Source organism: Bufo bufo, chromosome 1 (genome assembly GCF_905171765.1).
Source record: "Bufo bufo chromosome 1, aBufBuf1.1, whole genome shotgun sequence".
Lineage (NCBI taxonomy): Eukaryota > Metazoa > Chordata > Amphibia > Anura > Bufonidae > Bufo > Bufo bufo.
Genome location: NC_053389.1, coordinates 793,603,468 through 793,665,903, shown reverse-complemented (window position 1 = coordinate 793,665,903; position 62,436 = coordinate 793,603,468). Strand labels below are relative to the sequence as shown.

At 47.7% G+C, this 62,436-nt stretch overlaps 3 protein-coding genes across 3 annotated transcripts; 2 read left to right on the top strand and 1 right to left on the bottom strand.

The window, feature by feature from the left end:
- The first annotated feature begins 4,890 nt into the window (after positions 1–4,890).
- LOC120986460 (RING finger protein 11-like) lies at positions 4,891–16,090 on the top strand. Its single transcript, XM_040415051.1, has 3 exons — positions 4,891–5,112; positions 5,731–5,900; positions 15,160–16,090. The coding sequence occupies exons 1-3, from the start codon at positions 5,014–5,016 to the stop codon at positions 15,329–15,331; spliced, it is 441 nt and encodes a 146-aa protein (XP_040270985.1). The 5' UTR covers positions 4,891–5,013; the 3' UTR covers positions 15,332–16,090.
- A 14,086-nt stretch (positions 16,091–30,176) lies between these two features.
- TRIR (telomerase RNA component interacting RNase) lies at positions 30,177–39,642 on the bottom strand. Its single transcript, XM_040415050.1, has 3 exons — positions 39,055–39,642; positions 32,416–32,496; positions 30,177–30,606 (listed from the first exon to the last, which is right to left on the bottom strand). Exons 1-3 carry the CDS (start codon positions 39,439–39,441, stop codon positions 30,499–30,501), a joined length of 576 nt encoding a protein of 191 aa, XP_040270984.1. The 5' UTR covers positions 39,442–39,642; the 3' UTR covers positions 30,177–30,498.
- Positions 39,643–40,101: 459 nt separating this feature from the next.
- Positions 40,102–55,600, top strand: GET3 (guided entry of tail-anchored proteins factor 3, ATPase). Its single transcript, XM_040415052.1, is given in 9 exon segments — positions 40,102–40,270; positions 44,701–44,848; positions 45,003–45,145; positions 45,529–45,685; positions 45,774–45,881; positions 54,658–54,855; positions 55,104–55,151; positions 55,153–55,197; positions 55,199–55,600. Coding segments are annotated over 9 exon segments (1,029 nt in total). The 5' UTR covers positions 40,102–40,127; the 3' UTR covers positions 55,238–55,600.
- Positions 55,601–62,436: the final 6,836 nt, after the last annotated feature.

The following is a 62,436-nucleotide window of genomic DNA, read 5'->3' as shown; positions in this document are numbered from 1 at the left end:
GCCATTTGTCTGTTTGTGTCATCCGTATTCCACGGACACTGCTAGACTGAAAATTAATTTCCAGAGCTTCTCCAAAATCATGGACCAAACACAGATTGCCTCCATGTTGTGTCTGTGGTTTTCATGGACCCATAATGTGGGTGAGGGATCCGTAATCGCAAACAAAACAGGTCGTGCTCCCATGGTGTCGCTGTCGATGGAGACCACGGACAGCGCACGTCTGCGAATCACTGACGTATGAAATACTCATCACATGTAAAGACGTGCCACAGTCCTCCTTCAAGATCAGGTGCTATAGTTGAACAGGCGGTATATAACTGAAGCGCATGCGTTACGGGCGTGTGTACAGAAAGACTGGATTGCAGCAATGTATTTTGGCCTCCAAATAGGAATGTTCATGGGGACCTCTCGATTAGTTTCTAAATTATGATGGGACAAAGGACCCGGAGCGTTGAATTTCAATATCTGATCCTATCGTTTCCTATTGAGAACACATGAACGTTCAGCCAAACCACACCTGTATGTGTATGAAGGGCCTGGAAGAACAGCTGTCAGCCGGCACATATACCGCCCCGTTTACCATACCTCCTAAATTTTAAAAAGTCGAAGGAGGGACATTACATTGCAAGTGGCGGCACATTTTTTTGACAGTGAGCCACACCTCTAACTCCCCCCAATGCCTATCCTTACACGCCCAATCCTGCCCAGTCCCCTTTGTGCCTCTGGAGTAGTTATGTCCTCTTAGTACCCCCATAGTAGTTATGCCTCTTCAGTGCCCCCACACAGCAATTATGCCCCTTTAGTGCCTCCACACAGTAGTTATGCCTCCTTAGTGCCTCCTCACAGTAGATATGCCCCCTTAGTGCCCCCACACAGTAGTTATGCGTCTTTAGTGCCCCCACACAGTAGTTATGCATCCTTAGTGCCCCACACAGTAGATATGCCCCCTTAGTGCTCCCAAACAGTAGTTGTGCCCCCACAGAGTAGTTGGTTATGCCTCCTTACTGCCCCCCCCCCCCCCCACAGTGTACCCCAGTCTATGGGATGCTCCTTTGCTTTGAGCCTGAGCAATAAGGTCCATTTGGTTTTACGCAAAGGTGTTTGTTGCTATATCTTCTCTAACTGACCCGTCTCGTATATTTGACCACGTCTACCCGCCAGCTGCCTGTCCTGACCTCTGCCTTTACCCGTGTATCACACGCTTATTTTGACATAAATTCTGCGTGGATTTTGCGGAAATTGCGTTCCGTGTAGATGTACTCTTAGAGCTGTGTCTTGTGACAAGATGTGCATCTGTGTGTCCATGACCTGACCAAGACTGAAGGTTACCTATTGCAAGAAAGCAAGCAGAGATCTATAAAACTGAGAGTAATTGACACACACGATGCAAAGAATTTCATTTATTTGCTGAAACTGCATTGTGCCTGGCTGTGAATATTGTGTCTCAATCCCCCAAATCCTACAAAGTGAGAGAAGAGGCTACAGCTGGGTAACATGGCGGTGGATGGCATCTCTTAATCTTTACAAATCTGTGGTGGAGCAGGATGCGATCGTCCCCCTGCGCCATCTGCTTCCCTTTCATCCTAATGCAGTGTGACAGATCTGACAGATGGACACGAGGGGTTACAGGCATCTTTGCCTAATGATGAGACATTTCTCTAATTAAAAGCGGTTCAGGCGTAGCAGAAACATCCCCCAAATGTACGCAGAAGAGGCTGTGTGACATGACACGATGTGCCGCCTGGGACTGACAGCCACAAGTGGGGCGCCGCCATAATGTACTTACTGTATATATGAGTTAATGGTGAATCAATGCAGGGTATACTAATCCGGTCAGTATTATTATGGTGCACCCCAACAGATAATCAGCACCTGGAGGAGTCTGGGAGAAGTAGTCCTGACTGGGCTGCCTCCAGGTGGACCCTCTGCTCCCCTGATCTACCTACCTACGTTACTTTTTTAACATCCTAATCCCTGTAGTGCCCTCACAGTATACATAATGCCCTCCATAGTGGTACCTCGACATCAAATGGCCCCCACAGTGTCTCCCAGCATAATAATGATGCCCCTCTTAATGCTCCCCAATAGTATAATGCCCCTCTTAGTGCTCCCCAATAGGAATAATGCCCCTCTTAGTGCTCCCCAATAGGAATAATGCCCCCTCTTAGTGCTCCCCAATAGGAATAATGCCCCCTCTTAGTGCTCCCCAATAGGAATAATGCCCCTCTTAGTGCTCCCCAATAGGAATAATGCCCCTCTTAGTGCTCCCCAATAGGAATAATGCCCCCTCTTAGTGCTCCCCAATAGGAATAATGCCCCTCTTAGTGCTCCCCAATAGGAATAATGCCCCTCTTAGTGCTCCCCAATAGGAATAATGCCCCTCTTAGTGCTCCCCAATAGGAATAATGCCCCCTCTTAGTGCTCCCCAATAGGAATAATGCCCCTCTTAGTGCTTCCCAATAGGAATAATGCCCCTCTTAGTGCTCCCCAATAGGAATAATGCCCCTCTTAGTGCTCCCCAATAGGAATAATGCCCCTCTTAGTGCTCCCCAATAGTATAATGCCCCTCTTAGTGCTACCCAATAGGAATAATGCCCCTCTTAGTGCTCCCCAATAGGAATAATGCCCCCTCTTAGTGCTCCCCAATAGGAATAATGCCCCCTCTTAGTGCTCCCCAATAGGAATAATGCCCCTCTTAGTGCTCCCCAATAGGAATAATTACCCTTTTAGTGCTCCCCAATAGGAATAATGCCCCTCTTAGTGCTCCCCAATAGGAATAATGCCCCTCTTAGAAAAAAAAAAAAAAGGACTAAAGGAGTGGTGGACATACCACCTGTGCAACTGATTCAGCTCGGCAGGGTAGAAGGAGAAGAGGCCTCTTCATGCTTTTTATGTACTAGTAGATCCACCCCTGCGGGTGTCAGACATTACCCAACATTTTTGGCCACTTGTGGTGTGTTGGTGTCTCCCTGGTCCACAATGTATGACTGCTCAACCAATGTGCACCTGAGTTTGGCACCTGAAGGCCTGACATGGCCCTTGTAGTAGGGTGGTCCCCCTTAGGCCTACAAAATGGGTCCGTTGAAAACTCGGCTAATGCACCGTTTATCATCCGCGCCCGTGGTTCCAGTCCGTCAAAAAAATATACCTTTCCTATTTTTTTGACGGAAAACGGTTTACGGACCCATTCAAGTCAATGGGACCGTGAAAAAACACGGAGGCACACAAGATTGTCGTCCGCGTCCGTTTTTTTCCTATCATTTGCATGGCAAACTTGACTTAGACTTTTTTTTACTTTCCTTCATGTCTGGTGATCCTCCAAAATAAAGGAAGACACACGGAAACAAAAACGGAAAGGATCACGGAACAACGGAACCCCATTTTGCGGAACGGAACACAACAACGGTCGTGTGCATGAGGCCTTAGGGAGATACAAAAGGGACGAGCAATAAAAACGTAAAAATAAACAAAAGTAAGAAACAAGGACTAAAGAGGATCAGGCCATGATAAGCTGATCCTCCTGCCCCATCCCCCATAGGGCATAGCTATAGACGGCTAAGGGGATGGCTCAGGAAGGCTCCTCTCATCATGACCTGATCCTCTTTGGTCTTTTAGTTCTTGTTTTTTTTATATACCTTTCTATTATTTAAAATTTTTTTAAACAGGGCTTGTCTGCCTGTCCCTTTGTGTGCCCTAACCTAGTGAAGATCGGTGGGTGTCAGACCTCGGGGAATCGAATGGCGCACTGCCCGTGTCCTCGCCCCCCCATCACCACCATGCCTTGCCCACAGTTAGGGCTCATCAACACGGCTGTAGTTTTGGTCCGCATCCGATATGTGTTTTTTGCGGATCGTATGTGGACCCGTTCATCTCAATGAGGCTGCAAAAGATTTGGACGCGCGCACAGTGTACTGCCCGCATCTGCACATCCCCCCCGAGGCCCTGAAAAAAAACGATGGAATGTGTCCGATTCTTGTCCGGTTTGCGGACAAAAATAAGACATTTCTACAGGAGTAAAAAAAAAAACGGCGGCATGCGCTCTGCCAGGATTCATGGGAACACTTACGGCCATGTGCATGAGCCCTTAGAGTGAGGCGTCACGATTCTACTTCACTTTCTTAGCAAACCACTTCTTGTCAAGGATTTGTCACCACTCCTGACGTGTCTGTTTTACCAACTACTTGTATGCCCCATGTAGTAACAATTCTTACGACTGGATGTTGTGTTGTTCCTCCACTATTCCTACTAGAAGTTATGAATGAATTACTAGCAGTGTAGACTAAAGGTCCAGTCTGACACTATGCAGTCAGTGCTGCCAATGTCAGACTGTGTAACTGGTAACACACATCAATTCATTTAGACCTTCTAGTAGGAATAATAGAGGAAATGCACAACATACAGCAGTTACTTAAACAGACATGTCTGGAGAGATGACTATGCCTTCTACCTGCCCCCAATAGAAGCTAGTCCAGAGATGGCTGACCTCCGGCACTCCAGCCGTTGTGAAACTACGACTCCCAGCATGCGCCATTCATTTCTGTGGAGTTCTGAGCAAGTGTGCATCTTGGGAGTTGTAGTTTTACCACAGACCTAGTCTGAGGCTTCCTGTCCTATTTGTGCCTATTTTTCCTACGGTTCTCTCAGCTGTCGGGGAACTACAAGTCCCAGCATCCTGCGTGGACATGCTGGGGGTTGCAGTACACGCCAGCTGTCCCGTCACAGGCTATAGAACAAACAGCACGTGAACACAGCTTCAGGGCTTTTAAATGTCATGTGACCCTGTGACGTCACACCCCCCAAGTTTAGACACAACCCTTTCAGGACTGCGCACCACGTGACTGCCCGACTGAATCACGTGCCCAGAGCGACGCTGACGTCACTAGAACGCGTAGCCCAGCAGGGGGGAATGCTGGGAAATGTAGTTTACCAAAACATAGACTTCCCGGACGCGAGGAGGAGTGTGAACAGCCCGGAGCTGGAGTCCCGGGGCAACCGGAGCCCCAGGATTGGGGGATGGGGAACTGCCTGTCATCGCAGACTGCAGATGATCTGTCCCTGCTCAACGACTCAGACGGGGCTAGCCTGCCCGGAGAGCCCCCACCTCCATACCAGGTGACCGTCCTTCCATCATCATCTTTATAACCTAGTCACTTGTATAATGTCTCTCACTGTGTAGATTGCTAATGACTACCATGGAGCCACACAGTGGTCACCCGCCATCATCTCTTGTTACTAAGCAACCGCCATTACCGCTACTGCAAGCCTGCAGCAATGGGTTCTTTGTATCCTTGCACATATGGAGTCATTTACCCATCAGGACTGCAGGAAAGCTGGGTGACAAATCCCTATGAGGGGAGGGGGGTTACAATAGCTAAGGTAAAGGGGTCCTCCCACCTTTCCCATTGCACTTGGACCATACAAGAACTTTGGGAGACAGCGAGTCCACAGTAATCACCCTTGGCAGCGAAAGGGCCTGAGTGCCCAACCAAATAGTCCCAACTCCCAAACCGCCATCAGCGGGCATGCCTGACTAGTCAGATCTAATCACAGTCCAGACGGAAGGATACACTGTCTTTGTAACGCTGTCCTGCAGCGCCCCCTACATCCTGCCCCAGGTATCGCACAGAGTGTCCATTTTGCCTGTAGCATTTCTGTCAGACACCTCTCTCGTCTTGTTGTGTGTGCATTAAGCCTTATGTGCACATTTACATATATATTTGTATCTTTCAGGAGCGGCAGAATGTTCCTGTCTACCACCCGACACCTAGCCAGACCCGCCTTGCAACGCAGCTGACGGAAGAGGAGCAGGTGTGGATTGCCAAGAGGATTGGCCTCATACAGCACTTACCTAAAGGCAGATATGACCCGGGGTCCGAACCTTCCGAGAAGAAACCAAAAGAGTGAGTGACATTACACTGCAATATGTCGTCTAAAAGGGCATCTGTCAGCAGGTTTGTACCTGTGACACTGGCTGACCTGTTACATGTGCGGTTGGCAGCTGAAGGCATCTGTGTTGGTCCCATGTTCATATCTGTCCGCATTGCTGAGAAAAATAAGGTTTTAATGTATGCAAATGAGCCTCTAGGAGCAACAGGGGCGTTACCATTACACCTAGAGGCTCTGCTCTCTCTGCAACTGCCAACCCCCTCTGTACTTTGACAGGACCAAGTTTGATGATTTTTATACTGCCTGCCCCCGTCAAAGTGCAGAGGGCGCGGCAGTTGCAGAGACTCAAGGTGTAATGACAACGCCCCCATTGCTCCTAGAGGCTAATTTGCATATATATTAAAACATTATTTTTCTCAGCAATGCGGGCACATATGAACATGGGACCTACACAGATGCCTTCAGCAGCCAAGTGCACATGTAACAGGTCAGCCGGTGTCATAGGGACAAACCTGCTGACAGATGCATTTTAATAACTTGTTCATGAGGTGTGAAGCCAAGTGACCCACTATAATGTACCTCACTTCAATTATATCACTGCCATCAGTAATTATTTACTATGATACTGCCTCCTATGTACAAGAATATAACTACTATAATACTGCTCCTATGTACAAGAATATAACTACTATAATACTGCTCCTATGTACAAGAATATAACTACTATAATACTGCCTCCTATGTACAAGAATATAACTACTATAATACTGCTCCTATGTACAAGAATATAACTACTATAATACTGCTCCTATGTACAGGAATATAACTACTATAATACTGCCTCCTATGTACAAGAATATAACTACTATAATACTGCTCCTATATACAAGAATATAACTACTATAATACTGCTCCTATGTACAAGAATATAACTACTATAATACTGCCTCCTATGTACAAGAATATAACTACTATAATACTGCTCCTATGTACAAGAATATAACTACTATAATACTGCTCCTATGTACAAGACTATAACTACTATAATACTGCTTCCTATGTGCAAGAATATAACTACTATAATACTGCTCCTATGTACAAGAATATAACTACTATAATACTGCCTCCTATATACAAGAATATAACTACTATAATACTGCCTCCTATGTACAAGAATATAACTACTATAATACTGCCTCCTATGTACAAGAATATAACTACTATAATACTGCTCCTATGTACAAGAATATAACTACTATAATACTGCTCCTATGTACAAGAATATAACTACTATAATACTGCCTCCTATGTATAAGAATATAACTACTATAATACTGCTCTTATGTACAAGAATATAACTACTATAATACTGCCTCCCATGTACAAGAATATAACTACTATAATACTGCCTCCTATGTACAAGAATATAACTACTATAATACTGCTCCTATGGACAAGAATATAACTACTATAATACTGCTCCTATGTACAAGAATATAACTACTATAATACTGCTCCTATGTACAAGAATATAACTACTATAGGGGGGCGGAGCCGAGCCACGCTGCTGAATGGCCGCACGAGCTTGAGCTCCTCCAGCATTCCGGCTCATTTGCCCTATAAAAGCTTATAATTTGATTGATTATGGGGAAACCTGGCAGAGAAAAGAACAGAGGAAGCTCAGAGTCCACCCCACTGCGCTCCAAACAGCCAGAGATGGAGAAGTTTCTCCGGAAAACGTCGAGGTTCACGGCGCAGAAAGGCCCCAATATGGCGACGTCTGCTGCACAGGACTCTGACGCCGGGGAATTATCAGACGCAGGCAGCGGCTCCGATGTCTCGGACAAGAGACCCAGAGACCCACCTCTCTCAGAGCGAACCCTGCGCCGAGTCCTCGAATCTGCCCTCTCGCCCCTGAAACAAGACCTGTCTGATATCAAGGACGACATGAAGCATTTGGGGCAGAGAGTGGTGGCGTTAGAAGCCACTCAGGAGGCCATCATGACATATGAAAGTAAAGCGTCGGAGGTGCTGGCGTCTCACAAGGCCTTGCTAAACGATGCCTTCCTGAAATTGGAAGACCAAGAAAACCGCAGCCGCCGGCGCAATATCCGCATCCGCGGCCTACCTGAGTCGTTCGCAGCGGAGGCCTTACCGACAGTGGCACGTGAATTGTTCTCTAAGCTGCTTGATCCTGACAGAGCGGCGGGAATCGTGGTGGAGCGCATACACAGGGCGCTGCGCCCTAGGCCTAAACCGCAAGAACCGCCACGTGATGTAATCTGTGGCTTGTTAAGTTACGTTGATACCGCAGCCATCCTCAAAAGCCAAAGAGAATTAGAGGTACTGGAATACGAAAATACCCCGATCCAGATGTTCCAGGACATCGCGCCATCCACCCTGGCCAAGCGGCGCCTTCTCAGGCCTCTCCTGGATATCCTGAGAAAAACCTCGACCCCATTCCGCTGGTTATACCCCTTTGGGTTGGCGATTTCCAGGAATGGTAAGCTACTGACCGTGCGGTCACCTGCAGACCTGGAATCTGTCTGGCGGTCCCTGGACGTTCCTCCGATGGAAATCCCCTCATGGTTACCGGCTGACCAAGATGGCGCCCTCCCCATACCACCTCGTGTCAACGCTTGGCAAACAGCGTCTGCGGGCAAGTCGGATCGTTCGGGACGCAGCAGGATGGAAAGGGATCCCACCTGATTAGAGGTGTTTGTAAGCATACCTTGCTGATATTTCTACCTCCACAGAATAGGAGATGACTAATGCTCACCTATGTGTTATATAGGTTATTGAAGGCGGACATGATCTTCCTACATTTTCAATGTTTTCCACATTTTTAGTGTTTTATTTTTGTGGCCTACTGGGCTCAATGTTATGTTTAAAGGGCCTTGTGCCGTGTCATGGCTGCTACAGGACGCTACCTCTAGGACATTGCATTCTGTTCCTCACTGCAGGGCGATGACCGGATAGATTAAGATGCTGGACACATCTTTCGTTTTTGGTCTCTTTTGTTCAGACCACAGGTGCTTTACTTGCCCCCTCGCCAGTCCAATCCTGTCTTGGCTGGTGATAGGTAGAGTGCCTAACCCTCCTCGGACGGGTATCTTGTCTGAGTCACTCATTTGTCAACTTGACATGTTTAATGTTCTCTTACTCACTTTTTGTTCTTTTGTACTTCCCTTACCTTCCTTCCCTCCTCCTGCTCATATCATCTGTGTGCTCCTCCATACTTCCATGGATGTATTATGCATTTACCCACCTGAAAATATGCAGAAATGTCTTCTATAACAGTCGCCTCACTAAACGCGCACGGGCTGAACGAGCCATGTAAAAGGTCTCAAACTCTATCTCTCCTTCTGAAAGATAAGGTCTCTGTGGCCTTTTTACAAGAGACCCATTTTAGAACAGGCAAAGTTCCTAAACTTCCCCCCAAGAAATTTGTCCAGTGGTTTCACAGTACTCATGATTCCGCCAGTAGAGGGGTTAGTATAGCTGTGCATAAATGCCTCCCCTTTAAGCACTCAGCTATCTCAGCGGACCCTGAGGGCAGGTACATCTTTGTAAGGGGTTTACTGGGCGAATCTCCAGTGACCTTTGCTAACTTATACGCTCCCAATAAAGGCCAAGTACCATGGCTCGTTCAGACCCTTAATGCGTTGTCCTCCTTCTCTGAGGGCTTACTAGTTTTGGGGGGCGACTTCAATGTTGCCCTGGAGCCAGCGGTGGACACCTCGGCGGGCAGACCCTCAGTATCTTACAGGCTCCTGAGAAGATTAAAAATCTCCCTGAGGAAACTTAAAGTACTAGATGTCTGGCGGGCCCTAAACCCCAATGGCCGAGATTATACTTTTTATTCACATGCTAAACTGTCTTTCCACAGATTGGACTACATTTTCCTGTCCAGTTCTCACGTGCGTAATGTCTCTGGAGCCCGGATAGGTAATATAACATTATCCGACCATGCCCCTGTCATTGTTAATTTTTCCCTGTTTGGACCACAGAGAAGGGAGCGCTTGTGGCGTCTCAATGATACCCTGATTCTAGACCCCAGACATGCAGACAAAATTAAGGCCTCAATATCTGAATTTTTCACGCTTAATGATACCCCAGAGTCGCCTCCTTCTCCTTCTATATTATGGGAATCCCATAAGGTGGTCCTCAGGGGGGAGCTTATAGCTTTGGGAGCTTTTTTGAAAAAACAAAGGACACTAGCCCTGGACGCCTTATTGGCGAACATAACCCGTTTAGAATCCTCCCATAAGGAATCTCGGGCTATAAGCACCCTAGCAGAACTAACTGAAGCCAGAACAAAACTAAAAAATCTATTGAATGTCACCTCAGCAAAGTTGATACTTCGCTCCCGATTTAAGGCCTATGCACATGGGGATAGAGGAAACAGACTGATGTCGGCAATTGCCAAGAAGCAGTTCTCTGACTCCTTTGTTTCCTCTATTAAGGACTCCAAGGGCAAAACACATAAGTCCACCCCAGATGTTGCTAAAGCATTTTGTGCCTTCTATGAGGCCTTATATAATTTGCCGCCCCCTAATGGGACTACACCGGGAGATTTATCCGAGGCCACTGATAAATTCTTGCAGTCTCTAGATCTTCCCTCTGTATCCCCATTAAAAACTTCCCTCCTGACTAAGCCTATTTCAGATTCGGAGGTGCGCAAGGTCCTTATGTCTATCCCATCGGGCAAAAGCCCCGGACCGGATGGCTTTTCCATTGCATACTATAAATCCTTCCAGGATGTGTTAATCCCACGTTTCAGGAACTTGTGCAACTACCTCCTGACAGGGGGTTCTCTCGCTCCTCATTCCTTATTGGCGCACATCACTGTCCTCCATAAGGAAAACAAAGACCCAACATGCTGCAGTAACTATAGGCCAATATCTTTACTCAATAATGATGTGAAGTGGTGGGCGAAGATTCTGGCTACCAGGCTTCAGGATGTCCTCCCTGACATTGTACATGAGGAACAAGTAGGCTTTGTCCATGGCAGACAGGGGTCGGAGAATACGGTGCGACTTCTACATCTCGTGAATCGGGCCAAGAGATCCTCTAAACCTTTAGTCCTGGTGAGCACGGATGCGGAAAAAGCCTTCGACAGGGTCAGCTGGCTCTTTATGTCGCGGACCCTGTCGAAGTTTGGCCTCCCGGACCAGTTTATTAGTGCTGTTAACACCCTTTATTCGGCCCCCTCTGCCATGGTCAAAGTCAATGGAGCATTGTCCCCACCATTTCGCATCACAAACGGGACAAGACAAGGGTGCCCCCTCTCCCCGGCACTGTTTGTGCTGGTCATGGAGACCCTTTTGTGTAAAATTAGGTCAGATCCAGCTATCAAAGGCCTTCAGATTGGCTCGCAAACCCATGTTACTGCAGCATTCGCGGATGACCTTTTAGTCATGACCTCCAACCCTACAGAGGCCTTGCCCAAGTTGTTGAATACTTTTGAGGATTTTGGATTTGTATCCAATTTTAAAATAAATTATGGGAAATCCATGGCACTTAATATTTCATGTCCCCAATCTGTAGTCAATAGTCTAAAACAAGCCACCCCATTTACCTGGGCCTCCAGAGACATTACATTTTTAGGAACACGGGTTTCGGCCAATATTCAAGACCTAGCCTCCCTTAACTATGCTCCTCTCCTGCAAGAGGTTCGCACTCACCTACAGAATCTGAAACTCCCTTTTGTTTCGTGGATAGGGAGGAAAAACTATCTGAAAACTTTCATTCTCCCCAAATTTCTTTATTTGCTGCAAGCCATTCCCATATGGCTGCCAAACTCATACTTCTCAGAAGTCCGCCGAGTGTTCACGCGCTTCCTCTGGAATGGTAAGTCTCCACGCATTGCCTACTCTGTCCTTACAAGGGACAAGAAGTTTGGAGGCTTTGGGATGCCTGATGTAAAGTCATATTACACTGCTGTTCAGTTATGTAGATGTGTATCCACCCTGACATGTAAATCTAGCTCCCTTTGCTCACGGCTCGAATCTGCACTACTCACCAGCCAAGATCAGCTCACTCTATGGGGTGTTAGGCCCTTTTCAGCCAATCACTACGCCTCTTCCCCGGTTTGGAAAGGAATGCTAGTAGAATGGTCTAAAATGGTCAAATCCCAGCAGTTTAACTTTCCTAACCCCTGTATGCCTCTTAAATTGTTACAGAGCTATATTCATCCTTCTGTGTCAAACCCCTCCGGGATTTGGTCAAGGCTCGCTGGTTTGTCCCTGCGGGATGTCCTTCTCCCAGATGGTAGTTTGCAATGGGATTTAATAATGGATCGCCCCGAAATCAAGTCAGCTCCTTTCTTCCACTTAGCAGATTTTAAGAGAGATACTAAGTTATGCGTAGTGAACCTTGCTAGTAATAGCTCCCCTTCCTGGCTTGAAAAGAAAGTCTTGGCCCCTAGGCCTCCTCTTAGGCCATTATCCCAGATGTATAAGGAATTGCTATCCTCTTTACCTCCAGAGCTCGGTTATGTGACCTCATGGGAGCGAGAGCTTTCCATGATCCTGACGGAGCCAGAGAGAGCCTTTGTTTTAGCCCACTCTCATGGCTTCAGTCGCTGTGTAAGAATTCAGGAGAATTCTTTTAAGCTACTAAGTAGATGGTACAAAACTCCTGAATTCTTGCACAAACTTAATCCTGAGGTACCTGAGGTGTGCTGGAGATGTGGCATAGAAACCGGTTCATTATCACATATCTGGTGGTTCTGCCATAAGATTCAACCGTTTTGGAAATTGATAGAATCAATGATTAATAGCGTTTGCAAAACTAAAGTCCTATTAGATGCCAAACTTATCCTACTGTGGTGCCCTAATAGCACGATAACCCCTGCTAAGAATAATTTCCCTACAATGCTGATCACGGCTGCGAGATTACTGGTTCCCCTTTTGTGGAAAACTGATTCCCCACCAAATCTAGAGATGTGGACGGACAAGGTAGATCATATCTACCGCTTTGAGGAACTGGCGCATTGGGAAACAAACTCTCGCCATTGTTTCCTAAAGCTATGGTCCCCATGGAAATCACACAGGAATTTCACATGATAGAGCAGGATCCCCTCACTTCTCTGCCCCCTCCCCCACCTAACCCATTATCTCCCCCTCCTCCCCCTTTTCTCCTCCTTTCGATGTTTATTTTATGGTGATGATGATGATGATAATCGCTAGTATTGTCTACATATGACTTGTATGCTGGATAACCACTGTAACTTTTAATGTTATGATACTGATGTCCTATGTGGGCATGTGGCCTTGTTTTCTTACCTCAATAAAAAGAAATATGGTTAAGAATATAACTACTATAATACTGCTCCTATGTACAAGAATATAACTACTATAATACTGCCTCCTATGTTCAAGAATATAACTACTATAATACTGCTCCTATATACAAGAATATAACTACTATAATACTGCTCCTATATACAAGAATATAACTACTATAATACTACTCCTATGTACAAGAATATAACTACTATAATACTGCCTCCTATGTACAAGAATATAACTACTATAATACTGCCCCTATGTACAAGAATATAACTACTATAATACTGCCTCCTATGTACAAGAATATAACTACTATAATACTGCCTCCTATGTACAAGAATATACCTACTATAATACTGCCTCCTATGTACAAGGATATAACTACTATAATACTGCCTCCTATGTACAAGGATATAACTACTATAATACTGCTCCTATGTACAAGGATATAACTACTATAATACTGCTCCTATGTACAAGAATATAACTGCTATAATACTGCTTCCTATGTACAAGAATATAACTACTATAATACTGCCTCCTATGTACATGAATATAACTACTATAATACTGCTCCTATGTACAAGAATATAACTACTATAATACTGCTCCTATGTACAAGTATATAACTACTATAATACTGCTCCTATGTACAAGAATATAACTACTATAATACTGCCTCCTATGTACAAGAATATAACTACTATAATACTGCCCCTATGTACAAGAATATAACTACTATAATACTGCCTCCTATGTTCAAGAATATAACTACTATAATACTGCTCCTATATACAAGAATATAACTACTATAATACTGCTCCTATATACAAGAATATAACTACTATAATACTACTCCTATGTACAAGAATATAACTACTATAATACTACTCCTATGTACAAGAATATAACTACTATAATACTGCCTCCTATGTACAAGAATATAACTACTATAATACTGCCTCCTATGTACAAGAATATACCTACTATAATACTGCCTCCTATGTACAAGGATATAACTACTATAATACTGCCTCCTATGTACAAGGATATAACTACTATAATACTGCTCCTATGTACAAGGATATAACTACTATAATACTGCTCCTATGTACAAGAATATAACTGCTATAATACTGCTTCCTATGTACAAGAATATAACTGCTATAATACTGCTTCCTATGTACAAGAATATAACTACTATAATACTGCCTCCTATGTACATGAATATAACTACTATAATACTGCTCCTATGTACAAGAATATAACTACTATAATACTGCTCCTATGTACAAGTATATAACTACTATAATACTGCTCCTATGTACAAGAATATAACTACTATAATACTGCTCCTATGTACAAGAATATAACTACTATAATACTGCTCCTATGTACAGGAATATAACTACTATAATACTGCTCCTATGTACAAGAATATAACTACTATAATACTGCCTCCTATGTACAAGTATATAACTACTATAATACTGCTCCTATGTACAAGAATATAACTACTATAATACTGCCTCCTATGTACAAGAATATAACTACTATAATACTGCCTCCTATGTACAAGAATATAACTACTATAATACTGCCTCCTATGTACAAGAATATAACTACTATAATACTGCTCCTATGTACAAGAATATAACTACTATAATACTGCCTCCTATGTACAAGACTATAACTACTATAATACTGCCTCCTATGTACAAGAATATAACTACTATAATACTGCTCCTATGTACAAGAATATAACTACTATAATACTGCTCCTATGTATAAGAATATAACTACTATAATACTGCTCCTATGTACAGGAATATAACTACTATAATACTGCTCCTATGTACAGGAATATAACTACTATAATACCGCTCCTATGTATATAAGTACTATACTAGGTGCCATCTTTGGCCAGGTGGTGATGTGCACAGGATAACGATAATCCAGGTGGGTTGTGTCTCTGCAGGTGTGTGATCTGTATGCTGGATTTCGTCAGTGGGGCTCCTGTCCGCTTCCTGCCTTGTATGCACGTCTACCACATGGAGTGTATAGATAAGTGGCTGATGCGGTCGTTCACGTGTCCGTCCTGCATGGAGCCGGTGGACGCTGCACTCCTCTCCTCCTACGAGACCAGCTGAATGGACGGCATCCCGCAGATGTGTGGTATCATGGCGGCCTGCTTTGAAGTATTGCTTTGTGCTTTGGCCAAAATAAAGTCCATGTGGTGTGACCTTGTCCTTTCATGAGACGTGAGGTGATCTGCCAGACAGGATGATGGAAGTCGGAGCTTCCCACACGTGTGTTATGGACTATATGGATGATGACTGGAACGTCGGGAGACTGCGCAGAGGACACGACCCTTGGATATAGATGCCTTTCTATATAGACACGAGGTGATAGGTAGAACTCCCATCATCAGGGGATGCTTCATGGGAGTTGACACCGCGGCCTCTTCAGTGACTACATCTACATGATGACGCCGGTGTGTGAGTGCTGCAGAGTCAGTACCAGCTGAGGAGGCATTTAAAGGGCATCTCCCCCTGAGGAAGACCCCTTTAAAAAGCACTTTACTGCAAGTATTTCACAGTAGAGATGTCCTTGTGTCCTCCTGTTCTGTCAGGTTTTGCCCCCATGTGTTATCACCCAGCTTTCCCAGAGTTCTGCCTTGTTTTATAGAAATACAGAGCAAGGAACTAGGCCAGGGCTGGACAGATCCCAGGAGGCAGCAAATCATCCAAACCATTTCCAGACTTCTGAACTGGATATAGATGAAAAGATACTCCAGAGCTGCACTCGCTATTCTGCTGGTGGAGTCATTGTGTACATACATTACTTACCCTGTACTGATCCTGAGTTACATCCTGTATTATACTCCAGAGCTGCACTCCCTATTCTGCTGGTGGAGTCATTGTGTACATACATTACTTACCCTGTACTGATCCTGAGTTACATCCTGTATTATACTCCAGAGCTGCACTCACTATTCTGCTGGTGGAGTCACTGTGTACATATATTAATTATCCTGTACTGATCCTGAACAGAATAGTGAGTGCAGCTCTGGAGTATAATACTGGATGTAACTCAGGATCAGTACAGGATAAGTAATGTATGTACACAGTGACTCCACCAGCAGAATAGGGAGTGCAGCTCTGGGGTATAATACAGGATGTAACTCAGGATCAGTACAGGATAAGTAATGTATGTACACAGTGACTTCACCAGCAGAATGGTGAGTGCAGCTCTGGAGGATAAGACAATAGGTAACGGTTTTGCAGCCACTCGTCATCGTACATGTGCACAGTGAGCTCGCACTTAGTAGTTCTTGATTATTGGGGGGATGGATTCTTAGAGGCCGGTGTCTGAGGTTGATGAGACCACTCCTGTATGTAAGGTGACTATTCACAGGAAATACAAATGGCATCTCTTAGGGTATGGGTCATGCACCCTCATCATGGCAGAGCAGGAGGACCATATAGAAGTCTACAGGCGTTGCTGAAGAGGTACTATGGCCTCCTAACATGGACCTGGTCCATAGCCTCCTCACAACAGGACACAAGTGAGAGGTTCTCCTGGGGATCACACATGGCAGGCTACTGCAGCAAATATGCCACATAGGAATATTCTCCTACACGTGTGGACGTGACTGTAAATAAAGTTTATTGAAAAGTAATATATGGAAACAGTGACTGTGTTTTTTTCACTAAACTTTATTGGTAAAGTTGAAGAATGTCCTTCCCTTTCCAGCTATGGAGTACTGACATGTATTGGCTGCCGCCCGCTCCGCCTTGTGTCTATAACCGTCAGTGGAGACGCGTGTACCCGCAGCACATACAATAAAGCGTGCTTGTATGGATTTCAGTATCCCGTGTCATTCTTGTCGTATTAATTCTTTGATGTCGGTAGCGCACAGCTCTCTCTCCTGCCCCCCATGTACACCACTGCCGGGGAGCTCTGGCCGCTCGTTTCTCAGAGAATGAAAGATTTGGGCATGTTGAAATCCAACAGCCTAATCTAGGGATGGCCAACCTGCAGCTCTCTGGCTATTGCAAAACTACAACTCCCAGCATGCCCAGACTGCCTACAGCAGGGGATGGTGGGAATTGTAGTTTTACAACAGCTGGAGAGCCGCAGGTTGGCCATCCCCGGAATCCATCTTTCATGTGGCCTTAAAGGGGTCTTCCCACCTCAGACATTAGTGGCATATTGTTAGGATGTGCCCTCAGTGTCAGGTGGGTGCGGGTCCCACCTCTGGGACCTGCTTCTATCTACAGAATGGGGTCCAGCATGTGCAGTCCCCCTCCATTAACCGCCATGGCAGCAGAGTGCTGGGTGGGCGGTCTCGTAGAGGGGAATGGGGAGGTGGGCGTACATGCGCAGTGCGCTCTCCACTATGGGACGTTTAAAGGGTTTCTGTCACCAAAATTAACCCTATTAAACTGGCTGACATTATGCTTATTGATGCCCCCGTTACTGCACAATTGTAACTTTTATGATATGCACATTAGCCTCTAGGAGCCGGGGGGCGTTGCTCCTGCTCCTAGAGGCTCCGTTCTCCCACCTCATGTCAGCCGTGCCGTTCTTGATTGACAGGGCCAGCGTTCATTTTCTCCGGCCGGCCTAGTTTGCTGGATAAATCTCGCGCATGCGCAGTCCCAGCACACAGGGCCGGCCGGAGAAGACGAATGCTGGCCCTGTCAATCAAGCACGGCAGGGCTGACATAAGGTGGGAGAACGGAGCCTCTAGGAGCAGGAGCTTAATATTAAAGGGGTTGTGAAGCGACATAATATTGATGACCCAATTTCGAGAAGAAAAAAGACTTTTATTCTTGAGAACTTCAGTGCACCGAGGGGCGTGTCCAGCACTGGAAAGGCCACGCCCCTTGATGCATTGAAGCCCTAATTTGCATAAAGGATAAAAGTCCCTTTTACCTCGAATGCCACAACCGATTTTCACAAGACAGGTATTATTTAATCAGCAGGATCAACTCTACCATCAGTGTGCCTAATTTAAAGGGGTTCTCCAGGCTTTTAATATTGATGAGCTATCCTCTGATATTGATGACCTATCCTGATTGGCGGGGTTCTGACAACCGGCACCCCCGCCAATCGGCTGTACGAAGGCAAGGTGTGCGCAGTGCATGCGCGCCGTCACCCTTCCTGCTTGCCCTAGACCAGGGAATGCCAACCTGCGGCTCTCCAGCTGTTGCAAAACTACAACTCCCAGCATGCCCAGACTACCTACAGCTATCAGCCTACAGCAGGGCATGGTGGGAGTCCTTAAAACAACTGGAGAGCCGCAGGTTGGCCATGCCTGCCCTACACATAGCAGCAGAGAGAAGGAAGGGAGACAGAACATGCACACTGCCCCCACCGTCTCCTCATACAGCTAATGGGGGGGGGGTGTCGGACCCCCGCCGATCTGATTTTAATGACTTAACCTGTTCTCAGGATATCAGTATTAAATGCCCGGAGCACCCCTTTGATGGGGTTGATCCTGCTGACAGGTGCTCTTTAAGAAAAAGTTTTGTAGGAAAACAATGAAACCTATAGAAACTGTTGTTTTGCCCTAACTGTACTCATTTGCAGAATACGGTTATTATATAATAGTGAATGCCATAAAAACAAAAGCCCAAAAAATATTTTTAAAGTTATCCATTAGATGTAACCTAAGTTCAAGAGGAGCTAAACTTTTTGATGAAGAAAGGATGGGGCGGCAGGACTCTCGCCCCTTTGGTTTTCCTCGGCTCTGCTTGGCTATTGGAGTGTGCGGCGGAGCGCTGCTGTTCCTCTGGCGTTAAAATGTTTAAAAAAAATAAAATATAGAAGTCTTCCCAACCCGACAACAAGCTTTTATGTGCGGACAGTTGTGTCGCTGGAGGTAAAGGTAGACGATGAAGCCTGCACAGCCACAGACCTCAGTAATCACTGTGCGGTAGGAGAAGAGCTGCCTCTGGTCACGGACCGCAGGTCATCACCGTATACAACGTTAGTTTCTGCATGGTGTCCTGGAGAGAGTGACCTGTGCTGGAGGCTTCATTGGTGGAATCTGCAGGACAGATTCTGTATCAGGGATTTCATGTTAATCATTTTCATACCAAAAATTTTAAAAGCCTTTTTAATAGATATTTTAAAGAAATTTGCATTTTTTTTTTGTTTTTTCTTTGCTTCCTTGTGTCTGCCTTGGTGCAGCTGCTAGGGGTTGAGCTCTAGACAGTATCAGCCTCCTTCCCCCTCTGGCAAGTCCCGGCTGTGAGGAGAGTGACTGAAAAGCAGCACTCGCCTCCCCCTATACATTCATATACACTGAGCACCAGCTGCTGCCATATTATACACATCAACATCATAAACCCTCCCAGGATCCATATCTGGAAAACTGTCTGGCACTGCTGGAAGTGCCCTCTTAGGCTACGTGACTTTCCGGCCAATTATTAGAAACAAGCGAATACTGATAAAATGGCCTATTTCATCGACAGCATAAACTAACAGACGTGAATGAGGGAGGACTACGGTAGCAATGGTTCCTCCGTAGTCGGCTTGCACCGGCCTGTGTAATCGCCAGCGCCCGCACATCAGGTAGTGTGGTACAGCCATAGCTGTGAAGGGCACCCAATCCACACAAGGAGAGCTCGTCCCAAATGTCCGGTCTTCAGGTGATGCTCAATGAACGAAGAAAGCAGAAATCCAACACAAAGGTACGAAACCTACTCTACTACAGCTCCCATGTACCCGGCCATAGCAATGTGAGGGAAAGGATAAGGGCGTCCATTTTTAGTAATTGTATTCATTTTATATCAATCTAAACATGTACTTGGCTTTCACAATCCTCCTCATATCTATGTTGTATCCTTGAGAGGAAAGAGTACAAATTCCCCAGTAAGCCTTCTCCTCACCTTCAATAAGGGTCATGGTGTGGTACAGCGACCAAAGACTCATTCACGCAGTGATTTCCATCAGTGATTTTGAGCCAAAACCAGGTGCGTCTCTAAACACAGAACAGGTGCCGATCTTTCTATTATACCTTATGGCTGCGGAGGCTCCAGTCCTGGTTTTGGCTCACAATCAGTGACGTGTGAAGGAGGCATTCCTCTTGAAGCTCATCAAGAGAATGCCAAGAGTGTGCAAAGCAGTAATCAAAGCAAAAGGTGGCTACTTTGAAGAACCTAGAATATGACATATTTTCAGTTGTTTCACACTTGTTTGTTATGTATATAATCCCACATGTGTTAATTCATAGTTTTGATGTCTTCATAGTCATGAAAATAAAGAAAACTCTTTGAATGAGAAGGTGTCCAAACTTTTGGTCTGTACTGTACATACGGGTGATACACTTTTACTCATACATATACACATCTAGACACGGTTTTACATGTCGGCACACTTCTGCATACTGTACTTAGGCTTACTTTTACCCACACACATAAGGGTAACTTACTGCCAGTGGTGGGCACTCACCTGCAGCCAGAAAAGGCGCCGCAATCAGGAACATGTCTCCTCTGCTACCTCCACAGGTCAGATTATTTTGGGAGGCAGCACCAGGCTCCCATGGCTGCTCACAATGACCACCCACTTTAAAGAAACCTGTAACTCATGCTGGAAACCGGGCGGATCCCATTAAAAAAAATAATGGTCAGTGGAGTATGGCAGTCACCGGCAGTGATCTCTCGCAGGCTGTTCCTCGGCCAGAGATGTGCAGGTAGCATCATTTTGTTGGCACCGCATACTATACATTGCTGCAAAATTATTATATCTGTAGTAGTTGCAGATATTACATTTTCATATATCTACATCGGCGGACCTTGCTTCCTTCTGGCATCATTACTATCTAACCCTAGAGCAGAGGCAAAGTCTCAGTGATCAGTGATGTCAGGGACGAGGAGCTCTGCTAGATGAAGCCATACAGGGATAACGCTCGCCTTCAGGGACGGCACCTGGATGAAGCGGGATAAGAAGATTTTTTGTGAAACTCACCTGTAAAATCTTTTTCTCGTCTTTTCCATTGGGGGACACAGACCATGGGTATAGCTAAGGCTACTTTCACACGAGCGTTCGGGTGTCCGCTCGTGCGCTCCGTTTGAAGGGGCTCACGAGCGGCCCCGAACGCATCCGTCTGGCCCTAATGCATTCTGAGTGGAGGCGGATCCGCTCAGAATGCATCCGCCTGCCAGCGTTTAGCCTCCGCTCCGCTCAGTGAGCGGACACCTGAACGCTGCTTGCAGTGTTCGGGTGTCCGCCTGGCCGCGCGGAGGCGAGCGGATCCGTCCAGACTTATAATGGAAGTCAATGGGGACGGATCCGCTTGAAGATAACACTATATGGCTCAATCTTCAAGCGGATCCGTTCCCCATTGACTTTCAATGTAAAGTCTGAACGGATCCGCTCAGGCTACTTTCTGACTTAGAAAATTTTCTAAGTTATAATGCAGACGGATCCGTTCTGAACGGATGCAAACGTCTGCATTATCGGAGCGGATCCGTCTGATGAAACATCAGACGGATCCGCTCCGAACGCTAGTGTGAAAGTAGCCTTAGAGGTATTAGTAGGAGGGACACTATGCAAATACAAAAGAGAGCTCCTCGGGCTATACCCCCAGGCTCCACCAGGAGGAACTCAGGCGTTGCAAAATCAGTAGGAGAAGGAGAAAGAAAAAATAATGGAAGCCACCGGACCAAAACCCGTGAGGTCCAACCACAAACATAACTGAACTGAACCCCTCCTGCAACAGGCAGGATGGGTGGGAGCTGTGTCCCCCAATGGAAAAGACGAGAAAAAGATTTTACAGGTGAGTTTCACAAAAAATCTCCTTTTCTCGTACATTCCATCGGGGGACACAGACCATGGGACGTCCCAAAGCAGTTCATGGGGTGGGAAAAAACATCAGCACCACCAGGAGGAACGTCCAACGGTCAAACAGGAACCACAGCCTGCAAAACCCTGCGGCCAAAGACAGCATCAGCTGAAGCCAGCGAATGCAACTGATAAAACTTCGTAAAAGTATGTAAGGACGACCAGGTGGCCGCCTTACACAGCTGAGACGCAGAGGCACGATTGCGCCTTGCCCAGGAAGCTCCCACCGCCCTAGTGGAGTGAGCGGTAATCCAAGCCGGGGAAACACTACCATGAGCGCGATAAGCCGCGGAGATAGTCGAGCGGATCCATCGCGCCACAGTGACCTTGGAGGCCGCCATACCCTTACGAGGTCCCTCGGGAATCACAAAGAGGGAGTCTGAACGGCGGACTGAGGCGGTAGCCGACAGATACACCTTTAGGGCCCGGACGACATCCAGGGAATGGAGAGCGCGTTCCTTGGGGTTTGCCGGAGAGGGACAAAAGGAAGGCAGGACAAGATCCTCGTTAAGGTGGAAGGGAGATACCACCTTGGGAAAAAGGAGAGAACCAGACGGAGCACCACCTTATCCTGGTGAAAAACCAGAAAAGGCTCCTGGCAGGAAAGTGCGGCCAGCTCCGATACCAGCCTGATGGAAGTTATGGCCACAAGGAAGACCACTTTCCAGGTGAGAAAGGTCAGGGAGACCACCCTCAGAGGCTCGAAGGGAGCCGTCTGGAGGGCGCGCAGGACCAAATTGAGATCCCAAGGAGGTAAAGGGGGGACGTACGGAGGGACCGAATGCGCCACCCCCTGAAGAAAGGTCCTCACAGGACCCAGGAGAGCAAGGGACTTCTGAAAAAAGACAGCCAGAGCCGAAACTTGACCCTTCAGGGAGCTCAGTGACAGTCCCATCTCGAGTCCGGACTGAAGAAACGAGAGCACCATCGGAATGGAAAAATGAAGGGGAGGGAAATCCGAGTTCTCACAAAAGGCAAGGAAGGCCTTTCAGGTACGATAGTAAATCCGGGAGGAAGCCGGCTTCCTCGCTCTGATCATGGTTCTAACCACTGAATCCGAGAACCCCCTCTTCTTCAGGATGGCGGTTTCAACAGCCACGCCGTTAAACGAAGTGACTGTAAATTCCGGTGGAAGAGCGGACCCCGAGACAGTAGATTTTCTCTGTTGGGAAGAGGCCATGGGGCGTCCGCCAGCATCCGAGCCACGTCCGAGAACCATTTGCCGCGAGGCCAATCCGGGGCGATGAGAACGGTCGGAATCCCTTCCGCCTCGATCTTGCGTAGAACCTTCGGCAGCAGAGGAAGTGGAGGGAAGACATAGAGGAGGCTGAAGTCCTGCCACGGAGACACCAGTGCGTCCACCCCGTACGCCTTCGGATCCCGGGCGCGAGCCAGGAACACCGGGAGCTGGTTGTTGAGCCTGGATGCCATCAAGTCCACATCCGGACGGCCCCATCGGTGGCAGACGTCTTCGAATACATCCGGATGCAGAGACCACTCGCCTGGATCCATCTTGTTGCGGCTTAGAAAGTCTGCTGTCCAGTTGTCTACTCCTGGAATGTATACTGCTGACAACACCGGAACGTGCGACTCTGCCCACAGTAAAATTCTCCTCACCTCCTGCATCACCGCCCGGCTGCGGGTCCCGCCTTGATGGTTGATGTAAGCCACAGCCGTGGCATTGTCCGACTGAATCCTCACCGGGCAGCCGGCAAGGAGAGAAGTCCAATGGGAGAGGGAGTGGAAAATCGCTCTCCAGCTCCAGGATGTTGATCGGGAGGAGAGATTCCGCCGCCGACCAAACCCCCTGAACCGTGCGGGACAGGAGAACTCCGCCCCAAACCAGGAGGCTGGCATCGGTGGTGACGATCGTCCAGGAGAACAGTAGGAAAGATCTTCCCGACGTCAGGTTCATAGGGGACAGCCACCAAGGAAGAGCTGCCATAAGACCCAGGACCCGCATGCACTCCCGGATGGAGAGACACATGCGGGTCCGACACTGGTGCGACACTGCTCCCTGGATCTGGGAGGACTTGGAGACTGGAAGAAACACATTGGCGGCCGAGGTATCCAAAACCATCCCCAGGAAGGAGAGCTTCTGGGACGGGAGGAGAAAGGATTTTGGGAAGGTGATCAGCCAGCCGAACTGTTCCAGAGTCTGAACAGTGATCTGGACCCTGTCCTCGGCCTGCGGAAGCGAGGGGGCCTTTATCAGGATGTCGTCAAGGTAGGGAAGCAAAGGAATGCCCCTGGTGCGAAGAAGCGCCATGAGCGGCGCTAGGATCTTGGTAAAGACCCGAGGGGTGGTCGTTACCCGAAAAGAAGGGCGACAAACTGATAGTGCCGGCCACCAATGGCGAAGCACAGGAATCGTTGGTGAGATTCTGCCATAGGAACATGCAGATAGGCGTCCTGGATATCTACGGAAGCGAGGAACTTCCCTGGAAGAAGAGAAACAATAACGGAGCGGAGGGATTCCATTTGAAACCTCCGCACCCGCAGAAAGTTGTTGAGCAGCTTAAGATCCAGGATCGGACGCACCGACCCCTTTTTCTTTGGGACCACAAACAGGTTTGAATAAAAACCTGTGCCCTGTTCCTGTGGGGGAACTGGGGTAATAACCCCCCGGTCCAGAAGGGAAGAAACTGCCATCAAGAAATCCGAGGCTCGGGCCGGATCCCCCGGAACGCGAGAAGGGAAAAAAACGTTCCAGCGGTCTGGACGCGAATTCTATCTTGTAACCCGTTACAATTTCTAGAGCCCAGGCGTCCTGAACATGAGCCCTCCAAACCTGCTGATAAGAGAGCAGGCGGCCCCCCACCACGAGGGGTGGGGGCGTCCCTTCATGCGGAAGACTGCTTGGGAGCAGCAGGGCTGCCATGAAGGCTGGGGCTTGAAGCAGGGCTTCTTGCGAGAGTCCTGTGACCCCCCTGCGGAGGAAGCAGACAACGTCCTGCTAGAAGAGAAGCGGCGAAAGGACTGGTACCGGGAACCGGAAGACCTGGTCCGGAAGGGGCTCTTGGACCTGGGTTGGGGAAGATGAGTGCTCTTGCCCCCAGTAGCGGCAGAGATGAACTCATCCAGCTGAGCCCCAAAAAGTATGGAACCCTCAAAGGGGAAGTTAGCAAGGGAACGCTTAGAAGAAGCGTCGGCATCCCACACCTTCAACCAGACCTCTATGCGCTGAATAACCGAGAGGGCTGAAATGCGGGCAAAGAGGGAACCAATGTTCATGGAAGCCTCACAAAGGAACTTGGAAGCCTGAGACATCTGGAGAACCAAATCCAGTGTGTCAGCAGACGAATCTTGTTCCGCCAGGTCTTGGTGGAGGCGCTGTAACCACACCGAGAGGGCTCTAGCCACCCATGCCGAGGCAAAGGCAGGCCGCAGGGACGTGCCCGCCAGTGAGAAAATGGATTTGGAAAGACAATCTAGGCGCCTGTCCACAGTCGTCCGAACGCGCCTCTAGACGCGGGGGAAGCGGAGTCATCCGAGGAGGGATGCTGCCGCTCACGCTGCCTCTTAGCGGTCAAGCGTCCTCTGTGGGAACCACTGAGAGGAGATGGAGTGGTTGGTGCAACAGGATTGGAAACTGCCATACGTTCCATAAAGGACATGGCTGCCTTGGCGACTAAGGCCAAATCAGCAGCCTGGACTATCCTGTCCAGGGGCAGGGCAGGAGGCACAGAAACCAGAGACCGAAAGTGGCAGAAGACACTCCTTACAGGACCCAATTGTGGTCCTAGAAGAGGTCTTGGCAGACTTAAGGGGGGCCCCAGGCTAAGGCATGGTGGCAACCAGAATTAAAAGCTAAAAGAGTCCTACCACCCAGTCAACAGCACAGACCGGAGAGGAGCAGGGAGCAGCCACGCGAGTGAAGAGCTTCTCAGCAAGCTGCAGCAGCCGCCAGAGTGAAGCGCAGAGGCCCCACCCCCACAACGCGTCACACCGCCCCCTTAGAAGCGCGAAAGGAGCGTGTGCGCTTTATTAAAAGAAATGTCCCCCGGCGCCGCGTAGCGGGGGTTATTGAAAGGAGACGCGGCCCCAGAAAGAAGCAGGAGGCCCACTGCCGGCGGGTGCTGCTGCGGAGTGGTAGGAGCGAAGCCGCACCGGCGCCAGGCTGAGAAGCCGTGCCCCCTAGAAAATCCCGACGGCTGAGACTTCCGCCCTCCCCAATGGGAGAAAGGTGTCACCCCCTGCAGGGAAGGAGTCTCAAAAGGTCCCAGAATAGTGCCTCCAGATACCCCCTCCTGACAGAAAAAACATCCATTCCCCATTCACCCAGGCGGCAAGGTAGTGGGTGGGTGGGTGGGTTCGGGTCAGAGGGGATTTCAGCCATACTTATCTGCTCCTGCAGATCTTCTCCCTTTGTTCCGTACCAGCAGGGCTCACCTCTTCAGACATCTGACTCCCTGAGTACAGTGCTCTGGATGGAGGGCAGCATCAGGTGACCCTGGGGCTGGTGGGATGCCGGAGCTAACAGGTCTAGCTGGATCTACTTGTCTTATTGGGGGGAAAAAATTGAGGCAGCCAGGCAGCGTCCAAAGACGGCGGCGGGCACTCCACGGGGGACCAGGAAAGCGCTATGCTGACCTGTGTCCCCATCTACAAAGAAAATAACAAACCGGGGTAGATTAATACAAGTGTCACCCTCCTTCACCGGACACTAAGCAAAGACTGAGTTCCTCCTGGGGGTATAGCCCGAGGAGGAGGAGCTCTCTTTTGTATTTGCATAGTGTACCTCCTACTAATACCTCTAAGCTATACCCATGGTCTGTGTCCCCCAATGGAATGTACGAGAAATATTATCGTTACCTGCGCTGTCCACTAAGTATGAGGTGCTGGGAAAGTTAATACATCAGTTGAAGTTGCAAGCAGGGCAGAGGTTTCTTAGGATTAGGGTTCGGCGGTGGAGATGGTATGATGCTCCTACTATTCCCACCCCTGTACCCCATCTCTGAGGAAACCCCTCAACAGCAACATGAAGACCAAAGATGGTGGGAGGGCAGAAGGGCACAGAGGGAGGGCAGGACCCTGCTGGAGACGAGGGAGAGCAGCGAGAAGCCGGTTTCTTTTTTGTTTTTCTTTCTTGGTAGCACCGGAGTGTACCCCACACTAAGAACTGCAGCTCCGTACAATCCTTATAGTTACTGCTGGAACAACCCCAGCAAGCACACATTGTATGCAATTAAAGCTCATATAATCTATGGTTAAAGGGGTTTTCCAAGATTTTCTTTTTACCGATGACCTGCAGGACCCCAGCAGATCAGCTGTTTGAGAAGGCACCGACGTTCCTGTGAGCACCGCAGCCTTCGCTCAGCTTTTTTTTTTTTTTAGTCCACTGACCACACGTTTATTGGTCACATGACCAAGTAGAAGTGAATGGGGCCAAGCGTGATACCAAGCATAGCCACTATACAATGTGTTGTGAGAAGGCTGCACTGCTCACAGGAGCGCCGCCTTCTCAAAACAGCTGATCAGCGGGGGTCCCAGGTGTCAGACCCCTGCCGATCAGATACTGATAGGTCATCAGTACAATAAAATAAAACCCTTGGAACTAGTAGGGCTGCAGTAAACAATTATTTTAATAATATTCTATTGATTATTTTTTTTTTTTACGATTAAGAGAGTACTCTTATAAGAATAAATGAATTAAGACTTTGTTTTCCTTTATAAAAACTCATCAGACCCCCTCCTGCCATCAGTCCACAACACCCTTCGTTCCCCCCCTGTGCGATCAGCCCAAGTGCATCAGTTCCCCCCCAGTGCCATCATCTGTCCTCCCCCCACTGTGCCATAGTTTCTGCTGCCCTGCTCCTCCTGACACCCGGATTTCACAGCGTCATTGGATGCTATGACGCTGTGCACTCCAGGCGCCCGGCCTTAGTCACGCCCCATCCCTTCGGTTTCACCAACTTACCTTTCCAGCAGGGACGCCGCCAACACTCCATCGTTCCGCACTGCAAAGTGTCCGGAGGCCTCCTGCTGGAAAGGCGAGTATTCCAAGCGCAGCGGGAGTAATAGCAAGCGCTTCACTCCCACTCTGTGGTCACATGACACAAATGAATCTTCGGGGCAAAAAATTTGCATTGAGGATTTTTTTTTGTGTCCACATACTCGATTTATAATAGTTTCAGCCCTACTTGGAAAACCCTTTTAAAATTAATCATATCTGATGAGTGGGGCTCAAATTGGCCGAGTACTGCAATCTCTTCTTCAGTCTTAGACATCACTTCCATTGGTCACATGGCCTTTGTGCAGCTCAGTCCCATTCAAGTGAATGGAACGGAGCTGCTGTACAAAGTACAACCACTACACAATGTATGGTGCTGCACTTGGCATACCATGGAGAGTCTGCAGCCCCCTTTAAACTGATGATCACCAGGGAAGTCAGACATTGCCATTCAGATATTATCTATCCCTGTTGATGGGTCACCGAGGTTTAAAGGGGCTGTCAGATTTATTTTTTACGTTAGCAGGGACAGTGTTATAATAATAATATACTCACGGTCCCAAACCCTCTCGACCTGTGCTGTTGTAATATTGCGGCTGCAGCAGTGAACACAGCACGAGGCTGGCTGCAGCTGTCACGTGTTATATAGGCATAAAACAAAAATGTAGAAGCAGCACCACTCGGTCCCTGTTGATGTATCCTGATAGATGCAACAGCCTCACCAATGGCCCTGGATCCAACGGCCGTAATATATGGATAAATGCAGACGGTATCAGCAGCATCTCACATCATCATCGACTTTTATTAGGACTTCAAAGCAAGGTTTCGGCTGATATACAGCCTTTGTCAAGCCTATTCACATTGTATTACATCCATATATTTCTAGTAAAAACAAGTGCACCCCCCCCCCCCCATCCAGATTATCCAATGCAGGCAATGGTATAGACTGACCAATGAGAATGCATGTTTACTCAACCCCTCTTTAGCCTAATTTACCTATATGTCTCACCTGAGTGACCACCGATCACCCTATAGGTCAGAGCTGGCCAACCTGCGGCTCTCCAGCTGTTGTAAAACTACAATTCCCACCATGCCATGCTGTAGACTGATAGCTGTAGGCTGTCTGGGCATGCTGGGAGTTGTAGTTTTGCAACAGCTGGAGAGCCTCAGGTTGGCCAGCCCTGCTATAGGTCAACCCCATCATCGCATGACGTCTGTAATTGCTATGCAACAAATGTGGAGCCAAACATCAATTGCCATGTCTGGCGTTCCTCAACGCTCTGTGCGCATGTCTACACCGCTGTCTAATCACTCACGTCATCATCTGTACATATCTTTGTGGGTGTACGTGAGTGATTAGACCCAGTGAGGAACGCCAGACATGGCAATTGATGTTTGGCTCCACATTTGTTGCATAGCAATTACAGACGTCATGCGATGATGGGGTTGACCTATAGCAGGGCTGGCCAACCTGAGGCTCTCCAGCTGTTGCAAAACTATAACTCCCAGCATGCCCAGACAGCCTACAGCTATCAGTCTACAGCATGGCATGGTGGGAATTGTAGTTTTACAACAGCTGGAGAGCCGCAGGTTGGCCAGCCCTGACCTATAGGGTGATCGGTGGTCACTCAGGTGAGACATATAGGTAAATTAGGCTAAAGAGGGGTTGAGTAAACATGCATTCTCATTGGTCAGTCTATACCATTGCCTGCATTGGATAATCTGGATGGGGGGGTGCACTTGTTTTTACTAGAAATATATGGATGTAATACAATGAATAGGCTTGACAAAGGCTGTATATCAGCCGAAACCTTGCTTTGAAGTCCTAATAAAAGTCGATGATGTGAGATGCTGCTGATACCGTCTGCATTTACCCGTGTTATATAGGCATGTCACTGTCACTGCTGCAGTCAGAACAATGAAGCCCGGCAGGTAGAAGAGTACGCCAATAAGTAGATTTTTTTCTTACCTCTTTATACAGCAGAGATGACATTTCGGCACACAGCAGTGAGTCGTATCATGACTACTCCAGACTCATTAGGGTGGGAATGTATTCAGGGCCAGGTTTCAGTTTAATAAGACAATACTCTATACAAGTTGATAACACAAGCATTCATACAAAACTGGAAAATAAAACATGCCCCACATAGGGGAAAATTAATCTTGAGGGGGGGGGGGGAAAAAAAAAAAAAAAAACGTATGAGGGAGAACAACATAAAAAGACAGGATCTCTATTCCTCCATGTGGCAGACGGGTTTAGGTCAGAACTGCCCTCATGGCAGATACACGCTCAGGTAAGGGTCATTCACCACCGGCACTGTGTGAAGAACCTACGTGGAAAGTCTTTTCTTTCTCTTGGTAGTAAAGAAGTCCAGAAAGGGCTTGTATAATCCGCGGTGAAGAGGGGACGGCGAGAGGAGCTGCAGCAAGGTGTGCGGTCAATACACATTCTTCTAGGCCGAGCCGCCCCCAGAGGCTGCGACCGGCACAAGTCCATGACTCTCCGCACTATTTCACCAGCGGCCGGGTTTTGTCATCATCACTGCACTGATGAGCTTTGTATTTTTTCACCTCGGCCATGTACTGTGCCCATGCTCCACCCTTATGTGTCAGGATCTGGAAAAAGGAAGAAGAAGAAAATGTCAGTCACCATTGCGCGCAGCGATATGTATCCAGCAGAATGCGGACTCGAATACAGTGAATGGTGTCTGCATTGGAATTGCAAACAGATGGTGCACCTAGTCTTTACAAGTTATCCCCCACTGATCACAAGAACAGGAGCCCCCCCATACCCCATTGCTGCTCCCTTAAAAGGACAGTAACGGCCAATTGCACATGTGTATGGCCACTCCATTCATTTCTATGGGAGTTCCAGACATAGTGGAGTGCTGTACTCTGCTATCTCTAGAACTCCCTTAGAAATGAACTTGTACCAATCCAAATACCCCTTTAAAGATGCAACAAATTTATTATCCAGCGAGAGCCCCTGTGATAAATGTGGGACATTGTCAGGTCTAGGTTTACACCGTCCTACCATTAGACCTCAATAACACATCTGCAAGGAGTGGTTCAATACTGGCATTCTCTTCTATAGGGCTTCCACAACGTGGCGCTTAGACCTCTGCACACACTACATGCACACATCCATCCTAGTCCACAGTACATTAGTCTCTGCACTCCGGGAGATCTCCTAACACGGGGTGTACACGGCTGATTGCCTGGAACAAGCATTCCTACAGGAACTGGTTCCTGATAATCTAAAGGCGGCGCAGATCCCCGATGAACTAGCGCAACGTTCATGCGGATGTCTGAAGCATTTCTGGGCAGCAGGTGGCACGCTGCAGCCTGGAAACAATGCAGCTGTAGAAGGACAAACACAGCAGCCATCGCTCGTCCTCATACTGTGGAGGAGATCACTGCACGTAAAACCAGCTCTTTACCTCCACTGACTTCCTTCCTGACAATCATCTATATAAGTAATGTATACAGTGGGATGCTATAATATACTATATGCTCCTGCAGGATGAGGGGGCTATTAACAGGCCGCACACTATTACAGGGACACAGTCATCCGGATTTCACTTAATGAGCTGTTAACATCACCACGTCAGTCTCCACGATTTATATTACAATATACTAGTATTACTGCCCTGTGTTTGTAATTTGTCTATAAAATTGCTTTTATTAATATACAAATTACCTAAATAAGGAGCCCAAGGGGCTGTCCCTCTGTCCGTTGGAGCCCAGCCGCACCCATTACTTGGGAGCCCAGAACCGCCCCACTGCTAATTTATTCACTCCTTCACCGACGTAATGTTTGTGCAACGCCCGTAATCCCGCGCGGTGTCCAGAACTCATTGCGCATGCTCCAGCTTCACTCGACCCGCTCCTGCGTCCTCTGCTCTTCCTTTCCGGGTTGAGCGAAGCTTGCGCATGCCAATGAGTTCTGTGAGGCTGATGTGTATCCAGGGCGCATGCGCGGGATTACAGGCGTTGCACAAACATTACGTCGGCGAAGAGGAGTGAATAAATTAGCAGTGGGGAGGTGCTGGGCTCCAACGGACAGAGGGACCGCCCCTTGGGCTCCGTATTGAGGTAATTTGCATATTAATAAAAATCCATTTTATAGACAAATTACAAACACAGGGCAGTAATACTAGTATATTGTAATATAAATCGTGGATGTGGTGATGTTAACAGCTCAGTAAGTGAAATCCAGGTGACAGTGTCCCTTTAAGGTTGGGCAGTGGGTCGAGCCTCGCTGGATCAGACAGTATGAATACATGGACCTCCAGGATTAGTCAGGCTCCAGCTTTCTGCATCACTTCCAGGAGGCTCCAATGCTATACAATAAGGGCCCAGCTCTATGGTACATTTCAGACCCTCCCATCGACAACCCAGCATTTCACGACAAACACGTCTCACCTCTTCATCTTCTGTCTTTGGCTTCTTGGCTACAATGCCCGTCTTCAGGGCCAGCTTTGCCCCTCCTCTACGCTTGCCCACCTGGGGGTGGAAGGGACAGAAGACTGCAACCGTTATACGAGCCCTGGCAGCCTCTCTGTGTCCCTCTATATAACAGAATATAAGGGAGGCCTGGGTTAGACAGGCACAAGACTCTCCCCACCTCCAGACAACGCCACTCTCTTCACCAGATCCTAGAGATGGGGGGTAGGGGGGAAAGCTTGTGGAGATCAGCAGGATTAGGAGGGGCTGCTTCATCCACATTAAGTACAAATACAGACATGTATTCACCGGTGCAACAAGGAGAAGAAAAAAAAAGAAGAAAAAAAAGAGCCCTGTAAAGTGGGGGAACCCTGAAACCCAGCACTATACCTCCAGGGGAGGCGCACTGCTGCTGTGGTCCCCCACCCCTTTACATGGGCACCTGCATAGTGATCATATATAGTGCCCGTTACATTCCCGGCTTCTAGAAGTTTCCCTTACATTACAGAGGCCGGTCCGCTGCATACACTGCACATTCTAGGAAGGGGGCGCTCACGTCACAGCCAGACAGATCTGCTGCAGAAATGTCTGACTGTAAGAAGAAAATTCTAAAGCCCATTAGATGTAAGGGACGCTCCCCAGGGATCAGCTGTACCAACGTCAGACGTCACTGAGGGACACGCACAGACCCCGATCTCTCCTGTACTACTATACAGGCCTGGGGCAAACTCTTATCATTTTCTTTCAAGAGGACCTTCATTGTAGACTGCTGGTCATTCAATCATAAAATTCTAGTAGGAATAATTAAGGAATGGCACAACAGAGTGATAACAGATGCTCAAGAATTGTTACTACATGGAGAATGCAAGTAGTTACTATAACAAGGTGAGCTACACATAGAGCAGGAAGAGCTGAGCAGATTGAGGTCGTTTATGGGAAAACATTCTGAAAAAACAGTCATTTATTCATATACGGCTACTTTCACATCTGTTTTGTGCTGTCTGGTTTTGAGATCTCGCACAGGGTATCAAAGCCGCAGCGCGACGCTTCAGTTTTGTCCCCATTCATTGTCAATGGGGACAAAACTGAACGAAACGGAGTTCACCAGAACGCATTCCGTTTCCCATGATGGACAGAAAATCGCTGTAAGCGGCGTTTGTGTGCAGCATGGGACACTGAACACGCCACCCACTGACTTACAATGGTTTTAGATCCGCCATGTTCAGTCTCAACATAACACAAACGGATCCGTTCTGAACAGATGCAGGCGGTTGTATTATTTGAAAGGAAGCAAAAACGCAGATCTCTAGACCGGACAGCAAAAACGCAGATGTGACAGTAGCTGAAGTCTCCGCATTTTCTGCCTCCAGTTGTACACGTGGAGGTGTTAGCAGTGATCATAAAAAGCGTGAATCCACACCGAATTCAATCAGGAAACACGGCCCAGGTGTCCGTTTCATTTGCCGGGCCATGACCTGACTATCATGGTAATTTAGGACACAGAAGGGTCTGTCTGACCGCAGTGTACTCCTATCATCATGTGAGTACACTGCAACAGCCCCGTGGTGTGTACACAGACGTAGCAGTCAGTCCCTCAGAGCTGCACACAAGGGCGGCTTGAGTTTAGAAACAGATATAAATGACAAGTTTTATAGCTCTGCAGGAAAAGAGTCTGTATATGAATCAGCTCAGCTCCATAACATGCCGCCTGCACTTCTCCTGACACATTCTTGTATTCCCCATGATGTAACAATTCTGTAGCGGGTCTCCTTTTAACTCTGTGCCATGCAGTTCCTCTGTTATTCCTCCTGGAAATTTACAAATAAATTAACAATCAGCTTTAAGGCTACATTCACACAACTTCAGTAAGCAGCATTTATCATGTAGAGAAAGTTACTACAAGGCACTTACTAATGTATAGTGATTGTCCATATTGCTTCCTTTGCTGGCTGGATTCATTTTTCCATCACATTATACACTGCTCGTTTCCATGGCTATGAACACCCTGCAATCCATCAGTGGTGGTCGTGCTTGCACGATATAGATAAATGTGCCAGTCTCTCTGGTGGCCAGGACCATAGGAGTGCTCATAGGCTGGAGCTTTTTCCTATAGTGTGCAAGCACAGCCGGACATTGTTGGGACGTTAAAGGGGGTTTTACAGAAATAGAAATCTTGACGACCTAGCGTCATCAGACTGGTGTGGGCTCAACTTCCAGAACTGCCACCCATCAGCGTCTAGCTATTAAAGCGAACCTTTCACCAGGATTTCACCTAATAAACTATTACCAGCGCGCGCCTGAATAGAAGACAGGGAGGCATCGGGGACGGACGGCGCATGCGCAATTCACTTACAGGATCGCGCTTCAGTCCGCGCGATAGACTGGATCGTGCTGCTACTGAGACCAACGGCGCATGCGCCGCCAGTACAAGCGCGGTCCCGGCGACTGAGCCGGGTGTCAGTTACACTAGTTAGAGGAGGGGTTAAGGCAGGGGAGGTACAGCCCGGAGTGAGGGAAGGGCTACCCCCTTGACTTCTACCGTGACTGCAGGAGCTGGAGACAAGGACTTTATAAGTCGTTTTTTTCATCAATATACATCCCAGGAAAGCGGGACAAGAATGCATTTAAACAGAATGAGCATAATCTATAAGGTACTGGTAATAGTTTATTAGGTGAAATCCTGGTGAAAGGTTCGCTTTAAAGGGTGGGGTGTGGGGGTACCGAACGTCAGACCCCCACCCATCTGGTATTCATGAGCTTTTGTAAACCTATATCTGTAAAGAATAAATCAAGGCATAAAGAATCTGTAAAGAATAAATACATTTTGTAAACCTAGGTCATCAGTATTAAGAAGGGTTGTCCAAGTGCTTCTACCACCAGAAATACTGTTATGTAGCTGACTGATATGTAGTGCTGACATTAACGCATCGCTATAACAGTGTGTTTCTAACCTTTCTCCCTGCAGCCGTTTTTGTTAAAAAAAAAAAATCACTTTTACGATATGCTAATGAGCCTCTAGGTGCTATGTGGGCGTAAAATCAGCACCTAGAGGCTCCGTCCACTCACCCATTATCCCGCCCAGGTCCAGTGTTGTGCCCGCCCCTCCTCTTGATTGATGCCACTGTTCCCTGCATCGTTGGCAAAATCCCGCTCCTGCGCCGTTCACTTCTGTCTTCAGCGCAGTGAGTGAAGGCCGCTCTCCTGATGCCGGCTTCCTCACTGTGACGTAGTCGGCGCAGGCGCAGTGAGGAATCCGGCACCAGGATCGCATCATTCACTCACTGCGCCGAAGACAGAAGTGAACGGCGCAGGAGCGGGATTTCGCCAACGATGCAGGGAACAGTGGCATCAATCAAGAGGAGGGGCGGGCACAACACTGGACCTGGGCAGGATAATGGGTGAGTGGACGGAGCCTCTAGGTGCTAATTTTACGCCCACATAGCACCTAGAGGCTCATTAGCATATAATAAAAGTGCTTTTTTAACAAAAACGGCTGCAGGGACTAACGTTAGAAACACACTGTTATGTAGTGCTGACATTGGCGCATCGCTATATCAGTCAGCTACATAACGGTATTTCTGGTAGTAGAAACCCTTTAATGACCTATCCTCCTGACCGGTGGATGTCTGACTCTCAGCACCACATGCCGATCAGCGCTCAGTCCCCTTCCTTTGCCAGAGACGTCACGCTCATCAGTCACATGACCTAGGCGCAGCTCAGCCCCATTCAAGAGACTGCAATATCAAGCGCACCATACAAAGGATGGCACTGTGCCTCTTCTAGCTGTGGATCTGCAGGGGCACCAGGAGTCACTCCCCAAAGATCATGATCAGTATAGGACATGGGGGTTTTCTGAGATTTTGATACTGTTGATCTCTCCTCTGGAAAGGTCATCAATATCTGATCGGTGGGGGTTTTGCTTGTCACCCATCACTGTCAACTGGAATACAGTTTTTAAAGGGAACCTGTCACCTCCAAACACATATAAAACCGACATCATTACCTTACAGTAGCCTCCAGTCTGTTCTTCCATGGGTTGCTGCATACTGTAAAAAAACGCATTATTAATCACCCTTCTTGCTATCCTCAGAGTCAACTTGAAGTCAAGGAGGTAACGGCCTCCTTGCTTCAAGTAAAAATAAGCCTGCCCCTTACCCGTCCTCTTCACTTTGATTGACATCCTGCCTAGAGGCTGGGATGGCGCAAGTCGCGTGCATGCCCGATGCGCTCTATGTTACTGTGCGATCCCGGGTCCGGCTCCCGCAGTCAGCCGGCAGCTTTGTTCTCACTGCGCATGCGCCGGCCATTTCAAGTGTGCGCGCGCCCGGTGTTTCTTTTGAAGTGATATATTTGTGTCCCTGAATAATGTTCCTAAATAGTGTAATACCTGATGCTGGTGAGGTCGGAGGCAAAGCGTGACCACTGGCCTGCGTTCTCCTGCGCCTGAAGCCAGTGATCACACTGATGCTGCGGACAAGAAACGCTGGGTGCGCTCGCACACACTTGAAATGGCCGGCGCATGCGCAGTGAGAACGAAGGGCCGGCTGACGGAATCGGGATCGCCCGGTAATCGCGATCCCAGCCACTAGGCAGGATGTCAATCAAAGTGAAGAGGACGGGTAAGGGGCAGGCTTATTTTTACTTGAAGCAAGGAGGCCGTTACCTCCTTGACCTCAAGTTGACTCTGAGGATAGCGAGAAGGGCGAATAAAAATGTGTTTTTTTTTACAGTATGCAGCAACCGACGGAAGAATGAAAAACATCATTGTGAACAGGCTGGGAGCTAATGTAATGATGTCAGTTGTATGTGTGTTTTGGAGGTGACAGGTTCCCTTTAAAGGGTTAGTCCGAGTGTTTAAAGGGAACCTGTCACCGGGATTTTGTGTATAGAGCTGAGGACATGGATTGCTAGATGGCCGCAATATCCAGTCCCCATAGCTCTGTGTGCTTTTATTGTGTAAAAAAATTTATTTGATCCATATGCAAATGTCCCTGAGAGACGTCCAGCACCGCCCTGCATCCTCCGAATCTTCTCCTTGCTCCCCGACGTCAGAAAGCTAGAGCGCCGTAATCTCGTGCATGCGCAGTTCCTTCCCTTAGGCTGATGCCAGCACAGGGAAGGAAAACTATGACAACACTGCGCATGCGCTAGCTCGCGCATCACGAGATTACAGTGCTCTAGCTTTCTGACGTCAGGGAGCAAAGAGGAGATTGTGAGGATGCGGGGCGGTGCTGGGCTCCTTCACGCTGGACTCATCTTAGGGTAATTTGCATATGGATAAAATCGGTTTTTTACACAATAAAAGCACACAGAGCTATGGGGACTGGGTATTGCGGATGTGCTAGCGGCCATCTAGCAACCCATGTCCTCAGCTCTAGACACAAAATCCCAGTGACAGGTTCCCTTTAAAAGGGTTTTCCAGGATTTTTATACCGATGACCTGCATATGGTTAGGTGATCTGTGGGGACCCGACACCTGGGACCCCCGCCGATCAGCTGTTCGAGAAGACACTGACACTCCTGTGAGTACCACAGACTTCCCTAGGCCGAGTGACATCACGCTCATCGGTCACATGACCTAGGCGCAGCTCAGCCCCATAAGAGTGAATGGGGCTGAGCTGCGATACCGAGTACAACCGCTATACAATGTGCGGCGCAGCGCTTCGTGAGCTGAGAGAAGACCGTGGTGCTCACAGGAGCGCCGTCACTACCCTCGTCACTTCCTGTTGTGACGCAGCCGCACTGGACATGACGTCCCCAGCTTTGGAAGGAGGTGTGAGCCACAGGCGCACAGCGATGGGGTAGGGAAATTTCACACCAGAGTTGGGGAGAAGGGGCCACCTAATGCGCATGCGCCGGGAGCCTCAGCAGCGGTTAGAGGGTAGAAAAAAAAAACAAAACCACAGATCAGTGCACAAGCACGGCTAACTACTCCCGTCGCGATACACCGCGCGTGCGCACCAGCGGACAGGGAGATCTCTTATACCGAACACCACGCCTGCGCAGTGTGGGGGTAGGGAGATCTGATGGCCATTTGTCCTGTTAAATCTCCCTACCACTCACTGCGCACGCGCGGTGTCTGATCTGGAGCCAGCTGAGAGGTAAGGCAGAAGCGCATTAGGTGGGCCCTTCTCACCAACTCTGGTGTGAAACTTCCCTACCCACGTCGTCGTGCGCCTGCGCGGTGCACCTCCTTCCAAAGCTGGGGACGTCATGTCCGATGCGGCCGCGTCACAACAGGAAGTGACGAGGGTAGGGAAATTTTACAGAACAGCGGTGTCATCTCAAACAGCTGATCGGTGGGGGTCCCGGGTGTCAGACCCCCACCGATCCAGGTGATCAGTATAAAAATCCTGGAAAACCCATTTTAAACACTGACCACCCCTTTAAGTCCTGGGTAACCCCTTTAATAACACCCTCATCTCAGCCAGCTTTCCTGACATGGTGGCACAGGTCATCGATCTCTGTATCAGTGGTCTGCAGCCTCAGGCTCCCCAGCTGCTGTGAAACTACAAGTCCCAGCATGCCCTGCCAGTGTGCAGAAGCTCCAGGCATGCTGGGGCTTGTAGTTCCACCCCAGCAGGGGCCAGGGGTGTATGGGGGCCCCGGGCTTCTCACCAGGATGACGGGCTTCCTCGTGTCCGGCTCCTTGCTCTCCTCCTTGCTCCCGGCCTCCATCTTCTTCTTGAAGAGCTCCAGGAAGCTGCCGTCATTAGCGAACAGATTCACCCCGGAGACCGAGGGGTGGTCGGCCGGGTAGGCCGCGGGGTCGGGCACAGCAGGCTGGGGGTTCGGGGAGGATGGCGGCGAGGCGAGCAGCGGCGCCTCCTCCACTTCCCCAGGCGGAGGAGGAGGTGGAGAGTCCGGGGCGGTGGCCTCCTCTCCCGGCTCCTCCGCTTTTACCGTCACTACTCTTACCGGCCGCGCCGGGGCCTCTGCGGCCTCCTCTCCTTCCTCGTCACCGTCTTCCTCCTCCTCCTCAGGCCGCGGACTTTTTTCCGCCATTTTGAGACGATGAGCGGGCACTTTAGAAAACGCGAAAAGCGTTAACCTGCAGCGGGCTCCGCCTCACCCGCATAAAGGTCGCCTTTCCACGGAACTCGCCAAGACTAAGAGAAATGGCGGGAAACTACGTTCAGAGCTATTAAAATGGCGGACTGGATCGACTTGAACGAAGTCGGTAGGGGGTGGGAGTGAAAATTTTGCATGGAAACCCGGTGGCCAATGAGAAAACGCTAAACTTGAAACGTTGCCCAATCAAAGACGCCGGTAAAATGACAGACAGCTTCGTCATCCAATAGACATAGCCTTCTTTGGAGTAACGTAGCCAATCAGATGTAACTACAGTAGACGCTGTTGTTAGGAAACGAAAGCCTATTGGTTGCGACATTGCCCTATCGCCTGCCTTCCAACTTGTGATTGACGTCCAAATTGGCCAATCACCGTTTTGGAAGAAATCTGTTGTCCAATGACGTTTTACTGTCCTCACTTTGACAGTGATAGGCATTAAGCTAAGCCAATCATCAATGAGGATGTTTCTGCCGTTGCCTCTATTGACATTGATTGACACATGATGTAACCAATAGTTGAAGCGATGATGCCCAAAGGGTGACAGGAGATGCTGGATTGTCTGATGGCGTGGGTGGAGGGGGAGAGGCTGGCTGATTACAGTCACGTGATTCGACGGAAAGATGGCTGCGCCGGTGGATGATGAGTTTGAAGACGCTCCAGATGTGGAGCCGCTAGAACCTACGCTGCTGAACGTTATTGAACAGCGCTCCCTCAGATGGATCTTTGTAGGAGGGAAAGGTGGGGTGGGCAAGACCACTTGCAGGTAAGGGGTAGAGATTATGCAAAACGGAGGTGGACTGAACCAAGTGGGTGCCTGTGACGGGGATATGTGTGGACGATACTATTTTTATATATAAAGAGGGGGGAGAGGTTGCATTGTGGAGCATAATGCAGCTGTAGGTAAGTCTGTGGGGGGTACTACATGGCCCAGCAGGCTTTGGTAATTTGCTTTCTGGGAAGTGTAGTCTTTAATAGTAACTGCCCCCTGCATTAGAGGAGCTCAGCTGTTAGGGGTCTGCCTGACAACCAGCTTGTTGACCGTTTCCAGTAGCAACAGACTTGTGACTTTAGCTAAGACGTACGGTCACATTGTTTCTTTTGGCCAAATTATTCACATATAACCCAATCCGGACTAGGAGGATCCAGCTGTACAGGGTGTGTTTGTAATCCGTAACCATGGAGACACATACGTCTGCCTAGGAGCTGCATACATAAAACAGTAGGATGTAGTGTCAATTAAGACAAGTCATGGGATAGGAAGAGATGACTGTCCTATCAGATATCTCATGTGTACGGGGGAGGATAGGGAGAGATGGCTGTCCTAGCAGATATCTCATGTGTACGGGGGAGGATAGGGAGAGATGGCTGTCCTAGCAGATATCTCATGTGTACAGGGGGGGGATAGGGAGAGATGGCTGTCCTAGCAGATATCTCATGTGTACGGGGGGATAGGGAGAGATGGCTGTCCTAGCAGATATCTCATGTGTACGGGGGGGATAGGAAGAGATGGCTGTCCTAGCAGATATCTCATGTGTACGGGGGGATAGGAAGAGATGGCTGTCCTAGCAGATATCTCATGTGTACGGGGGGATAGGAAGAGATGGCTGTCCTAGCAGATATCTCATGTGTACGGGGGGATAGGAAGAGATGGCTGTCCTAGCAGATATCTCATGTGTACGGGGGGGATAGGGAGAGATGGCTGTCCTAGCAGATATCTCATGTGTACGGGGGAGGATAGGGAGAGATGGCTGTCCTAGCAGATATCTCATGTGTACGGGGGGATAGGGAGAGATGGCTGTCCTATCAGATATCTCATGTGTACGGGGGAGGATAGGGAGAGATGGCTGTCCTAGCAGATATCTCATGTGTACGGGGGAGGATAGGGAGAGATGGCTGTCCTAGCAGATATCTCATGTGTACAGGGGGGGGATAGGGAGAGATGGCTGTCCTAGCAGATATCTCATGTGTACGGGGGGGATAGGAAGAGATGGCTGTCCTAGCAGATATCTCATGTGTACGGGGGGGATAGGAAGAGATGGCTGTCCTAGCAGATATCTCATGTGTACGGGGGGGATAGGGAGAGATGGCTGTCCTATCAGATATCTCATGTGTACGGGGGAGGATAGGGAGAGATGGCTGTCCTAGCAGATATCTCATGTGTACGGGGGAGGATAGGGAGAGATGGCTGTCCTAGCAGATATCTCATGTGTACAGGGGGGGGGGTAGGGAGAGATGGCTGTCCTAGCAGATATCTCATGTGTACGGGGGGGGATAGGAAGAGATGGCTGTCCTAGCAGATATCTCATGTGTACGGGGGGGATAGGAAGAGATGGCTGTCCTAGCAGATATCTCATGTGTACGGGGGGGATAGGGAGAGATGGCTGTCCTATCAGATATCTCATGTGTACGGGGGAGGATAGGGAGAGATGGCTGTCCTAGCAGATATCTCATGTGTACGGGGGAGGATAGGGAGAGATGGCTGTCCTAGCAGATATCTCATGTGTACAGGGGGGGGGATAGGGAGAGATGGCTGTCCTAGCAGATATCTCATGTGTACGGGGGGGATAGGAAGAGATGGCTGTCCTAGCAGATATCTCATGTGTACGGGGGGGATAGGAAGAGATGGCTGTCCTAGCAGATATCTCATGTGTACGGGGGGGATAGGGAGAGATGGCTGTCCTATCAGATATCTCATGTGTACGGGGGAGGATAGGGAGAGATGGCTGTCCTATCAGATATCTCATGTGTACGGGGGAGGATAGGGAGAGATGGCTGTCCTAGCAGATATCTCATGTGTACGGGGGAGGATAGGGAGAGATGGCTGTCCTAGCAGATATCTCATGTGTACAGGGGGGGGATAGGGAGAGATGGCTGTCCTAGCAGATATCTCATGTGTACGGGGGGGATAGGAAGAGATGGCTGTCCTAGCAGATATCTCATGTGTACGGGGGGGATAGGAAGAGATGGCTGTCCTAGCAGATATCTCATGTGTACGGGGGGGATAGGGAGAGATGGCTGTCCTATCAGATATCTCATGTGTACGGGGAGGATAGGGAGAGATGGCTGTCCTATCAGATATCTCATGTGTACGGGGGGAGGATAGGGAGAGATGGCTGTCCTAGCAGATATCTCATGTGTACGGGGGAGGATAGGGAGAGATGGCTGTCCTAGCAGATATCTCATGTGTACAGGGGGGGGGATAGGGAGAGATGGCTGTCCTAGCAGATATCTCATGTGTACGGGGGGATAGGGAGAGATGGCTGTCCTAGCAGATATCTCATGTGTACGGGGGGGATAGGAAGAGATGGCTGTCCTAGCAGATATCTCATGTGTACGGGGGGGATAGGAAGAGATGGCTGTCCTAGCAGATATCTCATGTGTACGGGGGGATAGGAAGAGATGGCTGTCCTAGCAGATATCTCATGTGTACGGGGGAGGATAGGGAGAGATGGCTGTCCTAGCAGATATCTCATGTGTACGGGGGGATAGGGAGAGATGGCTGTCCTAGCAGATATCTCCTGTGTACAGGGGGGGGGGGGGGGATAGGGAGAGATGGCTGTCCTAGCAGATATCTCATGTGTACGGGGGAGGATAGGGAGAGATGGCTGTCCTAGCAGATATTTCATGTGTACGGGGGGGGGGGGATAGGAAGAGATGGCTGTCCTAGCAGATATCTCATGTGTACGGGGGGGATAGGGAGAGATGGCTGTCCTATCAGATATCTCATGTGTACGGGGGAGGATAGGGAGAGATGGCTGTCCTAGCAGATATCTCATGTGTACGGGGGAGGATAGGGAGAGATGGCTGTCCTAGCAGATATCTCATGTGTACAGGGGGGGGGGATAGGGAGAGATGGCTGTCCTAGCAGATATCTCATGTGTACGGGGGGATAGGGAGAGATGGCTGTCCTAGCAGATATCTCATGTGTACGGGGGGATAGGAAGAGATGGCTGTCCTAGCAGATATCTCATGTGTACGGGGGGGATAGGGAGAGATGGCTGTCCTATCAGATATCTCATGTGTACGGGGGAGGATAGGGAGAGATGGCTTGTCCTAGCAGATATCTCATGTGTACGGGGGAGGATAGGGAGAGATGGCTGTCCTAGCAGATATCTCATGTGTACAGGGGGGGGGATAGGGAGAGATGGCTGTCCTAGCAGATATCTCATGTGTACGGGGGGATAGGGAGAGATGGCTGTCCTAGCAGATATCTCATGTGTACGGGGGGGATAGGAAGAGATGGCTGTCCTAGCAGATATCTCATGTGTACGGGGGGATAGGAAGAGATGGCTGTCCTAGCAGATATCTCATGTGTACGGGGGGATAGGAAGAGATGGCTGTCCTAGCAGATATCTCATGTGTACGGGGGGATAGGGAGAGATGGCTGTCCTAGCAGATATCTCCTGTGTACAGGGGGGGGGGGGGGGATAGGGAGAGATGGCTGTCCTAGCAGATATCTCATGTGTACGGGGAGGATAGGGAGAGCTGGCTGTCCTAGCAGATATCTCATGTGTACGGGGGAGGATAGGGAGAGATGGCTGTCCTAGCAGATATCTCATGTGTACGGGGGATAGGAAGAGATGGCTGTCCTAGCAGATATCTCATGTGTACGGGGGAGGATAGGGAGAGATGGCTGTCCTAGCAGATATCTCATGTGTACGGGGGGATAGGGAGAGATGGCTGTCCTAGCAGATATCTCCTGTGTACAGGGGGGGGGGGGGGGGATAGGGAGAGATGGCTGTCCTAGCAGATATCTCATGTGTACGGGGGAGGATAGGGAGAGCTGGCTGTCCTTGCAGATATCTCATGTGTACGGGGGGATAGGGAGAGATGGCTGTCCTAGCAGATATCTCATGTGTACGGGGAGGATAGGGAGAGATGGCTGTCCTAGCAGATATCTCATGTGTACGGGGAGGATAGGGAGAGATGGCTGTCCTAGCAGATATCTCATGTGTACAGGGGGGATAGGGAGAGATGGCTGTCCTAGCAGATATTTCATGTGTACGGGGGGGATAGGGAGAGATGGCTGTCCTAGCAGATATTTCATGTGTACGGGGGGGGATAGGGAGAGATGGCTTGTCCTAGCAGATATCTCATGTGTACGGGGGGATAGGGAGAGATGGCTGTCCTAGCAGATATCTCATGTATGGTTGGTCCATGATGGAGGCTGATCGCTCTGTGTCTCCCCTGCAGTTGCAGCCTGGCCGTCCAGCTATCTCGGATTCGGGAGAGTGTGCTGATCATATCTACAGACCCCGCTCATAACATCTCAGACGCCTTCGACCAGAAGTTCTCAAAGGTCCCCACCAAAGTGCGCGGCTATGATAATCTGTTTGCCATGGTAAGTTCAATACCTTCACTGTCTGTCTGTGTCATATCGATCTGTCTATTTAATCTCTATTTATCTCTGTCTATCTATCCTTGTATGTCTGTCTGTCTATCTATCTCTTGTCTTTGTCTATCTCTCTGTCCATCTATCTATGCCCTCCGTGCAGGAGATAGACCCCAGCCTGGGGGTGGCTGAGCTTCCTGACGAGATCTTTGAGGAGGACAATATGCTGAGTATGGGGAAGAAGATGATGCAGGAAGCCATGAGCGCCTTTCCTGGAATAGATGAAGCCATGAGCTACGGCAGGAGGAGAATAGAGGTGAGGGACGGCACACCGTGTCTGCGCTCAGCGGTCCCCTCCACTGTGTGCATAGAAGAGGCGCACAGTCCCGCCTGCTGACCTGTTATACCTCTTCATACAGCAATGAACACCACATTCCAGCTTTCACCCTCTTTAATATACTTAGTTTCAGTTCATCAACATTTTCAAGATCTCTGCTTGCTGGAACAATTTTATTGAAATCCATAGTCTGAAAACCCTTCCTGATCATGTGATGTTCACACATGTACATGGCTCCTTGCACTATGTCATAGCCAGAGTATCAGAATGTGATCAGCACAGGCTTCTATTCACTGACTGCAACATGCATGACATCTAGATTCCGAAATGATTGCTGATTTTGTCTATTTCACTTCAGGCTGGTGAAAGGGATGAATTTCTCAGTGGTGGTCTTTGATACGGCCCCCACTGGGCACACACTACGGCTTCTCAATTTTCCGACCATTGTGGAACGTGGCCTTGGAAGACTGATGCAGATCAAGAATCAGATCAGCCCATTTATATCTCAGGTAAAGCCTCCCCATCAGCTGCTGGTCTCAGTCCTGTGCCCACTGGGAGCCCCAATAATGACATCTCGTTCTTACTTCCCTCCCGCAGATGTGTAATATGTTAGGTCTTGGGGACATGAATGCTGACCAGCTGGCCTCTAAGCTAGAAGAGACTCTTCCCGTCATCCGGTCCGTCAGTGAGCAGTTCAAGGATCCGGTGAGATGTGCAACTAATGTGACACACTGACTGCATACGTTTACCTTAGGCCGCTGTTACAGTGGTGGCTGCTAGACGTCGCTGCCTGGTGCCCTGCCTCCCACTGTCTGCTTCCTGGCAGGTCTGGACGCTGAGTCCGCTCTGTCCCACCACGCAGGCTGCGGCCTGTTTGCCGTCTTATCCTGTCCTCTTGTGCCCCTAGAACATGCGCACACGCTCTCTCCAGCTCTTAAACAGCCAGCGAGCGCACACCCTAATCTTCACCAGCCAACTGGGTTGGCAACCCTGGGGTACCTAAGGCATCTTCCCCTGTGGGAAGGTGCCTGAGCAATAGGTTCTTTAGCTTGCTAAGTGCCTGTAAAGGTGTGCTGTATTCTTTCGTTTTGCCCATGTACTGACTTTTGCCGGCAGAGATCGTACAAACTTTTTTCCAGAAAAGTAAAAAGTAGTCCTCATAGCATTTTTGAAGAGTACGAAATAGGATACTGGACTGGTCATAACTTTTATTTTTCATCTCATCACCATGACGCGTAACAAGGAGATTGACCTCTGTAGGGGCAGGAACACCGAGAGGTTAAAACACCCCCCCTCCCTCCACCATACACCACTGTTTCCTGTCCCTACAGAGGCCAGAGGTCTCCTTGCCCGTCAGGGATATGAAGGATGAAGATGTTATTATTTTTTATGGAGTTCCCTGTGGGGAGGTGTCATGGAGATGTGGCGCTTATCTTTTCCGTGAGGTTCACCCGGCAGTCTCGTACTAATGCTGAGCAGGGGAGGCACAGGAGGACTTGCTCAGGTTAATCCGGAACGTTCTCCTCCTTGCCCCTCGTGGTTTAAGCTGGAGTGAGCGAACAGCGCATTAAGCGCTCTGAAACATCGTCACTTCCAGCGAGTCCAGGAAGTGACCCAGGAGGCGGTGTGCGGCGCGTGGCGTGCGGCATCCGGTGATCGGGGAGCCACGAGTGAGGACTGATCTGAGGTCTGGTGATCAATATGTCAGGTCCTGAGTGCTCGATGCTCCTTCTCTGCCTCCTATAAGTACCCTGCGGGGATTGTTTTTACCCAGACACTATATGGTTATTAAGGCACTGGGACATAAGGGGGGGTCACTCTTATTCTAGGAAAATGGGTGTTTTTTCTTTCCCTCTCTGGCTGGTGGTGCACGGTGGTGATTTGCACCTGGTTGCATTTTCTTTATAATTATCCTCCTGATTCTGGTCTGTTCTCGCCTCATAGTAAAGAGGCACAGAAGAAACCTAAAAAAAACTGCAAAATGTATTTCTTGTTTCAAGAAATTGCCGGATTTGTACCCTAAAAAAAAAAATCTGCAAGGATTGCATTGCAAACGTTGTCCGTGAGGAACGTGTCTCACTAAGGGACGAGTTCAGATCCATGATACAGGAGGAAATTAAGTTGTCTTCGCCCCAGGTGTCTGAGGCTAATCCGGGACTGTTGCCACCAAAACGGAAAGATTAATAGCATCCTCTCATCTGATTCTGAATGTTTGGGTGACTGTGCCTCTTCATCTAGACAATGGGAGGAGGAAGACCCTCTTTCGGAAGGAAGTAAAAAGTTCTACTTTGCGGCAGACGAAATGTCTGACCTTTTGAAAGCAGTAAGAGCCACCATAGGGGGTGGAAGAGTTTCAAAATGCGCATTTCATCCAGGAGGAGATGTTTGGTGGTTTAAGAGTTAAGAGCCAGAGTGTTTCCCATTAACGAAAATATCCGTGACATGGTTTTAGAGGAATGGTCCGAGAAGAGGCTAGGGGTGTCTAGGGATTCCAAGAGCCGTCTGTTATTTGATCCGGCAGATTAAAAAATATTTGACGAAATTCCTAAAATAGACGTTCAGGTGGCCAAAGTGAACAAAAAAACTTCATTGCCCTTTGAGGATGTGTCTTAGCTGAGAGACCCCATGGAAAGGAAAGTGGACAGTTTATTACATAAATCTTGGGAAGCGGCTATGTTTATTCTAAAATCCAACATTGCGGCAACCTCGGTCGCAAGGTCTATGTATCTTTGGTTGAATGAGTTGGAATCTCATCTAAGGAACAAGACTCCTAGGGACAAAATAATAAATTCCATCCCTCTTCTTCTTGAATCAGCAACGGCCGCCTTGGCAGATGCTTCTGCAGAATGTCAGATTTTCAGCCAAGGATGCGGGACTTTCCAATGCCGCCTGTCGAGCTCTTTGGAAGAAGTCGTGGTCAGGGGACAAGACTTCAAAGATGAAATTATGTTCCATCCCCTTTTCAGGGGAATGTTTTTGGCCCAGTTTTAGATAAAGTTCTGGAGAAAAGGCGTCGGATAAGAAAAAGGGCTTTCCTGAGGATAGACCATACAGGAGGAAAATTCCCTTTCGTTCCTTTTCGGGCCAAGATAAATCCTATAGGGGGAAAGAGAAGTCAGGACGCTGAAATTACCCTAAAGAGGGTAGGGGGAAAGGGTTTCTCCTTAATCTCCAGAATAAGTCCAGAGATGAGCAATGACGCCAGAGTAGGAGGGAGACTGAAGAATTTTCTTTCATCCTGGGAAAAGATAACATCGAATCCCTGGGCCCGGGAGGTAGTCAGAGTTGGCTACAAGATAGTTTTCTTCAGTTCCCCAGATAAGATTCCTGGTGACAGACCTGGGGTCCGTAAAATCACAGAAGAGCATTTAGCAGGGGGTCCAAGATCTAATAAAACTAGGAGTTGTTGTTCAGGTCCCAGTTCCACACCAGGGCCAGGGATTTTATTCCAGTCTTTTTCTAGTACAAGTACATAACTTACAGGCTATTTAGGATGGAATCCCTGGGGTCCATAATCCCCCTGATAAAAAAAAAAAAGGATGCGTTAATGTGCACAGTGGACTTAAAAGATGCGTACTACCACATCCCGATCCACCACAATTCCCAAAAGTTCTTAAGATTTGCCATAAGAGATCAGAGAGGCAACATTCACCATTTTCAATTTACAGCACTTTCGTTTGGTGAATACTCTGGGAGCAGAGGAGATCCCAAACTGGTGGTTGAGATGGTAGAGTATCTAAGACAATAAGAGCTAGTTTTAGTTTCATGTCTAGATGATTTTTTACTAGCAGGAGATACAGTAGACCGTTTGTTACCAGATCTAAACACCTTTCTATCCATGCTGGAAGAACTAGGCTGGATTGTAAATCTAGAAAAATCCTTTCTACAACCATCAACCAGCGTACGATTCCTGGAGTCATCCTGACTCTCGAGTACAGACCACTTTTCTGCCTCAGGGCAAAATCCAGTCTTTAAGGGAAAAGGTCAGAACCTTCCAGAGAAGGAGGGTCTGTTCCATAAGAGAAGCAATGAGTTTGTTGGGGACGTTGACATCATGCATTCCCTCCTTAACATGGAGTCAGCTACATTTCCGTACCATACAATCCTGGATTCTGGAAATCTGAGACAAACAACAAAAGTCTCTGAATCAGAAGGTTCCCATTCCAGGTACAGTGAAATCATCCCTGTGCTGGTGGAAGATCCACAGAAACCACTCCTAGGGGGTAGCCTGAAGAAATCACCTTATATGCAGATCAAGACGGATGCAAGGCCTGTCGGGCTGGGGAGCGAAAATTGGAGACTTTTATTACCAAGGCTCTTGGCCCCTATCGGTAAGCAGCCAATCCTCAAACTTCAGGAACTGAGTGTGGTGTGGGAATCCTTTGAACATGGCAGAGAGAGATTCTTCGGATCATCACCTGAGGATCCTTTCGGACAACACGACAGTTGCTTATCTCTCACACCAAGGAGGAACGAAATAAAGAAGCTTCTAGCTCTATCAAACAAAATTTTCTACTGGGCAGAGAAGAAAGTAAAATCTATCTCTGCGACCCATCTCATGGGATCTCTGAATCAAGAGGCGGACTATCTAATCCAAAGTAAAATAGACCAAACAGAATGGTCCCTGAACTTGGAGGTCTTCAAAATGATAGTCAACAGATGGTGGACTTCTCTTTCTACCTGTGAGGGCCTTATCAGGGTCATCTATATAGGTTAAGAGTTCCTGTCTGGGCCACCCCTTGCGGGGCTTTTTGGACCCCGTCCAGAGGATTTTGGTTATAGGGCGGACCAGGCCAAGCAGGGAGTTACTAGGGCTTACTCATTTACATGTGATACAGCCGTGCTCGGCCTGCAATCTTGGTCCAGTCCATCATTCATACCTGCTAATTTCTCTAGTTACTGGTCACGTTTCATGTACCAGTGTGTGTACGTTTGTATCTTATTTGTTGTGTGTCTGTAGGGGCCGTTGTTTTACTCCTTAATCATTAAAAGTCATATTTTAGTAGTTACTGCCCCCTTTATTTTAATTGTCTTGTTCTAAGAGCAGTAATCAGGGAGACACTCCTGTCTTCACCTGACTGACCACCTTTAGTCCATATTTCTTCAAAAGACAACAGCAAGGCGAAAAGATTCTGTTCCCTAGATCAAGGGGCAATCCTTGGGCGATGGATGCATTTGCCTCGACATAGGATTGGAGTCTGTGTTATGCTTTTCCACCCATACCGCTAATTCCGAGGGTGATTCAGAAAATCCAACAGGAAAGCTCAACAGTCATTCTGATGACCCTCTTTTGCTGAAAAGGAGTTGGTTCTCCTCCCTCAAAAACTTTCTATCTCCAGCCCTCTCACTCTTCCGCCTCAGGAAGGACCTTCTATATCAAGGTCCCATTCTACATCCTCACCCAGAGTTCCTAAGACTGACAGGTTGGATCCTGAGGTCGAAATACTAAGGCACCAAGGCCTCTCAGACAAGGTTACCTCCGCCATCTATTTGAAAATTTGGAAGAAGTTCTGTTCCTGGTCGGGGGAACCATCTCCAAACATTAAGGCCAAAAATACAGATGATCTTAGATTTCCTTGAACAAGGACTAGAGCTGGGCCTCAGACCCTCTACATTAAAAGTCCACTTATCGGCTCTCAGCTGTTTCTTCTATTCAGACTTAGCCAATCATAGATGGATCAGGAGGTTTATGAGGGCAGCATCTATACTGAGACCCACATTACAATCACGAGTCCCTTCCTGGACCCTTAACACCGTTCTAAATGGTCTAACAATGAGTCCGTTGGAACCTCTGAAAGACTGTCCACTCAAATTCCTATCTTTCAAAACAGCATTTCTAATTGCGATCACCTCTGCAAGGAGACTGAGTGAAATCCAGGCTATTTCCAGTAGGAAACCTTATCTTAAAATCTTGGAAGATAGAATAATGCTTAGGCTGGACCCGGGGTTCCTCTCTAAGGTGGTGTCAAATTTTTACAGGGTTTGTAATAGTCCAAAAAACAGTAGGGAATCTACCTTTCACTCTCTAGATGTTAGACATACGGTTTTGGAATATCTAGAATCTACTAAGAGTTTCGGAAGCCTTCTTATTCAGTTCTCTGGAAAGAATAGAGGTGAAAAAGTGTTCAGATCCTCCATTGCTAGGTGGATAAAAAACGCCATTACCTATTTGTTATAGTATGCAGGGGTTTTCTTGTCCCATTAGCTCTGGTTGAGTGAGCTTTTAAGTTATGTCCTGATCCCAAGCGGAGAAAGCAGGGGCCTCTTTGGAAGACATTTGTAAAGCGGCAACTTGGTCCAGTATGCATACTTTCATAAAGCACTACCATTTCGATTTTTCCAATACTTCTGAGTTGTCTTTTAGATGTTAAGTCCTCCAGGCAGTAGCCCTCCCTTAATGTTATAATTTTATATATCTGCTTGTTACGCCGTCATGGTGATGCCGGATCCGGCATTAATTTCCATAAAGATGTATTAATGCCGGATCCGTTACCAAGTGTTCCGGAAATTACCTTATCGCCGGATCCGGTTTTCCGGTCTGCGCATGCGTCGGGATTTTGAGCTTTTAAAAAAATTTCAATACCAGATCCGTTATTCCGGATGAGACGGATCTGGTATATCACCGGTAGGGATCGACCGATATTGATTTTTTAGGGCCGATACCGATACCGATAATTTGTGAACTTTCAGGCCGATAGCCGATAATTTATACCGATATTCTGGGAATTTTCATTTTTGAGAAAAAAAAAAAAATTCCACACCAAATCTGCTGAAAATTAATATGTTTATTGTTAATGTGTATTTTTTTTGTTTATTGTTAAAGTGTATTTTTTTTTTATAAATCTTTTTCATTTATACTTAATATTTTTGTGTTTTTTTTTTATAACTTTTAACCCCCTTAGGGACTAGAACCTTTGTCCTATTCACACCTGATAGATCTCTATCAGGGTGAATAGGATCTCACACTGTCCCTGCTGCTCTGTGCATAGTGCACACAGCAGCATGGAGCTGAACATGGCAGCCAGGGCTTCAATAGCGTCCTGGCTGCCATGGTAACCGATCGGAGCCCCAGGCTTACACTGCTGGGGCTCCGATCGGAGGAGCAGGGGAGAGGGGATCCTGTGGCCACTGCCACCAATGATTAATACTGGGTGGGGGGGGGGCGCACTGCGCCACCAATGTTTTTACTATTGGCCGGGATTGGGATGGGGGTGGGGGGCGCACTGCGCCACCAATGATTAATACTGGGGGGCTTGGGGGGGCGCACTGCGCCACCAATGAAGATAAGTCTCTCGATCATTCATATACAGGAGGCGGAAGCTGGCTGCAGAATCACATAGCCGGCTCCCGACCTCTATCAGCGGTAGCTGCGATCCGCGGCACCTGAGGAGTTAACTACCGCGGACCGCAGCTATTGCTCATAGAGGTCGGGAGCCGGCTATGTGATTCTGCCAGCCAGCTCCCGCCTCCTGTATATGAATGAATGAGAGGCTTATCTTCATTGGTGGCGCAGCGGCCACAAGCCCCTCCCCTTCTCTATGTTCTATCCCCTCATTGGCGGCAGCGGCAGCACAGGGGGAGGAGACACTGCTTCCTTCTCCCCTGTGCTGCGGAGGGAACACAGAGAGCACTGACAGCAGCGCGATCTGTGTTCCCCATACGTTATCGGTATATCGGCAAAATAGATGCCGATACCGATAACGTTCAAAATCCTCAATATCGGCCGATAATATCGGCCAAACCGATAATCGGTCGATCCCTAATCACCGGATCCGTCTAACGGATCCAGAAAAAAAAGCTATCTGTTTTTACACGGCTTACCGGATCCGTCAGGCAGTTCCGTTGCCGGAACTGCCTGCCAGATTCTAACAACGCTACTGTGAAAGTACCCTAATACTGCTCCTATGTACAAGAATATAACTACTATAATACTGCCCCCTATGTACAAGAATATAACTACTATAATACTGCTCCTATGTACCAAGAATATAACTACTATAATACTGCTCCTATGTACAAGAAATATAACTACTATAATACTGCTCCCATGTACAAGAATATAATTACTATAATACTGCTCCCATGTACAAGAATATAATTACTATAATACTGCCTCCTATGTACAAGAATATAACCTACTATAATCTGCTCCTATTGTACAGGAATAATAACTACTATAATACTGCCCCTATGTAACAGGAATATAACTACTATAATACTGCCCCCTATGTACAAGAATATAACTACTATAATACTGCCTCCTATGTACAAGAATATAACTACTATAATACCGCCCTCCTATGTACAAGAATATAACTACTATAATACCGCGCTACCTAGGTACAAGAATATAACTACTATAATACTGCCCCTATGTACAAGAATATAACTACTATAATACCGCCTCCTAGGTACAAGAATATAACTACTATAATACTGCCTCCTATGTACAAGAATATATCTACTATAATACTGCTCCTATATACAAGAATACAACTACTATAATACTGCCTCCTATGTACAAGAATACACAACTACTATAATACTGCCTCCATATGTACACGAATATAACTACTATAATACTGCTCCTATGTAAAAGAATTTTACTACTATAATACTGCTCCTATGTACAAGAATATAACTACTATTAATACTGCTCCTATGTACAAGAATATAACTCTACCTATAATACTTCTCTTATGGTACAAGAATATAACTACTATAATACTACCTCCTATGTACAAGAATATAACTACTATAATACTGCTCTATGTACAAGAATATAACTACTATAATACTGCTCCTATGTACAAGAATATAACTACTATATTACTGCTCCTATGTTACAAGAATATAACTACTATATACTGCTCCTATGTACAAGTATATAACTACTATAATACTGCTACTATGTACAAGAATATAACTACTATAATACTGCTCCTATGTACAAGAATATAACTACTATAATACTGCTCCTATGTACAAGAATATAACTACTATAATACTGCCCTCCTATGTACAAGAATATAACTACTATAATACTGCTCCTCTGTACAAGATATAACTACTATAATACTGCTCCTATGTACAAGAATATAACTACTAATAATACTGTTCTATGTACAAGAATATAACTACTATAATACTGCTCCTATGTACAAGAATATAACTACTATAATACTGCCTCCTATGTACAAGAATATAACTACTATAATACTGCTTCCTATGTACAAGAATATAACTACTATAATACTGCCTCCTATGTACAAGAATATAACTACTATATACTGCCTCCTATGTACAAGAATATAACTACTATAATACTGCTCCTATGTACAAGAATATAACTACTATAATACTGCCTCTATGTACAAGAATATAACTACTATAATACTGCCTCCTATGTACAAGAATATAACTACTATAATACTGCCTGCTACTGGTGATTGACCCCTTGCTTGTTTTCTCTCGTCCTCAGGAGCAGACCACCTTCATTTGTGTCTGTATTGCTGAGTTCCTGTCACTGTATGAGACTGAGCGGCTGATCCAGGAGTTGGCTAAGTGTAAAATAGACACACACAATATTATCGTCAACCAGTTGGTATTTCCTGAACCCGAGAAACCGTGCCGTATGTGCGACGCCAGGCACAAGATTCAGTCCAAATACCTGGACCAGGTAAGCAATACATGAGAGGACTGCTTTTAAAGAGGGTATTTGGGTGAGATTACTGTGTAGTGCTGTATTACTCCTGCTTGGCGGTGGGGGATGGCTGAGGTTACAGTGAACAGATATAGAAATCCTGGTGTGTTTGCAGTTGCTAAGTGGCAGTGACTTTTGGGTGTAATACCTTCCTGTTGTCTCTAGGTGTCACCCAAGGGCTATTGCTAAATTATCCTAAGTGATCACTCTTCTCTTGCTTCTAGATGGAGGATCTGTATGAAGATTTCCATATTGTGAAACTTCCCCTTCTTTCCTCATGAGGTCCGGGGTGCAGAAAATGTCACTACCTTCTCTAAACCTTCTCTCGAACCCGTACAAGCCTCCCAGCGGGAAATAAGATGTCGAGGGGGCTGGGTGACAACCTTTGATAAATACTGCAGAGACACATTACACCCCTCTGACTGACCAGATTCGGATCCATCCCTCCCAGAACCGCCTGCCATCTTCCCACCCATCACGTCCCGATATCATTTTGGGAGGGGTCTATTTATTTTCAGGTTTTGGGGACCCATCCGCTTTGCCCTCTCTCTATCTCTGTTTTGTCTCTGTCTCTTCATCTCATACAGAATTCTACACCATGACCTCCACCTGGACTGTAGTCACTAACCGGGCATCAGCCGTAAACCCGTCACCTTCCTGAATGTTACAGTGTGTAGAGCTCCGGGCAGGATGAGTATTAAACTCTGTTTATACGAAACTATGTCGTGTTGTGTTGTCATTATCGGTTGCAGAGATAAGGGGAGGCGCCGCTGCTCCTGCTGTAGATAAATTCTCAGCCAGGGTGAGTGCTTCTTTTAAGCCTTCATTTCTCAGGCTGTGTAGCAGCTAAGAGGACACAAGCGTGGTCCTTGTTTGAGGGCTGGCAATTTAAACAAAACCTGGATCACAGCATTAGCTCCTCTGTATCGGGAGATATAGCCTTTCTAAAATCGTGTTCGGAGTGACAGCAGCGGAAAGTGAAATAAAGTTTCAGCTTCTTTAACTCCAGACTTGATTTCTAAAGGCTATATCTCCCTGCCGATATCAGCTAATGCGTCTTGGTCTTGTTTTAAGGTTTAGACTGTTAGCTTTTAAACAAGACCACATCTCTAGATCTTAAACAGCCCAAGACATGAAGGCTTAAAGCAGCCCCCCATTTCAGACCGCTGTGATCTCAGCCAGCTTGAGGAAAAAAAGAGGAAGACAATGGGGGAGAGTAAAAATATCCTCTCAGGAGTCCAAGGGGAGAGTAACATGCACAGAAGCCTATGTTATCTATCCCCTCTTCTCCATCAATCAGAACTACACACTACACTCTGGCACTTGTCTATACTACAGATTGGTGGGTTTTCCTGTCGGGCTGCTCAGCCATGATGACCTATCGTAGGCAGGATCACATCATTACTATCTATTGTAGAGCAGTGTAGTGGTGCTCTGCCCCCTCACCCCTCCTAGGCAGCTCTGCAAGTGGTGGAAACCAGTCCTGCTTATTTTCTAGGACAGGATGGTGGCGGTCATTGTAAATCATTCCCAGAGAATCCCTTTTAAGGCTAAATGCCTTTTAAGAGGGGTTAACCATCTATCCACAAGGGTAGGTGACCGGTATCTGGTCATTGGGGGTTCCACTGCTGAGAACCCCACATATCACAAGGATCTGTGTGAATGGAGCAGTGGTCGGACATATACACACTGGTGTCTTGTGCAGTCGGAGTGTTCAGCACAGACCCTGCTCCAGTACTGAGGAAATCTCCTGGGTCACTCTCCCAGGACACGCCGTATCAGCAGGACTCTCTCGCTCCCCCCCGCCCCTCTGTGTTTTGATTTTTCCGCTTAATTTGCGTTAAACAAAGCACCAGGGGGAGCCGTCTGAGCCCCTTACATAACCCAGCGCCCGCCCTCATACCAGGGCACTGCTCACTGCAGGGACCCTCGTCCATGGGTCGTACCAAGAAGGCATCACACATGAAGATACAACAGCTCACGTGAACGGGTTCGATACAGTATTACACAGTGTCGTGGTAGGCTGAGATACACCAACTCATTAGACAGTATCGAACATGATGGGCTTAGATACAACAGCTCTGCAGACAGTATCACACATGGTAAGCTTAGATATGCTGGCTCAGCAGATGGTATCACACATATGCTTAGATACAGTGGCTCAGCAGACCGTGTCATGCAATTGTCTTAGATACATTAAGCAGACAAAACACAGGATATACTTAGATATACGGCTCAGCACACCGTATCACACGTGATAAGCTTAGATAAAGTGGCTCTGAGGACAGTATCGCACATGGAAAGGTTAGATACACTGGTTCTGCACACAGTATCGCATAGGATAGTCCTAGGTACACCAGGCATGGAAGGTGTAGATGTGCAGGCATAGCAGACATCATCGCGTAACAGGCTTAGATACATCAGTTCAGCTGACAGTATCTCAATTAACAGGCTTATCCATCTGTTCACTTGACAGGATCACATATAACAGGTTTGGATACATCAGTTCTGGCAGCATTACATATAACAGGCTTAGATACATCAGTTCAGCTGACAGTATCATATATAATAGGCTTAGATACATCCATTCAGCTGACAGTATCACATACAGAAGCCCATAGGTCTGACCACGGCCCATCAATGCAAAATAATAAGAAATCGGGCAGCACACTCACATGAAACATAGAGGTGTCTATCCACCCATACGTTCCAGCTCTATACTGGAGCCTTTCTCAAGCAACAAGTGGTTACAACATATTTATACAAAAAGTGCATGTGCATCAAATGAGTAATTAATAAATAATCATATAAAAAAAAATCATCTATAGTGCAAAACATACATATGTGATGATGATTCCAGAAATTGTCATACGTGATTGTCCAAACATAGTGATACATGATACAAATTGTAAAATGCATAAAAAGTGATAAATTCATATAAATGCCAAAATGACCCTCACATGTGTAATAAGTCAATATAAATTAGTGTCATTAGTTGGCAGAAAGGGAGGAGACTTGGATACATCAGTTTTGGCAGCCTCACATCCAGTCTTGATCAAAAGTTTAAGACCACTTGAAAAATGGCAAAAAAATCATATTTAGCATGGCTGGATCTTAACAAGGTTCCAAGTAGAGCTTCAACATGCAACAAGAAGAAATGGGAGTGAGACAAAACATTTTTTGAGCATTCAATTTAATGAAAACAACGAATAAACTGAAACAGGCTGTTTTTCAGCTGATCGAAATTTTAGGACCACATGCCTTGATAAGGCCAAATCTGTGCAAAGATGTGGATTCATTGTCATTTCCTGTCAGGTAGTCACACGTTGTGATGGCAAAGGCAAAAGAACTCTTTTTGAACGTGGTCGGGTTGTTGAACTGCAAAAGCAGGGTCTCTCACAGCGCGCCAAGTGGAAGACCCAAAAATATTTCACCAGCACTGAGCCGGAGGATCCAATTGGCTGTCCGTCAAGACACTGGACTATCCTCGACCCAAATTAAGGCCCTTACTGGTGCTGACTGCGGCCCCATAACCATCAGACGGCATCTGAGACTGAAGGGCTTCAAAAACAAAAAACGTCTTCAAAGACCTCGTCTACTTGAACGCCACAGAACTGCTCGTTTGGAATCTGCAAGAGAGCACCAAACATGGGACATTCAAAGGTAGAAGAAAGTTTTATTCTCTGATGAGAAAAAATTTAACCTTGATGGTTTCCAACGTTACTGGCATGACAAGCAGATCCCACCTGAGATGTTTTCTACGCGCCACAGTGGAGGGGGCGCCATAATGGTCTGGGGTGCTTTTTACTTCAGTGGCACTATGGAGCTTCAGGAAGTGCAGGGGCGTCAAACGGCCGCTGGCTATGTCCAGATGTTGCAGAGAGCATTCTTCATGACTGAGGGCCCTCGTCTGTGTGGTAACGACTGGGTTTTTCAACAGGACAATGCTACAGTACACAATGCCCGCAGGACAAGGGACTTCTTCCAGGAGAATAACATCACTCTTTTGGCCCATCCTGCGTGTTCCCCTGATCTAAATCCAATTGAGAACCTTTGGGGATGGATGGCAAGGGAAGTTTACAAAAATGGACAACCGTTCCAGACAGTAGATGGCCTTCGTGCGGCCATCTTCACCACTTGGAGAAATGTTCCCACTCACCTCATGGAAACGCTTGCATCAAGCATGCCGAAACGAATTTGGAAGTGATAAACAATAACGGCGGAGCTACTCATTACTGAGTTCATGTTTGGAAGTTGGATTTCTGTTTTGGGGGGGTTTAGTTTTTTTTTGGAAGTGTGGTCCTAAACTTTTGATCAGCTGAAAAACAGCCTGATTCAGTTTTTTCGTTGTTTTCATTAAATTGAATGGTCAAAAAATGTTTTGTCTCACTCCCATTTCTTCTTGTTGCATGTTGAAGCTCTACTTGGAACCTTGTTAAGATCCAGCCATGCTAAATATGATTGTTTGCCATTTTTCAAGTGGTCTTAACCCCTTGAGATCTTACAGCAGAAGGAGGGGGGAGGGAGGGAGAGCGAGAGGCGGCACAGAGGATTAGGAGGCGGCGCAGAAGTCCGGAAAGGCAGCACTGGGAACAAACGGCGGTGGGAGCGGCGGGCACCTTGCACCCATTAACATCCCCTTGGGCACCTTATTTGTTTGACTGACAGGTTAGTAATAGCTGTTTTTTAGCTAAATAAGCCCACAGATGACATTTAGAAGCCCACATTAGGAATCGTGAAGACGCCCTGAACATCAGCATATGTTTAGCTGACAGGGGTCAAACCTGGTGACAGAATCCCTTTAAGGACCTATGACGTACCGGTACGTCATAGGTTTAAAACGCGATTGCGTATCGCCCATCGCAGAAAACCGCAGGTCAATTCAGACCTGCAGTTTGCTGAGTTTCCGGTCCATTCGGGTCTCCGGTGACCCGATGAACCGGAAAAAGACTGTGATCGGTGGTGTGATTACACACCACCAATCACAGTCCGAGCATTTGGGAGAGGCGGTGCTGGCCGTGGTGCTGAATGCCACTGTCCAGGGTGCTGATTGGTGCAGGAAGAGAGGCGCGAGATTCAAACTTCCAGCGCTCCTCTCTCCCCTCCTCTTCCTGTTCAGCACCTGCACCGTCCTCACCAGGCTCCTGCAATCACCCCCATCGGCACCCATCACCCTCCTGCACCTATCACCCTCCAGGTAGGTTAGGGTCAGTGAGATAGGCAGGGATAGAAGGGAAAAGTTAGTTAGGAAAAAAAAAAAACACTTTATCTAAACTTATTATTTTCTAGCTTTGAGACCCTAGACTTCCCCCCCCCTGCCACTTGACCTGCGGTTTTCTAAGATCGCCCTGGGGCTCGTACTGGTTTCCCGGCCCACCAAATAAGCCCACCGAAGCCCCCTGCCGGTGAACTTAGCTGGTGTCCCCCAGTGGATTTTGAGCCTGAGATTCCGGATTTTGTTGGCAATCCAGGAATCCAGATTCCCACAGTGGGATTCACTAAAATGGACTTTTTTTTTTTTTTTTTTCAGTGACCCATTTGTGAATCTGATGGTGGAGCAGACGAAACTGTACGCCCAGCAGTTCGTTGCTCAGCACCCGGGCTCCTTTTTGGCTAGACCCGGTGGCTGGAAGCCCGTGAGTGCAGCCGAGATGAGGACATTTTGGGGCCTCGTGCTGCACATGGGTCTAGTGCAAAAACCCAGTGTCAGGCAATACTGGAGTGGGGACGTCCTATACCAGACCCCACTCTACAGTATGGTCATGAGACGTCCCCGATTTGAGGTCATCTGGAAATGTCTGCATTATTCAGACAATGCAGCATGTGTCGTCCCCCCCCCCCCCCCCCCCCGAGGTGATCCTGCCTATGACCGTCCGGTCATCGATCACTTCGGGGCCAAATTTGCACAGGCCTACGTACCTGGAAGGGAGGTCGCGGTTGATGAGTCTCTCGTTGCGTTCAAGGGGAGACTCAGTTTCTGCCAATACATTCCCACTAAGCGGGCGAGGTATGGCGTGAAGCTGTACAAAATTTGTGAGAGTACCTCAGGGTACACTTACAAATTTCGTGTGTACGAGGGGCGAGATTCCCGTATTCAACCCCCAGAATGTCCCCCAGACTCTGGGTGTTAGCGGGAAACTCGTGTGGGACTTTATGTACCCACTGCTAGATAAGGGTTACCACCTGTACGTGGATAACTTTTATACTAGCATTCCCTTGTTCAGGTCCCTTGCCGCCAGATCCACGTTCGCTTGTGGGACCGTTCGGAAAAATCAGCGCGGCCTCCCTGCCCACCCCCTCCAGGTACCTATCCCCAGGGGTGAGACCCGTGCCCTTACCAGTGGAAACCTGTTGCTGGTCAGGTATAAGGACAAGAGGGATGTCCTTATGCTGTCCACAATTCACGGTAATGGCATCACCCCTGTCCCTGTGCGAGGTACCGCGGCAACGGTCCTCAAGCCCGATTGTATCGCCGACTACAATCGGTATATGGGAGGAGTTGATCTCTCTGATCAAGTCCTCAAGCCATATAATGCCATGCGCAAAACCCAGGCATGGTACAAAAAAGTTGCGGTCTACTTGGTGCAGGTTGCCTTGTACAACTCTTTTGTACTATCCCGAAGCGCTGGCAGCACAGGGACATTCCTCCAATTCTATGAGGCAGTCCTCAAGGACCTGATTTTTTCAGACCGGGAAAGAGCAGGGGGAGGGGGGCCGCTGCGGTGCACAGCGCACAGCTCCCATGCCCCGCCGCAATATTCAGCTACAGTGCGGTAGCTAAGGCTAAAAAGTCTTGTTGGTCACTGAGTGCTGCTTGGGCCCCCCAGGAGCAACTGGGCTCGGTTGCCCTGCGGTAAAGACGGCCCTGCATATGGGGTGTTTTTGCAAACTACAGAATCAGGGCAACCCATATTGAGTTTTGTTTGGCAGTTAACCCTTACTTTATTACTGGAAAAAATGGGTTAAAATGGAAAATTTTCCCAAAAATTTAAATTCCAAGATTGTTTCTCCATCTGCCATTAACTCTTGTGGAACACCTAGAGGGTTAACAAAGTTTGTAAACCCAGTTTTGAATACCCTGAGGGGTGTACTTTTTAGATGGAGTCACTTTTTTGGAATTTCTATTCTAGGGGTGCAACGGGGCCGGGGGGCTTGAAATGGGACATGGTATAAACAAAACCAGTCCTGCAAAATCTGCCTTGCAAAAACAATATGGCGTTCCCCTCCTTCTATGTCCTCCCGTTTGGCCAAATAGTAGTTTACGACCACATATGGGGTGTTTCTGCAAACTACAGAATCAGGGCAACCCATATTGAGTTTTGTTTGGCAGTTAACCCTTGCTTTGTTCCTGGAAAAAATGGATTATATTGGAAAATTTTCCAAAAAATCGAAATTCTTAAATTTTATGTCCATTTGCCATGAAGTCTTGTGGAAGACCTAAAGTCTTAACAAAGTTTGTAAAATCAGTTTTAAATACCTTGAGGGGTGTAGTTTCTAAAATGTTTTTTTTTGGATGATTTCTATTATGTAAGCCTCGCAAAGTGACTTCAGACCTGA

Bases quoted from the DNA above. Each gene is read 5' to 3' on its own strand.
- LOC120986460 (XM_040415051.1), top strand. From the start codon at position 5,014: ATGGGGAACTGCCTGTCATCGCAGACTGCAGATGATCTGTCCCTGCTC. The intron at 5,113-5,730 runs GTGACCGTCCTT...TGTATCTTTCAG, and splicing joins AGCCCCCACCTCCATACCAG to GAGCGGCAGAATGTTCCTGT. The intron at 5,901-15,159 runs GTGAGTGACATT...GTGTCTCTGCAG, and splicing joins TCCGAGAAGAAACCAAAAGA to GTGTGTGATCTGTATGCTGG.
- TRIR (XM_040415050.1), bottom strand. From the start codon at position 39,441: ATGGCGGAAAAAAGTCCGCGGCCTGAGGAGGAGGAGGAAGACGGTGAC. The intron at 32,497-39,054 runs GTGAGAAGCCCG...TTCCACCCCCAG, and splicing joins CGAGGAAGCCCGTCATCCTG to GTGGGCAAGCGTAGAGGAGG. The intron at 30,607-32,415 runs GTGAGACGTGTT...TCCTTTTTCCAG, and splicing joins CAAAGACAGAAGATGAAGAG to ATCCTGACACATAAGGGTGG.